This window comes from Lepidothrix coronata, unplaced genomic scaffold (genome assembly GCF_001604755.1).
Source record: "Lepidothrix coronata isolate B3197 unplaced genomic scaffold, Lepidothrix_coronata-1.0 Scaffold39, whole genome shotgun sequence".
NCBI lineage: Eukaryota > Metazoa > Chordata > Aves > Passeriformes > Pipridae > Lepidothrix > Lepidothrix coronata.
Window position 1 is genome coordinate 3530521 of NW_016690219.1, and position 72089 is coordinate 3602609.

The window sequence follows — 72089 nt, forward strand, 5'->3', positions numbered from 1 at the left end:
AGTTCATGATGAAGTAAGACAGGAACGACCACCGAAGTTCTCCCCAAATTAAAAACCACACCTCTAACTCCGCCTCAACTCCGCCTGTTATAAATATTAAAAGTAGATGTTGCAATATGATGAATATTCATAATATGTGATGTAATTGCTTGGCAAAAAGTGTATAAAAAGCTCAATTGTAAGTTTCTCGACTGGAGCAGTTTGTCCAGGGCGACCTGGCTGCTCCCCGGTCGTAAAAATAAATACCTCCTGCTTATAGACTGAAAATTCTGTCTCTGAGCAGTTTCTCTGCACCTTCTTTGGGGCACAAATGGGCATCACAGTCCCCAGAAAACAAATTAGAACACTTTTTCAATTATACACGTATCATGTAGAATTCACAGAACCACAAAATGGGGTTGGAAGACACCTCTGGAGAATATCTGATCCAGCTCCTGCTTGGAGCATGGTCAGCTTGAAACATTGCTTAGGGCTGTGTTCAGTGAGGTTTTGGGTGTCTCCAAGGATGGAAACTCCACAGGCTCTCTGGGTAACCTGTCCCAATGTTTTATCACACTCACAATAAAAGTTTTTTCCTTATATTTCAGTGAAAAATGGGGGACTGGTCTAACATTTATATATAAGAGAAGAGGTTCTAAACACAGCTCCCATGCTGGTGTGTTCCTGTACAGATGCTGCTTTCAAGCCTGAATATTTTCTTACATAATTATTGAGTGACAGAGACACAATAAGAAATGGTCAATGAATTAATAGCTCATGAGCCACTGCCATTAAATAAGGAGGCAAATATTCCCTTTATGACCGGTGTATTCAGTTAAAAAGAGCTTAATTCTGCTCTGGCAATAATGTGCTCTGGAATAAAGGTGGTGTAAATGACAAATCAACATAGCATGGTGGATTCTCTGCTAAAAATAATCACCCACATCCCACATGGCATCTTGCACTCATCCAGTTTTGGCTACAAGTGAAGAAGTCTGGAGACAAACAAATATTGGATGACTACTTGCAATATTTGTTGAGTCTTAGGGAAGCTGCAATGTGTCCATGATGAAACTGGAAATGCAGGCGAAGGTAAATACTTGTAATCCTGCTGGTGTGGGCTCAAAAAAGGAACTGTTTCCTAAAGAAGGATGAAAGTCCTAGGAAAAAGAACTCTATTGGTCTTAGCATAGAGAAGGGGATTGCATAGAAGCAACCAATGGACCAGGCTCAATTTTAATTTTTTACTTTACCAAAAATGAAGTCATTTTTGTTAAAGAAATTATAAATTTATGTTACAAGGTTGAGTGAAAAATAGGGCTGTAATAAAGTTGGAAAGTCTGGGGTCCCCAGCTGTAGCTAAACACACTGGGGTGAGTTGCCTGCATGATGTGGTGCAATTGCTTAAGGCCTTGCTACGTGAAAGTTTTAGGTAAAATACAATAAAATTATCTGAGAATTTTCTTCTGGGTAAAGCCCAGTTGCACTTGAATGTGGTGTGGTGTCTTGTAGAATAGAAGCTATCAGGGAAAAATGGAAAAAAAGATGAGTTAGAAAAAGTAACAGGTGAAGGAAGGAGGCAGGTGAGGAAGGAACGAAGAGCTGCAGCATCATGCAATACAGTCAGGTGCAGCCTCAAGGATGGTGTGAAACCCAGACTGGGGCCCTGAGAGCATCTGGGTGTCAGCAGGGCCTGGGGGTATCTGGGGTGGGAGACCTCCAGGTGCCTTCACAGCTTCTCCATCAAGAAAGAAGATAAGAGAAATGTGATATGGTGTTCTTGTATGGAAAGGAAAGGGGAGCTGGTTAGTTTGTAATTTTTATTTCTTTGTCTTCATTTTCTCTCTTCCCTCAGGATGATGCTGTTCTTTTAAGTAATTTGAGAGTCTGAAGGAAGGGAATGTCACTTACTGTCTGTGCAGGGACTTGAGTTTCTTCACATTTCTCAGTGAAGGCTCAGGCTAGTGTTTATTATCCTTCCTTAGAAACTGAACCCAGCTGTGGCTGATGCCCTCGGTGCCTGACAGAGTGGCTACATTCCACCAAACATATTATTCCTCATGAACCAGTCTTCTAAATTTACATGTCAGTTAGGGATAGAGTTGAAAGACACAATTTATGTCTAAAAACTACTTTTTTTTTATTACCAAAACATATGAAGTGAGACTGACCAACACAGCTCACGAAATCATACGTAATCCAAAATAAATTTTTCTAAACGGAAGATTTTAACAAAAATCACAATTCTAATTTCAACATTTTCAGAAGTCCTTACAAAACACCATAAAGCTGCTACTTATGCTACTCTAAACAAGCGTCAAAAAGCAAAAGTTTTTGCTTTGCACAGCTTGATGCCAAGTCACTCCTTCGGCAAGTGAGGCAGGATAAGATCAATTGTTTCCATTTTACTGCACTCAGCTGACATCACTGGGTGTGCCATGCCAAACAATCCCCAGCTACATTTTCATCAGCAATTCACTATGATTCATTGGTCACTGCCTTTTTGTTCCTCAGATTTATTTTAGAAAAGTGATATCCATTTTAGAAAAGATGATGTTAATTTTTCCTGGATAAGGACTCATCAAATAAAGCCAGGGTTTGCCATAACCTGTAGCCATTATTCTGGTTGTGCTTTCAAGACGTCAAACTAACTCATGGTGAGCATTCAGGAAAGTGTTTCTGAGTTCTGTCTGCAATCAGGATGGAAATAGACTGAAGAAACTGGTACCATCCTGATCTTTTGCAGCCTCATCTGTCAAGGCTTGAATTTGTAAAAGCTAAAATCAGTTGAAAATTCACTTGATTTTTGTGACTTCTGTAATTTCTGTCCAAAGTCTTCAGCCTCAATGTCCAATATGCTGCAGCCCTGTCACTGTAAGCAGCCAATTTCTCTAAGCTCTGCTTATCCCATGTCAACCTTTCCTCTCCTCCCACAGCTCCCAGACTCCTTCTAGTATCTAACATGGCTACAGCTCTAGATGCAGTGTTGGCTTGCTCAGATACTTCTTGCAGCCTTTTCCTATTATTCTTCCTTGTTACTCTCCCTTGCAGACACATAACCATGTCATCCTGCTGATGAAATCTCCCTACCCCCTCTGGTGTTACCTGAGACCCCACACCTCCACTTGCCCTCACACATGATTGAGTTATTCCTACATTAACAGGCAATGGAGCCTGGCAGAAGCAGATTTATAGGATGACACAGTTGGGGCTGAGGATGCAACAACATCCACATTTACATTTCGGAGGGTTTGGGTTTTGGTCCAGCCTAGTCCATGGGACTGGACATGGTTGGAGTACATTAGCAGTATCTTGGAATTGCATTTTCTTGTCTGGTTTCAGGCAGAAAATGTCCCATTTGGGTAATCTCATTCCCCTTTGCAGTGCAGGATAACCAAGATGCTGGGGTGAATCCCTCCCCAGAAGCCTTCCCAACACTCATTCCCGAGAGAGGAGTCAAGACTGAAACAAAGCCATGTTCCTCTATGCAAACACTGCAGTATTTGGGCTGTTTTGTAACTAGAGGGTAGCAAAATTTAACAGTTTATTCCTCAGTAAAGAGAGATTTATGTGTGCTGTACAGAAGCTGTACTTGCTATTGAAAGCCCTGTAGTTTTCATAAGGCTCTCATTCTCATTAAGTTAGGAGCTGCAGCTTATTGCAAAAGGCTCTTGATGCAAACACTCCAGACAGGGCTGTCCCCAGATCAAACAATATTTGTCATGAGGACAGTTGTGCAAAGAATCACAGGGAGGAAAAAAAATACCTCAAAAGGTAGATTAGAAGGTCACCTTTCAAGGGCAAATAATTAGACAGAATTGTGCAGTTTGGTTTTATGTAAGAATCATTCTCTACTCTCTGTTCTTATTACAAACCAGAGCTCTGGGGGGGAAAGGGAATTTATTAAGCAGCTTGTGCTGTTCCTGCCACAGGAAGGAAAGTTTGTCATAGCTAAGCATATACTGTTCCTTCCACATTTTCAGATCATATGCAAATTTTACTGAGGAATATGGTCCTGTGCTGAGTGAGAAATAGATACCTCTAGTTGTGTTGCAAACTGATGAGATAATATTTTTTTTCTGACTTGAGATGCTATATTAGGAGGAAGAGGCACACCTCAGGCAGAGAGGCAGAGCAATGTATTTCATCAATAAGTCAATGGAACACAAGTAAGTGTGACAGTGTCTGTGAAGCTCAACTTGCTTGGCTGTGCTTCTCATTCTTGCAATGGCCCTGTGAACTGGAGGCCTTCTCACAACCCATGAGCAGAAGACAAGAACAGTACAAACCATTTGAACAGGTCATTATCATCAGTGATGGAGTCACTTTAAGATGTGATTTACTTTATCCAGAGTCAAGGGGCTCATTGCCAGACTCAGCAGTTTTGCACTGATAGCCTCAGAAGAAGGGTGAATGTCCCATTCAAAACAGCTGCCCCACATTCAGAGGGGTGATGTTAGGACAGATCCCCCACCTCCAGAGGCAGTGGGGGGTGTATGCACTGCACAGAACCACAAGAATCATCCGACACTTGTCTTTGGTGCTAATTTGCAAAGGCCCTTTGTTTGTTTGTTTGATGAGGCTCATTAGGGCTGGTTGAAGGCTGCCAGCTCCTTCCGCTCAGACTGCTGAGCAGGCTCTCAGCTGCTCTGGAGAGGCTCCATTCCAGCCAGCACCACACACACACACACCGAGGCTGGCTGTTTGCTTCCTTTCATGATGGTTTTCTTTGTCTTGTTGATTGTGGACTTGATTTTTACAAGTGCTATAAAAAACCCAACATTCTTAATCTCAGCTGGATTCTTGCAGCTGTGGGGAGAGGAGGAGGCAGGGAAGGAAAGGCTCCCTGTTTTCAAGAGCCAAAAGCTCCTACTCCATAATTTGTGCTGATTGCTGTCTGATACTTAAAGAAGGAGTTAATTAAGGTTCAAACTCTGTTCTCTTCCTTCCATGGTACAGCACAGCTATTTTTATTTGTGGTCTACCTGATAAGGGTCCTGCTTGTGCTTGCAATAAAAACACACCTTGTTGCCTTTCCCAGTAGGAAGCCAAGGACTCTCTCTTTTGATACTCAAAAAAATAGAGAGGTTAAACTTTAAAGTTATAATTTCAAGTGCTTAAAGGGTAAGGGACATGTGGATCACAGTTATCCAGTCTCCTTTAGAGGCAATAGGTACATCAACATATACACAGCATTCCACTGCAAAGGGAAAATTTACAAGGATGTGAATATAGAGGTGCCTTCACCGAACTTCTCACAGCAGTTTCCTGGGAAGAAAAAGGATGCCAAAACTTGGTACCAGTTTTGAATTACGGAGGACAGGGTGTTCCACTGGTGGGAAACCCTTTCTCTTCAGCCTCCTCCTACCTCTCCTTTCTTTCCTGCACCCTCTGCTACCTTTTGCACCGGTTTCTAACTTCTGGCTTATTATCCAGCCCTTATTCTGTTTCTGTCCATCATTCCTTCACCTCCCCTTCTGTCCCACCCCTTGCTTTGCTGTTACTCACTACCAGTTGCCATTCCCCCCATTCTCTGCTGGATCTAGGCTGCCTTCTCCACTTTCCCTCTCTGTCAGGCTGCCAGCTGCAGGAAGCACTGAAAGCACAGGAAAGGCAGCTTCATCTTCTCAATCCTGGAGCTTGTCATGTGAAAAGCCCCTGAAGGAGCAACAACCACAGGTAAAAGTCATGATTTGCTGTAAGATGCTCTGTACAGAGTAGGTTCAACCAGCAGAGGGACGACCCTCACAGTGGGTTCAAACATCTTTTGCCACAAAGTCAGCATCAAATCAACCCTAATAAAGATAATCCTAATAAGAATTCTGGAAGTATAAATCATGACTAGTTTTGCTTGGCAAAATTAGGGATAAAAATTATGTTCACAGTATTAGATGGGATCTTCCCCAAAAACCACACACCCCCCAAATCTTGAAGCCTGCAAGAATTCCCAGTGCAACTGTTGTCACATTTGGTTTGGTTTCACTTTTTTTGGTAGACAAAATCCTGTGTTAGTCTCTCTTTTCTTTAGAAACACTTGAATTATTTTTACTGAATCTTCTGTAAAAAAATCAGCCTGAGGGTTAGACTTGTGCAGGCATGGGGAAATATCAGCAGAAACCGGCAATTCTGGCAATCATTGTAAACACAGGAAAAACAAGTCCTTTTTTTATCAGGTGGTGGCTGTGACTCCCTGAATGCCTTGCTACAAGGCACAATGAAATCCTGATTTCCATGAAAGCATCTGACTCCTCACATATAAATAGCTTTTCTAAAAATTAAATTGGTATTTGTCTCTAGCTCAAAGAAGATGGGCCCAAACCTTCTGAACCCCTTTGGAGTAGACAGGTACAATAACTGGTCCCTCCTGACTTGCAGAAGCAAAGAAATTGTGGCTTCCCTGATATTTGGATTTCACTGTATGGCAGCTGGTAGAGTCCTCTGAAATGAGTTTTTCCGAGAAATATAATAAAGTAAAACTGGAACATAAATAGAAACCATGAAAAATATAAATCTGGAGGCAATGAAAATGCCAATATATTAAATTTTCAATTTAATCAAAGTCATGGACCATTTAATGCAATATGAAGAAAAAATATTGAGAAATGAAATCATGGCAGTTTCTTCTGCTGCAGTTTATCTAAAAAGCTCAGATTATATTGACTGTCTGTAGATCTCAACTTGTTTTAAACAAGCTGACCCAGCCAATCTAAGGCATGAGGGATTGTTTGGTCTCTGTGAAAAAAAAAAAAAATCAACAGTTAATAGAGATGCATGCATGTGCTTCCAGCAGTGTGTGGAGTCCAGAGAAGTGTATGGGTCTCAGAAATACACTTCCTTTGGCATGACTTGCATCTAAACCACATTAAACTCAATATATTTCTGCTGATTTTGGTATCTGTAGTATTGGCTATGAATCAATAAGCTCCAAGCATTATAACAGCAAATGTTATAAATAAAACCCAAGATTAAGGTATGGGATTCTTGTGTGCAGTCATAAAATGCTTGAGATCAGAAATGTGTTCCACTGTTCTGATTCCACCCTCTTTCCATTTTGTTGCCAGGTCTTCTGTGCAAAACTATTCAGAAATTTGAAATTATATTTTGATGCTGTGATAGGAAATAGGGAAAAATAAAAACTTTACACATTGCCTAGCTACAAGTCATGAAAAAAAAAAAAACAAACAACAAAATAAAGTTGGTGTTTCATATGAGTTCAGACTCAGTTAAACTGGAACACAAACACACCTGGATTTTAAATGGGAAGGGCATATGAAAGACGACTCCTGCCCCATGTGAAATTCTTATACTTTTAGTTAGAAAATGTAATAAATTGTCGTAGAATTACAGGATGGCTTGGGTTGGAAGGGACCTTAAAGTTCATCTAGTTCCAAATCCTCTGCTCTGGACAGGGACACATTCCCTTAGACCAGGTTCCTCCAAGCCTTATCCAACCTGACCTTAAACATCTCAGGGATGGGGAATTCACAGCTTATGCTTTTTGTTTGTTTGTTTCCCCCAAAAACAGCGTTAAAACAACTTCCCTATGGGATTTGTTTCATGTCTGCCTGGGGCAAACCACACTTGCACACTGCACAGAAGTTCTATACAGAGCTAACTTCCTCCAGAAGCCTTTACTGCAGCAAAGAAAACTTACTGTGAGCTTTGTTTTCCACTTAAATGGAAAAGTGTTATATCTGCTTACTTAATCTAAAGCCAAACTTAAAATGCATTTGATTTTGCCTGCTATCAGGGTAAATACTATGGCTCTGAGACTGTCACATCAGAAATCACCCATCCACACTGCTGATCCTCTACACTGATGAAGAGTAATACATACTTCTTTCCCACATGTTCAACTTAACCATAGGCTTGCTATTTCTGAGCAATCAATGAAACACAGATGATAGATAACTCTTTTCTATTTCATTATTTTCCAGGTTTATCTCTCCAAGCCTGGCTGCACACCGTAAATGGCAAACACAGCTATAGTACTAGTCAGTGGTGGAATTTGATGGTTCTGTCCTCCACCATATAATTTAAAACCTGCTCTCACCCTTGGCAAATCTCTCAATTAAAATCCCAATCACAATTTTTCTTGGGTCTCTGGATATCATTCACTAGATAGACCCAAGGGGAGAAACTGCTTTCTACTAAAAAGCAGGTGATGGTTTATCTCTGCCCAATATATTAGTGACACAACAAAAAATGTATTAAAAGAAACTGGTGCTCCTTAGAGAGAGGAAATTCAGAGCTTGCAAAGAAACTATGTCCATACTTCAAGTTTAACAGGATGAAGTAACTGGGCATGTAATAATATTTTTCTTGCAAATTGTACCAAGATCACTTTAAACAGCTAACTAATTACAATTGCAGTGTCTATATTTTCAGGCCTTTAAACAAAAAATGAGCTTATACAAGAATGAAAAGCAACAGAAATACTCATTCTTTAATATTTTTGAACATTTGGATGTGATTTGTCACTGTGTTTACATTTAAATGCTATATGCATCAAGGCACACCAGAGGAATTAGGTTTCACTCATATGAAAATTCATACAGGATATTAATGTTGTTCTGTAGCCTCTTTTAAGCTGGGATTTTAACATTCTACATTGTCTGACATACACAGAGACAGAGGTTATGGTCAGCATCTGCCAGTACCACCATAAGCAATATTGGTGATTCTGAGTTGTGACTGGAATTGGAAGATTTGCTGAAAATTATGAGGTTAAATAACAACAACAAAACAGAACATAACAAAACAAAGCAAAGAAAAAAAAAAGGGGACTTGTTTTCATCTGTCCTATTTTCTCAGGCATTCACATTTGCAAACTTTTCTAAGCATCAGTAAGAGCTAGAAACAAACTTTCTCATGCATTAAAAGAGAGAAGCTGAGTTTTCCATGTTCCGTGAGCCTGGACTGTAGAAAGGACAACAGAATAAAATCTGGGAATTGGCAATGCTCCGTAACAGAAATAGTTGGTGACAGTTGAAATAGCATCACGTTCCTTTGACTGTGTAACTTTGATATTGAAATTATCTTGCTGCATTCCCTTCCTCTGCAAACTGAACCTTATGTAATCGGAAAACAATAATCTAATATCATAATAGAGTTTTGTCATGGCCATTAGCCGGCATCTCCAGTGGAGATAAATACGTATTATTAGTCCAATCTTCATGAGATCTTGCAGCATTTAGGACACCCCCTTGGGTCATCATTGCATACACCTCCTATAGTAAATATTAAATTGTGACAAATAATGTCTTTGTCCTGTGGATGTCCAGTGTCTTCTACATCTGTTTTTCTTCCAGAACATAACAAGTTTTTTCATGCAGCAAGGAAAATGGTAGTTAATGAATGATAGAAAAATATCATTTATCCTATTAAAGGCAAGTCTTTGTTTCCTGTTTCAGTGTGGTTTAGACCTCGTTGATGCAGAAACAGCATGATAAATATTTTATGAACAGGATCCAGCAAACACACAGTGGTAGGATGCTGCAGTGATTAAAGGAAGTGTTTAAACTTAGAGATAGATCTTGAGTCCAGCTGCCACAGTGCAATGCTTACTCATGCTGGAACAGGATGTCCAGAAGCCCTGGACAGCCCTGGCATGTGCATCCTTCTCCTTTTCTCCACCTTGCCCCCTCAAATGCCCTTCTGTTTCTCCTAACCTTCTGGTTAGGGGGAGTCACAGCACTGGGAGCAGCAGAAGCCCCCCAACAAACCCTCTCTGCCTCAACTGCAACTCCCAATCTGCAACCCACCAGCAACAGGAGTAGATGTGCCAAAGAGCTCTGTGCAAATTACTCCTACCAGGAAAATCCCCTACAATTCTGGCTTCTTTCAATTCCTCCCAGTTAGAGCAGAAATTTAACATCCTTCCCACCCTGCTTCTTTCAAGATCTTCCCACCAGGTCCAGGAAAGACATTATGACACCTGGCACAGGGAAAGGCTGGCTGCCTCCTGCCTGCCCAGCAGGACCCTCCTGCCAACCACCCTTCAGAGAGTTACTGCTAATTGCAGCAAAGAGCTTCCAGCTCAGAGTCCTGCCACTAAGTGGACCTCCCTGAGCACTACAAGGCTGTCACCTGGCAGCAAACCACCTCTCCCTCCTGGCACCACCAGCTGACAAAATGGAATAAGGACACATAAGCCAAGCTGTAAGTTTAAAGCAGTTTTTGCAAAAGCAAACCTCTTCCCCAAGAAAAAGGTTATGGGAAGAGAATTGTGGTATGGTGAGTAGGAGGATATTTACTTTGGAAAACATAGTGGCCACTCCAATATCAGGATATTAGGAAGAAATTCTTCACTGTGAGGGTGGTAAGACACTGGAACAGGTTGTCCAGAGAAGTTGTGGATGCCCAATCCCTGGAATTGTTCAAAGCCAGATTGGAGCAGCCTAGTCTAGTGGAAGGTGTCCCTGCCCATGGCAGAGGGGTTGGAAATAAATGAGCTTTAAGATCCCTTCCAACACAAAACTATTTTATGATTCTTTGATTACATAAGCTTAAATTTCTCCAGGCCAAGCAAAACCAGCTCCATGCCAAGTCAAACGACAGGATAACTCTCAGTTGCTGAGAAATGTGGCGTGAGAAACACTGGAGCAGTGGACGAAGACAGCTTATTCCCTTACCCTCAGTGTATTACTGAGTACCTGCTCTGTGGGTTGAGGTTGGTGGGTTAAAAAGAAACTCACGTGATCCCTCGCATGGTGAGAAGTAATTCCTAATGCACTTGCACGTTATGCAAGAGTGAAGGCAAGTGGCAAACTAGCAGAAGCAAAATCCATTTTGTTATGACTCAGTCAGTGGGAGAAGGCTGGGAGTCAGCCAGAGGTTAGAGATGGATTTGCCTCTTTAAGCTGCTCACCCACAGTGGCAGGGCTGGAGCAGGAGCAGTTCACTTCATGCTCTGCAGCGCCTGCCCTGCTGCAGGCTCTTTCCTCCTTCTCCTCCTCCTCCTCCTCCTCTTGCTCTTCCTCCTTATGCTCTCCCGACCTGCCCAGCACCATCCCCTGAGCACATTCAGCGGCTCCTAAAGAAAAGCTCAATCTCATTTTCCTTTTCCCATTGGTTTTGCAATTTATTCAGTGTTCAGCAGTGAGGAAAAGGCCAAGCAGCAAACTCCTTCCTTGCTGCTAGCTCACAACCCTTTAGAGGAGCCCAGTGAAGTAACACAGATCAAATCCCACTGGCACAACAGCCAGGCCTGGAAACACGGCTTGGGCATGGCTTTTTCACTCCTCTATGAGCCTGTGTGTTCCTGCAGAGTACACAAACATTCCCAGAGAAATCTCAGTCACTGTAACTGAATATAACATGGAACTGCTAATAAAGCAGCTTCTGCTGAACAATCTTCCTGCCCCTCCCCTTCCCACACTGGCTCCGAAGCCCTGACTGCAGAGGCACTGACTGATGGATGAATACAGAAAAAATTTAAACAATTCTGTGAGCAATTCTGATATTGCTGCAAGTGCTGAAAGTGTCATCGACCAATCTGATGCTCTTGGATAGTAATTTTTGTCTCACAGAAAAACCTTTCTTACACTTTCTTTTTCCACATCATTTATATGACTCAATTTTCTGCAACAGCACCTTAATTTGGTCAATTTAAACATTAACTTCTAGACAGGGTTGAATTATTTGCAGATGAATTAACACATAAATTACATTTTAGAATGCGGGGTGGATCCCAAATTATGCTTTTGTTCTAACAGGAAGGTCAATGCTCACTAAAAAGGTGAGTATCCAGGAATAAAACTTAGCAAAATCTCAGGAAAACACTGCTACTGGTTTCTTAATTGTTTTCCCTAGTAAATAAAGTGCATGGCCAGCATGATGTGTGACCCCTGATATGGGCCAGCCTTAGGAAAGAGCCTCGGTGGACACAAAAACAATTAGTGGTGCACTCTGTGTTTTGTTATCACGTGCCAAGCCAGAAAGTATAGTTTAAAGTGATTCTTTAATGGAATATCAGACATCCAGATACCCTCAGAGCAGAAAAGGCAGAAAAAGTAGAAATAGAGACAAACTGGAAAAAGAGTTGGAAAGGGATATTTATATATTTGGAGGGAGGGAAAAAAGGCCTGGAAAATGCAAAATAAACTGAGGATTTTGTGTCAGGACTACATGCCTTATATTTGGTAACTGAGAGCTTATTCTCCTATATCACTCTGAAGTCCTGGGAAAGTATAGATTCTCGTTTCAAGCAATTAAATTAATCCTTTTTTTTTTGTGCTTGTTCTTTGTTTCTTTAACTGCACAATGCCATGAATTGGTATCAACTCAAACTGCTTGTATCAGCTCATTTATCTGCAAAGGCCACCAGCTTTCAATCCAATTCCTCTTCATTCATTGTCCTAGTGCAGTTATCTTTCAAGAATGCACAATAATTTGTGCTCAGCCGATGTTTGGTTTTTGAAATATATTTGGATATGTGTGTAGTGTCAATGTTTGATTAATTTAATCAAGAAATGCGAAGGTGGATTTATTTCCTGAATCATTAGGGTTATTTTTTTTAATCATTAGGTGTTTCTACCCACAATACCTTTTAAAATATACGTTGTCACCCAGCAGGGGTGATCTAACGTGGCTGGAAGGACCATGGGGAGCCAGGCAGATCTATCTGTGGGCCTCAATTCAACATCTGTGTGAGGTGAAATGGGCCAGCATCTCCTTTCTCCCCATGTGCTTGTGCCCTGCTGCATCTGAACAGAGATTTGGTATATATGACTTGATTCTACATAAATTATAAATAAAATATTTAAAAAAGCAAATGCCCATCCACCCACACGGGTTAAGGGCCAGTGAAATGTATGGCGTGCCTTAGGATGTGTCTCTCAGAAGGGGCTGGACCTTATGGTTTCTTTATGATCTTCTCCAGACCTTTTGCCTTACACAGAGGTAAGAAAATCCACAGAGGCGGGATGAAAAGAAAATACCTGGGAGCTGCTGACATAAAAAGCAACATGGGCAACAGACTTTGTAACTCCCAAGTTGGAGCAGAATTTGGTTCCTGAATTTCCAAATTTTATTTACTTCAATGCTATAGTTAACTTTGATGGTTCAACATCAGCTAAAATCCTTGATCCAAAGCCATCAGGCCTGTGATATTTATAATCAGGTATTCCTACCACATCTAACCTCCTCCTCTCCCAAATACACTGTTCTCAGTTAAGTCTTCATTCTTTAAAAAAAGATCCTCTTAATAAGGACCCTTTTTTTTCTTTTTAAATTTAGTTTCCATTAGAGTAAAGCTCAGCCAGGCAAAGATAATGCTCAAACTACTTAAAATCCTCTAAGTGGTTTTGTTTAAATTCTCAGAGTCTGTAGTGTAGCTCAGCCTGCTTTAAATGTCTAGAGTAATTTAAACCTCCTATAGACTCATGAGTGCCACATGACTGAAATGGACACACGTGCTACTCATGGCATCAGTTCAAGGTCATTGGAAAAATTCACTTATTCTTTGTTTCCACATCTTTTGTCTCAAGTCCCTTGTCAAACACTCACCCAGAGTAAAGTGATTACAAGAACATGAGTAGAAACATGGTTCATACTGCTTAAAATTCTTGAATCCCCTAGTGTGTAACTTTAAAGAGATGTCTTGGAGGTACTATAAAAAAAAATCTAAGATCAGTAAAAGAACTGTGTCACATAAGTCTCTGCATCTAGTGGAAGGTGTCCCTGCCCACTGCAGGAGGGTTGGAACTAGTTGATCTTTACAGTCCCTTCCAACACAAACATTCTGTGATTCTGTGATTGTATGATCTGATAATCCTTTATGTGCACCAAAAAAAAGAAAAAGAAGCATAGGAAGATCATAACTTTCAATGACTGGACAGTATTATTCACTATGTTGCTGAGTAAGATCTATAAAACAAGTCAAGTTTGGAACTTCTCTTTTCAAAAAACATAGGTTAGGACTCAAAATTTCTTTTCAGAACTTGTAGGGAAGTTTTAGTCGGAATATTAATTCTCAGGATTTCTTTCAAACTCTTTTGCTCCTTTAAGAAAGCCACGGCCTCTCAGTTAAAGATCCAATACAGGGAATTTGAATCTGAAAGAAATTTGTTGAAAGATGACAGAAAATAACAGGAATTCCTGAACAGAATTCTTAAACAAGAGGGTTTGCTACAAGACTCCAAATCCTGTAGATGAGTGGTGTGTAATGGAGAACCTGTTCAGAAAATATGCTTTCTCTTTCATGTAACTTTATTATCTAACCTACTAATCTACAAAATGTAGCTAATATTAGCAGCTATAATAAGCTCTATTAATTTATATCTTTCACCTTCAAAATAACAAAAAGCCATCAGCTGTGAAGCCAAAGATCAAATGTAAATATTTTAGCCCATAACAATTTCAGAGCATACCATGCCATGGGCTAAGAGCATTTATGAGTGGAGGTCAAATCCAGTGGCAGCCGCACTTCTCCTTGCAGGATCTCTCTCTGCTTGCAGCTTTCAGTTTGGGATGGGACTGACCTTGTTTCTCCTTTAAAGAACACATATTCCTGCTGATTGCTGCTATGCAGATGATGGCTGAAGGAAGGAGGAGGAACAATTAGGGAAAAGAACAGAGGACAGAAAAGTAGAAATGTGCAGTTATTCTGCTCCTCGCTTTCCTCCTACATACAAAGAGCAGCAGGAGAGCAGTAACAAAACATCTTTGTCTTCTGGAAGAAATAACACCAAAGCCTGTGCAGCTGTTCCTTAGCCAAGGAGTGGTCTAGTCTCTGAACAAATCTTAACAAATCAAGTAATTCTTTCTTCCAAGATACATGCACAATCCTTTTTTATTACAGTTCGAATTTCTTCTCTGAAGCCCTGGGATTCTGACTTCTGTTGGGGGTGTTTTTCTTGGGAATCCCTGTTATTCTTCCTGCCTACAGCTTGTTTACTGCCACAGGGAATCTGTGTGTGTCGCTCCAGCTAAGCAGAAAGCACCTAAAAGCCCCCTTGACATTGGTGGGCCCTGGAGTGTGACAGCATTGATGACTGAGGTGGTGTTTGGGCCTCACCACTATTTAATTTATTAATGCAGATATAGCTATAGAGTCCAACTTTGACAGTTGCAGGCACCAGCTCACTGTGACTGAAGATACCCATGACCTGTGTGCAAAGCGTGATGCTGCCACACTCCCTGATCCTGCTACCAGTGATCCCCAATGGCCCTTTGTGTACTCAGCCATTAAAATGTACCTGCCTGCAGTGAGAGCCCTCCTGGACTCCTGTGAGTTTGCCAACTACTACCAGCAGAGAGCTGTTTTATAGACTGCAAATTGGCTGTTGATGTTACTGTCACGTTTTATCTGAGCTGCCCCAAACGTATCACTTGCAGGGCTTAGCAAGTAAGCATCTCATGTGGCTTAGTGAAAGTCAGCCAAACTTTCCCTGGAAGTGCTCAAGACCAGGCTGGATCAGGCTTTGAGCAACCTGGTCTAGTGGAAGGTGTCCCTGTCCATGGCAGGGAAGTTGGAACTGGATGGTCTTTGAGGTCCCTTCCAACCCAAACCTTTCTATGATTCTAGGAAACCTGCCTGCTTCAGTGTGGACAAGGTCTTCTTTTTATCTGTCTTTCCCTCTCCTGAGAATTATTGAAGAATACTTTAAACATCACTTAAACATAAAATAACTCAAGTCCCTCAGAGCAGCAATTCCTTGCCTCTTGTGATATCTCAGAGCCAAACTGAGGCATCTTTTTCCCAGGTGGTGCTTCCACCTCAGGTAGATGGTAGAAAAGTCTCCCCATGTGATGGGACATGTCTTCATGGCAACAGGCCATGGCTCTGGTCTCCCCCTCAAGAGCCCTCACACAGAAACTCAAACAAGCCAGAGACCCAGCTAGGCTTTGGCAAGTTTGCTTTTCATTTTTCTTCTGTTAGGGTGACAGGAGCAAATGAACAATTACAGCATTTTTAGTCCAGCTGACAAATTACATGTTAGTTCAATTTAGCCTAAGCACAATTTCCTAATCAAAGTCAAACCAAAGCAACCAAACAGGGTTATGTCTTCCAAAATTCATTAATCCAATTTTTTCACCTCTCCAGATCATTATTATTATTCCATGTTCTCAACCAAAGAAGAAAGCAGGAGAGCTTTGTGTTTGTTTTCTGGTTGTTGTGGTTTGTTTTTTTTCCTTCTTTAAAGGAGTCTACACTAAAATGGTTACAAATACTTAATTAGAGAATGGAAATTCCATGGACTGACCAAATGCAATTAAGCTATGCAGCTCATTTCAAAGCAGGATGTGAATTTAAATAAGGCTCAGCTTTGTGGAAGCTGCCTCCCTCTGATGGACGTTTCTGTTTTGGATTTTTAAAAAAGAGCCTAATTTCTTACTACTCACTCAGCTCTGCTATTAATAGAGATATCCAATCAGAGTCATTGCCAAACTGCGGGGAAGTTTTTTATTTTTCTAAAGTGAAAGAATGCCAAAAATGTCAGAGAATGAAGGAAGAAGAGAGGTAGGAGCTTAGAGGTGTTTTGCTCAAAATCTGATATTGATTCCCCAGGGAGCAGGATCCAGAATAACCATCTGTGTGAGTGGGGAGATGCCTCGAGCTAATCATTACATGATACCAAGCAGAGAAGTGTGTTTCAAGTTCCAGATTGTTCAAGTTTTTAGAAGCTTGAGGCAGGAAAACAGGTCCATGGGATGCCACCTGGAGCTGTCTGCTGGAGGTGAAAATTGTATACATAATTTAAAAGAATGAATCTTAACTTAAAGAAAACCAAGTTTTCTATACAAAGAAATATGTGCCAAAGCCTGGTTAATTCTAACAATCATATACATGTGAATCATATATTCTGGTCATACAGATAGAATGAAAAACTGCCCTAGATTTAGGTGCCCCGAATTATTTCTGATTTTTATTTCATTAGTTTATTATTTTTATCGTTTTTTAACAGAATTACTTTTTTTTGTTTGTTTCCTGTGAAACACTTCAGGGATTTATGACTCTCCTTTTCCCATCTGGTAGGAAATGCTATCTCATAGATTTTGAGTTCTTCTACCCTGTTTTCTGATGTCATGGGCCTTCTGCAGCATGGTTGATGGTAGAAATTGAGAAAGGGCTAGCTTGAACCTGAGTTTTCTGCTTCTGAAGGAAAGTAGTTTTTTAATTTTCATGTACAAGATAGAGGGTGTGGAATTAAAACAATATATAAAGAATCACCACTTGAGTTTTGTAAACAGCTTAACCATAGAGCTGTTAATACACTTGCTCATTTTAATGTTTTGTTGACCAGCAGATAGTGCCAAATTCTTGATCATCACTGACCTTAACTAAACCAGATATCTAAGGGCAGAAACTGGATCTGATTGGCTCTTAGAAGCATAATTGTGTTTACCTAAAGATTCTGTGGGGCAAATGGGGTCATTTATTCTAAATTTAAGTGTCTCCTTTGGTGAAAGAAGGTTTTTTGGATGTAAATTTTCATAGAATCATAGAATGACTTGGGTTGGAAGGGACCTTAAAGATCATCCAGTCCAACCCCTCTGCCGTGGAAGGGACATCTTCTACCAGACCAGGTTGTTCAAAGAAAGCCCCATCCAGCCTGGCCTTGAACACTTCCAGGGATAGGGATGGGATTTTGGACTTAAGGACCTGCCTCCATCTAGATACTATTAAATTATATCTGCATCTCCCTAAAGTCCTTGCTTGAGTCTAAATTTTATTTTTTAAAAAAAGCTAAGATACTGGAGAGCACCTGGACATCTGTCAGTGCCTCACCCCTTCCCTCCTGTCAGCCCAATTCCTCACAGATAACACTTGAAGATAGTGAAAGTTTTAACTAAATCACTGGGATTACCATTGTTTTCCTAGACTCAGAAATTCAAAGAAGATAAATGATACTGGGTGGCTTTTGTGGCACATAATGCTTTTTATCCACAAAGCATGCAGCTAATATTCATTCAAAACCAAAGGGATTTATGCAATAAAATTCTGCTTATAGGCACTTTCCAAATCACCATAGAAAAGGCTGTTAGCCAAAACCCAGTGAGGCATTGACTCAACCATTAAACACCCTGTAGATGTTTCTCAAATACATAACAGCTGGATTTTTGAGGAAATTAGAGTTCCAAAGTCAAGAGTTCATAAATTTCAGGGCATAGTTAATTTTGTCTTTACCCTTGAAGGTATTCACTTTAGACATGCAGTACCCTTTGAGTGTCTATGCATCTACATTTAAAACCAGACACTTTCAATGTCTCTGCAATACCTCTGACATCCTTTAGAAATCCATTTTAGGATGAAATGATCCCATCCAAAAAGCCACACTTTACTAGGAGATAGTGGTGGTCTAATGAAAGGTAGGTGTTGGAGACAACCAGTTTCAGTCAGATGAATGCTCCTCAAAGTGAGTACAACTGCTAAGGCCTAGTGCCTGTGCTGTAAGTAATCATGCACATTTTGTCCACAATAAATACATATTTTTTCTTTTTTTTTTATTTTTTAATTTTTTTAAATTTTTTAGGCTATTTTTTCACTTTTTAAAATATTTTGTTAGGTTTTGTTATGCTATAAGAAAGAGACCTAGAGGATTTTTCCTATATTGGTAAATTAATTGGGAATGTGACATGGGATCAAGTACTGCCTATGAGTACAGTCCATGCTGCTAGTGCAATCCTCAGGACAAGACTGGTCCATGCCGATTGTAAGGGCTGGAGCAGGAAATAGCATCAGCCAGGGACTGTTCCCACTAAGCAATTTGAACTGGGGAAGGTGGTTAGGCATGTACAGAAACAGATGTAAGATAGGAGATGGTTCACTCTGTTTGACCTCAGTGCTAGAAAAAGATCCTTGACTAATTTTATTGGATAGTATAAACATGGGTATTTAATCTCAAAATGCTGGAAGGCACTGCTGAATACTTCAAATGGCTATGACACAACATGGAAACTTGGCATTTGCTTGAAATAAGGTATGGGAGTAGTGATACATGATTATGATGCCTTACAAGGCCATAGTCTTTTTTCTCACTCGCATAAAGATCCTTCTTTTCCATCTTCTTGCATAGTGCAGTGAAAGACATGGAACAGGCTTGTGTTCTCCAAGGCAGAATCATCTGTCAAGTATTACTGAGGTGGAGATATTGATTTCACTTTTGAGGTATGATGAAATGAGAATGTTGGAGGTGGGCTGAACGGTTCGATGCAATGTCAGACATATTCCTTCACTTGACATCCAGTGTCAGAGAAAACAAAAAAATGCATGTTCACCTTTATTAGTAAATACAGATTGAAAAATCTGATAATATGAATTCCTATGGCCAATGGCGCTTCACTTATTTGGTGCCTTCTATGTTTTTGGGCTCATTACTGCACAAATTTATGGAAAATGAGGAAGCTGTAAGATTTAGATTTTAAACTTTCTCTTCACGCATCATTTTTGACAGCTCTGATAACCTGATTTCCTGCCACCTCCCTGTGATTTCGATTCAAACCTGACTGAGCACTCAGAAAAAAAATTTTATTTGGATGAGTCTGCAAATAACTTTGTGTACTTCTCTATCTTTTTCTGTATTTGCGTGATTCCACTCATTTCAGTGAGTGCTTACACAGCTTTGAAAACTTAGGCACAAATTAATTAAACCAGAGCTTAGCCCATGAAGTGCTCCAAATCACTCATGAAAGTCAATGTGTCTGTGATGCAGTTTCACAGAGGAAGATGGAAAACTCAAGAGACCTGATGGATACCTAGACCAGTACAACACACTGTAGCTGGATTTAATACTGCACCCAAACTGAGATAGCTCAGTTAAAAACAGCAGGGACTGTACTTGCTTTGTGTTGGTGGTGAAAGAACAGCAGTATCCTGTGGCATCAGCAAGATTCAAAAAGCATGAGAAACAAGCAAAGGGACTTCTCTTGAATTGTTAATGAATTATGGAAATTATGATGTTACAGAAGGAACAAAGATAAAACGGTTCATTCTCGCAACCAAAGAAAAGAGAGAAAACTGAAGACTGTGCATTTATCAGAAGCGTCGATTCTGCTGCTGAGAACATTTTGGCAATGACAAAATTAAATACTACGAATTATGGAGATTATTTAATGTGTGTAACTGCTTTGAATAGAAGAAGGTACAAAGGCATGTCAAAAGATTGCAAAAATTAGCAGCTGAATTTGGCAGCCGGCGAGGAAAGAAGGCCATGTGCAAGTCATCATGGCATCATAAACCAGTAAACAATTGGAGAGGGCTGAGATGTGGAGGGTGGGTGAGGAGCTGAGCGTTGGATTGATGCAGTAAGAGAAGACTGCACGTGTATGTGGTGAAAAAACCTCTCAGAAAAATGGACAGAGAAATCACAGCAATCATGCTCTGCAGAGGCTGGGAGGTGTGGGAGCAATCTAACAGAAGGTTGCAACAGTCTACAAAAAGTGGGTGCTAGAAGAGAGCTTGTGTCTGAAATTGAAATATCAGAAAGATTAGGGGTTATGTTCTTACAATGGTTTTGATGCAGGAACACTACCCTGCTGTATGTTTTCCGTAAAAAAATAAGTTTTAGCACAAATTCTGATACTAGCATGTGTTTAACTAGCAAGTTAAATCTTCTGTTTTATAAATGATGTTATGCTTCCTCACAGGAGTAATAGTTTGAATGATTTAAATCCTTCTTTCCTTTGTAGGCAGAGCTCTTAGTTAGAATTCATCCCCATGAGGTACCATGATGTTCCCACTTGCAGGGGCTATACCTCAAAGGAATGTCAGCAGTGTAGCAGAGCCCTTGAAACAGGAACATGAGGTTACTGACCCATTATTCCCATGGGACACCCATAAGAGTAAAATCACTGAGTTTCGGGGCATTCGGTTTTTTAACTCTGGATATTTATCTTTAAAAGAAACCTTTTATGGGAAAAAATAGCTTTAATCAGCAATCCAGTCTTGTGTTGGTGAAAAAAAGTGCAGCGTAAATTCCTCAGATACTTCCGGAAAAGAGATCTGGTAGGGTAAGAAATGTCAAAACACAGGTGGTATGAAACAGAAGGACAGTGGAGTCACTACTAGTGGCCAAGTTGTATCGACGGATGAGATGGAAGACGATGGAATCAGTGGCAGTGGGTAAATTGGAGGGGGAGGAGGAAGGGGAAGAGGAGGAGAAGGGAAAAAGCACAGCATGACAGCATTTTATATGGTGGAGCTGGGTTCAGAAGAGAGCATATGGGGTGAAGAGCTTTGAGCACACCATTGTAATGAACACAGTGCAAAGTGCAAAAGCTTTTTATTTCCTTCTTTTCACTTTCAGAAGCCAGATGATCCCATGCCTCCAAGACACCTAATCAGAGTTAAAAGAAAAACAACGAAAAAAATGAACAAAAAGGAAAAAAACCAATAAATTCCATTCATGGATAAACACAACTGTAACTATCCTTCTGTATCCCCAGATCTATTAGTGTATGTATTTTAATTCAATTTATTGTTTTGGTCATAATTTCTCAGTGTGGCATGAAAGTAATTAAAATAAAGAGGTCTGCAGAGGCATCTAATTCCCTCTTCCCAGCTGTCTTCTGAAGCTTAAGGCTGGTTACAGCCACAAACCAAGCAAAGAAGTTTGCTAAACATTTATTTCTTATCTATATTGAAAAAGTGCCCTTTTTTTCCCCTTACAGAAAAGGGTGGTTGTGTCTTAGTTTGTCAGTAGAATTCCTTTCGACCTAAACCCTTGTTTTATACAACCATTTTTATCCATAATTGTAGCTATGGGGCCTGATCCTATTTTCACACTAGAAAAGGCAGTCGATTTCAATCCAGCCAGTCGTGGTCAGACTTCTGTAAATGAGATTAGAATTGAGCCTATGTCAAACAGAGTAGAGCCAGAAAAAGATTTATTTCTATCATTGAACTCTTCGGGTGAGGATTTGTCCAATTAAAATGTATTATCTATTATACTTTGGACAGCATGACCAAACCAAACTAACACTCAAAATTGGATGTTTGGAAGGAAAAGATTTCTGTTTTTCACCTTCAGCGTAGGATCATCTGAGAGCTTTTGTTGATCTGAGAACTTTTATACAATTCTGCAAAGATCATGAAGACCTGCACCAACACCTTTGGCAAAAGGCCTGGGCTGTGTTCCGAAGAAAAGAGAGGATGTTGTTCTTCAGGGTGTTCTGAGTTTGAAGCTTCACACCCTTTTACAGCCACTGATGCATTGGCTAGAAAATTTATTGCATGTCCATGCCTTCAGGAAATTTGTGTTTCTGGGGTGAGCAGCGGCTGGTGTTCACTTCAGGCTTGTGCAAGTGATCTGCCAAATCTTGGATTTCTCCTGACCCCCATTCAACAGTAAGTAAAATAATCCCCTTTCTTTAGCACTAACGAGCAAACAGACGCAGTCAAAACAACCAGCCTCACCCACAGCAGTGCATATCCCCATTTCACCAAAAGCCCCAAACTTACCAGAATTACTCTTGCAAACCTCCAGTGCCACACCTAGAGTGTTCTTAGGTGAAACAACTTGAGACATGGTTTTCCATAACTGCCGCTGTGTCTGCCAGCTATTTCTACAGAGCACTCCCAGGAGCAGTGTAGCCAGGCCTGTTTATGAATTTTCTTGCTTGACCTTGAAGGTTTCCCCTATGTCTCTAATGGAGGTGACTATTGTGTATCCCACCATTTCCCTGGATAGTCCTGCCTGGACATCCACAGTAAGTGTCTAAAGTATTTAGCATCAGTAGCTACCTAAATGCCCAGTGAAATACCAGGAGTTTTAAGGGATTCTAGGCATCCACAAATCTTTGAGAGTCTGAGAGTAAGCTTTTTTCGTTCTTCTTTCATTCTTCTTCAGTATGTTGACTTTTATTGCTTTCCCTTGGCTTTCCCTCTGTTCCTTCAATTTTTTGAGGTCTCTCCAATGGTCTGAGTATTTGATCCTGTCTCTTGAAAGACACAGAAATCCTGATCCTCTGGTGCTCTCGGGGACTTTTGCAGGTCCCTTTTGCTTCCACTGAAGTCTTAAAATAAAACTCCTTTTCATTACACTCTGGCATTCATTTTTGGATATGACACTAGGATAGTGTTTACCAAAACTATAAAAAGAACATGAAAAGCTGATGTGATGAAGGAGGAAAGTAAATAGTAACACAATACTCCTTAAACTAAAACCTTTTAAACTTAGATATTGCATTCTAAAAATGCCAACAGTGCAGATAAAAAGGAATCACATCAAGAAATGTGAACCACATTTCTGTTCGAAGGACTGCTCTGTAATTAGGTTTTCTTCCTCCTGGCAGACTCACTGAATAACTGTTGAAAGAGACACTGATGGCATTGGAACCAAGGGTGCAGTGCACATGCCGCCACAGCCCCATAGCCATCCCCACTCTGAAAGGCAGATTTCAGTGTGAAATCAGTCGTTCTTGATTCTTTTGTGAATCCAGGCATGGTTACAGAGGTCACTGACCCTCAAGCTCTCCACTACCCATTCTAGCTGACAAATGAAAAATGATCTTTAGAGCAGTCCTAAATCCATGCCAGTGCAAAGTGAAACAGGTTTTATAAAGAAAACCTCTCCGTCTTTTCAGTCCACATCTCACTCAAGTCAATTAAGAGCCATTTTTCAGCACAGGGTAGGAAACAGCTCTTGAGGAGGAAGGAGTGAGTGGTGCCAGTCATCTCATTTACTGTTCATACCCACCCATCTGAGAGATGTACCTCAGGAACTGACAATTGCTGGTGTCAGCTACCCCTTGCAGGGCAGTTCCATGACAGTCAGCTTTTGCATAAGCAAATACTAATTATTTGTATCTACTGCAGCTTCAAGAAGATTAGTGCAGCTTTTTAGGCTGTGCATAATGACTTCCAGACATGAGCTAGAAATAAAGGAAGTCAAGAAATGTTGTTCATTGGAAACATAAATGGGCATTACCTGTGTTTAAATAGGATATATTGCAGTATTAGTAGGCATTAATTATTAGTCATATGGCATTTATAAAATTAGTATTTAGACGGATAATTAGTTGGTAGTTTACATTCAAAATTTCATGTTTACCCAATCAGGTGGTCAAGGTAGTGGGAAAAAATATTAACTAGTTTATCTGTGTTCAGAGACTGTTTTGTGAAGCTTTCAGGATATCTGGAAGTAGGAGACTCAGTCTAATCACAAGTTCAGTGCCAGGGAATGGCAACTCAGCACAAAAAAATTCTCTTGTTAATGTATCACCTAGAATACAATCATCTGACTCTCTGTACAATTATCAGGTGAGTTTTGCATTAAATTATTTTAATCTGTATAAAGTAAGTAACTGCAGACAGTGGTATTCTAAAAGTAGTAAGCAAGTGTATCTTGTACAAGCTGGCTTTCTTATCAGTGTGGGAAAAGCCCCAACTCATTACTTATTTTCTGACCTTCTTGCTTCCCACATATTCTCATCCTCTTTATTTCCTAATAAGTAGCAACTTTTCACTGACATTTTATCAAGCGGTTTTCATATTTTTCTTTTATATTATGCAGCTTGAATATTGAAGTATACAAAATGTTAATGTTTAAATGATAGGCTTGATACATTGAAGATGCATCGGAAAATCGACATGTAAGATGCAGTTCAGACCACTTAAAAACCAGAGATCTAAAGCACAAAACTAGTCAGCTCATCCCTGTCAGTGAGAAACAGGGTTTCAAAAATACATTACGCAGAAGCCTTCATCGAGGCTGCTGATGTGAAAGTGAGACCACGTGCTCCTCCCTGGGCTGAATAGGCATCCTGCTTTCATTGCCCAGGAGATGAACAATGTAGAGCTCTATTAATCACAATAAGGATTGCAATAAATCATAACAAGGGTTCTGTCCCAACCGAGGAATGAAGCAAAATCTGAATCTGGGGCTGAATGAATGCAGAGAGAAGTTAATTCATCAGGAAATTGTCAGCAAAGAATGTGCCTTAATCTCAATTACTGGTAGACCACCAAGGTAGAGCCCTGAAACATGTCTAGGTGTTAATACAAAAAGCAAACAAGGTGTCAGCATGGAATGACATGCTAATCTCACTTTCTGAGGTGCTGCTGGATACAAACAGCAATGCTGCTTAAATTCATAGGCACCTCAAAGCAATAAAGCATCCTCTTCTTTATGTGCTGTGCTGCCCCACGTGTAACATATGAGTCGACAGAAAAGCACTTCTCTGACTTCCATACTGGAAGCTTAGGAATCTCAGGATGCTAAGGAAAGGGTATTTTTTAGTTTGCCTTTCAGCATGATGGGGGAGAACATGAGGTTCCTTGCACTCAGACAAAGTAATCTCTGCAATCTTATGGTCAGTCCTCTTGTGAGATATTAAGGCAAATACAATTGACAGTCGATGATTTTTATATGTAACAGAGCTGTCCAGATTTCCTTTATAATAACGGAGAAAGGATTAGATACTTGTAGGCTGAAATGCCTTTTGTCCTAAGAGACATTAGATGTTTAATTCTTTTAAAGTCCAGATGAGGACACAAAGTTGATGAGGGGGCTGGACCATCTCTTGTACAAAGACAGGCTGAGAGAATTGGGGTTATTCAACCTGGAGAAGAGAAAACTCAGAGAGAGCTCATTGCAGCCTTCAAATTCTTAAAGGGAGCTTGTAAAAAAAGAGAGAGGGCAACTTTTTACATATGTAGCTAGTGATAGGACAAGGGGGAATGACATTAAACTGAAAGTGGACAGATTTAGGTTACATATTAGAAAGAAATTATTTATTTGTAGTGTGGTGAGACATTAACGCAGGTTGCCCGGAGAATATGTGGCTACCCAATCCTTGGAAGTGTTCAAGAGCAGATTGGATGGGGCCCTGAGCAACCTGGTCTAATGGAAGGTGTCCTCTCGAGGAACACCAGATGAGCTTTAAGGTCTCTTTGAACACAAACCATTCTATGATTCTATTAGAGTTTTTCTTCAAGCAAGAGAGTCTTCTTGATCTGTGATGCTGAATAAAGTTTTTCAACTTATATTTTTATCCCAAGGTGAAAAATCCATGAATTTGAGCATGTTAAGTACCTGAACTGTCACAGACACTAGCTAGTACTAGTTTCTGACCAAATTTAAGCATGTTTATTTAAGAAAAAGAAAGAAGTAATCAGTCAAAACAGTTTGTGCTTTCTTGCCAAGCTCCTTGCCTCTAAGTGCCATCTTCAGCAGTGTATTGTCAATGTCATTTATTTCTTTGTCTAAATGCTATGCCAGAAAGTCTTCTATCACTTCAGATTTTCATCTTCAAACATACTCAAGTGATCTGTCTTCTCTTACCAATTTCTGCCATCATTACTCCCCTCTTTTGGATATTAAAGTGTTGGAGCTCATGCAAAGCAATTATTGCTCTTTTTCTAACTTGGCAGCTTTTATTTGTAGTTCATACTGTTTTCCTTTCAAACTTTTTTCCTCCCAAACTTTTTTTCTCCTTACTGCATTTTTTATTTTACTGGCGACTGTGAGCTCTTCCTTCCTGAGGTGACCTATAAAGGATTTTTTTCTTTAATTGGACTTATGCTTTGTCTCTTTCTGGAACACAAAGATATTCTTTCTTTTTGTTTGTTTATTCACAGCAATTATTTTTTCTTGACTATTTCAGAAATGTCAGTGCTGGCTTTTTCTGATTTTTCTGAATGTTACTTTGAATCTTCCCAAGGACAGTTATTATTAGCTCTTACATTGCAGCTGACTGGATATGGGTGTTGAAAGTTTAATCTGTTATCTCCATAAAATATAATTACTTGTACCCACCAACCTTGAAACGAGCCCATATTTATATTAAAAAACCTAACTATTTCTCAGTGAAAGCAAAATTTACTAGCTATCCTGTCTCCTCCAGAAATGTTCTCCAAAAAGTGCTTGCTTCATTAGATATATATTATCTTGCCTAAATCTCACTTAGGCTTTCATATCTATGTACATGTGCCTAATATTAATAAAGTAAAATCTTACAACCTCCCACTCCCTCTCCCATAAACAAACATGTTGTACCTAACTTCCGTCAAAACTTCCCAAGGAATATTTCACTGACACTGTGCAGTTGTCTAGTTTGCAGTTTCTTATCCCAGTATTAGTGCTTGAAACTAGTCAGGTGAATCAAACCTTAAATGCCTATTTTTCTTCTCTGTGTATGAAGACAACAAGTAAATCTTACAGCAATGCGCTTTGTCAGGTGAGAAGAGTTCCATGTCATGTCTTCACCCCCTATTTTCCCTTCCCCAGTACATTCCTCTTGTCCTTCCTAAGCAAGGCTAGATGGTTTGCACCAGAACGTGCAAACGTGTGTGTGGAATGCACCCGTGCCACCACAACAAAGCATCGCCTAAAAAGAAAAGCTCCTTGTGTCTCTGTTGCTTACATTTTCCGCAGCTTATTTTGAACCTGTCTTTGGTGACTGTCAGGACCTTTATATTAGGTATTTCTTCTCACTCCCCAGATTTATTTTTTTGCCCAAATGGATTCTCATCTGTCTCTTTTCCCAGTTTGTTTTATTACACTGAGTAGACCAAGATCCTCTAGTCCTCTCTTAACAGAGAGATCTTTTTCCTCTGATCTTTTTTGTAGACCTTAGTAATTCCTCTTCCTTGGTGATGCATAGCCAGGAGACTATTTGATCTAAGTCCTTTAAAGGGGCTTTCTGCAGGGCATTAATTATCCCTCTCAATGTATGTTAATACTTTACAGTTAAGTAGGAAAGTTCACATCACTGAGAAAGAAATTCATAGGACTGCTCTACTCCATTAAATGTCTCTCCTCAAATTTTGATACTATGGCTTTCATCATAGAATCATTTGGGTTGGAAAATACCTATAAGGTCATTGAGTCCAACCACTGAGTCTAACTTTGTTGCCATTTGCTGGAATAAACAGCATCCTGTGTTAAAATAAAGGGATCTGTGGTTTGAACACCAGTGAAGAGAAGTAGCTGTTGAATTGTGTCCTCGCCTGCTGTGGCCAACAAGCTCAATGACAGAGATAAATGGAAGTTGGCAGCATTACTGGATCCATATTTTAAGCAAAAATTGAAACCTCACTTCTGCAAAGTGCTGACATGGCTGTGTAGAAAGATGAACCATTAAGTGCAGAATCCGTCCTCCCTCCTTTACCTGCTGTGCTGAGTGCTCTGCAAGTTGATGTTTCACATACCAGCGGAAGGAGCCATGTGATGAAGCTGAGAGTCTTCTGAGTGGAAAAAAAATACCCTAAAGTGAGCCTAGGGCAAAGGTGTTTGGGGCTGTAATCTGACATGAGACATGGACTGGGTCATGCAAACCATCAGTCAAACACAAATCTAATTCAGTTGTCTAAAAATGTGTTCAGTGCTATTTGGGATGCCCTAAAATAATGTGTCTGGACTGCAGCTGCAGCTGCAGCTGTGTCCAAAATGGGCACAGGTTTCCTGTACATGGCAACGTGATATGTCTTAGCTCTATGTTAATGTCTTAGGTGTTCTATTGCATCTCATATGCCACCGAGCAATTACGTACTCAGAAATGAGCTGATCCCCTAGTGCACCAAACTCCTAAATGTAACCTGTTAGATGTATCTGTCTTCAGCTCAAATTGAATCCTACCTTTGTACTGGTCAGCTGAATCCCACCTTGTGTTTGTGTCTTGCTGTGCGTACTTGCAAAGAGAGACTGTGGGCTGACCTGAAGGTGTGGAAACAGAACAGGAGATGAAGACTTCTGTGCTGGTCTGTTGGAGGACATAGACACACTCCTTGAGATCAAAACATTGTCATTCTTGATTTCTTGGTTACTTGGTCCTAACTGGAAGGACATTTGTTTCTATATAGTGCAGCAAATGATATCTGTGAACAAGACTCTGGTTACTTTAATCATCTCTATTCCAGGAATAGGTTCATCAAAATATAATTTTGTATAATAATTCGTTTCTGTTTTGTCTTAGAAAGAGATTTATTCATCCGTCAGGAGCAATTTCCAGATTTGTCCTACATTTCCAGATAATCCTTTCTGATTTCAAGTAAGTGGTTGACTGCTAAGTGACAACCATTTGCAGATGTCAGTGCCTTCGGTTAGGTTTCTGAATGATTGGCTATTCCGAAAATTAGGCACATATTATCTAATGGAGATATTCCTACTTCCTGTACATGAAATGAAGTATCAGGATAGTCCATGTAGGCCATGTTTCCTACGTTTTTATCCCTACACCCATTATTTTCATGGAGAAGTTGGCCATACTTCATATATGCAAGCTGTTCAATTGCTTACACAAACAGTAATGGTGATATCAAGTTATTTGGAAATGCCAAACACGTTTCAATGTTTAATATCACATTTAGGAAAGCCCAGAAGAAAAGGTCTAGAGATTAATCTCAAGAAGTATATTGATTAAAACTTTATGTCTAATTAGAGGGGGTTGGAGCTATAAAGCTAATACAGCCATGATTTTTCAATATTTCCCAAAGCCAATGTCCCTTTGTGCTGCCTGCTGGGTGATTCTTCAGAATTATGTTTTACCTTCAGCTCCATTCAATTTGCTACCATACGACCAGTGTCTGACAACAACAAAAATGTGTGCTCTTAAAAGCATAGCCATTATCGTATCTTCTTTTATTGTCTGGTAGTTACAGTATGTTCTATTACATTACATGAAAAATAGAGTCTGTCTCCTCTCTGATTAGATATAGAGGAAAGATGGGCACTGTATTTTGTCAGAATTTACAGGAGGTGATACGGGTAAACGAATAAAATATTCTAAGTTAGTCTTTACCTTGTTTCTTCCTTTGCTGACTATAGAGATCTCTTCATATTCTTTCCTTTTATATAACAGTCTTAGCCAGAAGCACATTTTTCTTTTTCTCTGATCTTCATCATTTTTAGTGGATACTGGAACTTATGACAGTGGTTCCAGGTCTTACAGCAGATGGCAGCTTTCTGAGCAGGCTAGGAGGAGGATTTTTTGTTGCAATCCCTGAAAGAGGGCATTTAAATAAAAGGGTTACAACTGATGGCTAGTCTTGACCCCTAAAATCCTATAAAATCATCACTGACTGAGAACTGTCTTCTCTTTTGCTCTGTTCATGTGTATGGAAGTGAAGAAGTTTGGTGATGGACAAATCTAAACCCAAAAACCAGAAGTGCAGATTTTTCTCCCCACTTTAGCCTTTAGTGCATACGTTGGTCTCCTATTTCCCATAAGGGTTTGGGGTTCTTTCGTATGAAAGCTGCCATAGGAGAACCAACACAGGAAAAATGTGTGAGTGAAAAATTCCAACCTATTATCTATTACTAGCTCTACAAAAAGAGTAGCCCAACGGAAGAACATCATAGTCTACATTTCTAAAGGAGGCTGGTAGTTTTGAGTAACCTAATTTTCAAAGTAACTAAGTATCCAAAAATGCAAGTAAATCCCCTAGAACCATTCTTGATATTTCACAGTCAAGTCATGTATCTTCCTTTGGTCATGATAATTTTTTTGTTTGCAAGCCTGAAAAGAGAGAAAACGTTGGAATTGTAGGAAGTTTGTGACGTCTAGGCGGGGGAGAGATTCCATTCATGCAAAGCAAAGAAAAATGAAACACTCTTCTATAAATGAGCCATGATCCATTTCCCATGCCCAATTAAGATGTCAATATATCTTTAGCCTGACTTATGTCTCAGTTTAAACTTGGTATTGCTAAAACAACATTCCTAATCTCCACCCCTTTCCTCAACTTGCATTCTTGTCTTCTTTTCAGCCATTCTAAAAAATAACAGCATCATACTCATCAATTAAGCTTATCATTTGGACATGATATTCACCCAGATGGATTTTATTCTATCATATCAAGCTATTTCTAAGTCTCATAGATACTTCCTGAAAAAAGCTGTAAATATTCTAATCTATCTATTGAGTTAAATTGTATCCAGGTTCTGAGCACCTGATGTCTGAAGCCTCAACAAACATAATTCTGTCCTGTCTTCTTTCTTCTTCGTATTTTCTCGACTTTCATCTCTTTTGCAATGTCTATAAAAACTCGATAACATTCAAATTAGATGGGTGCTGCAAACTACTGCCTATACCATCATTAGCTCTTTTTCAATTGCCTTTTTACTTATCTATTGAAAATTACCTGCTTAAAGGAGTCACTTTTTCTTTTATATCTGTACAGTAGCTCTAGCGACTACACTAAGATTAAAAAAAAAGATAGCTACTATATTTAAATCCAATTACTCAAACCATTTCTAGAAGTGAACAGCTTTTTAAAAATACTTTGAAAGAGCTAGCTCAGTTCTAGCCAAATATCGGAGTATTCTTGTGAAAGCCATCCCCATCTTTATTGAAGATAATGACCTGAAATAAAGGTACATTTGAAAACATTTGGAGCCATCCTTCTTTATAATACTCCAAGGTATAGATTTTAAATGGGACCACTGTTTACCTCTCATCTTTACCGAATTGATAATTTACTTTATTCTAGCTTGGTTACCTTACAAAACGAAAATAATGCCTTCTAATAATGGTTGGCACAGAATATTGTGCTACTTGGACATGTTTACATGAATTTTACATAAATGAATAAGTAAAGTAATGGTGCCTGTCAGTGCATTATTTATCATTACTTACTGAATTGTAAGTGCATGGCCAGAGCTTGCTAGCAGTGAGAATCTGCACAGGTTGCTCTAGCAAATGGATTTTTTTCTGTGATTTATCTTCAGCTGCAACCTAGTGGCCGGCTGTGATTCAGCTCTCAGTAAAATAGAGCTGTGATGGTACAAAATGCCTGCAGACTCACTGCTCTTCAGAGTTGTGTTATTGTGATCCTGTGCCAGACTCACTGAGGCAGGTACAACTGAGTGGGGACCTTTGGAGGCCTCCCAGAGGGAGATGCAGAAAGGCACGGGTGTCCCATTAGATCCCTGTCACATCTGCCAGAGCCACGTGGATGTTTCAGATGTTCTAGTGCATCGCTAAAGGTATTGAAGTCTGTGAGCAGTTGTGTTGAGTCCCTGGGTCATATGTTAACCTTCCTGTAGACACCTATAATGGGTGTGAATTGAGACAGAAATACTACTCAAGGTGTCTAGACTGTGTTAGCGCACACTGACTGACAGACACTGGAGAGAGGGATATTCCCTGAAAGTTGATTAGTTGATCTTAAAACACAGCAAATTAAATGATCCCTGGATATGCCTTGAAGATGATTTAATAGAGTAAACCAGGCTAAAGTAATGCTATAATAGTTATGTAAAGTTTGTGTAAATAATTCCTGTCCCAAAACAAAAAAGAAGGAAATAACAAGGAAATGGAGCTCATTATTTTTACTTGATAAAGTCTGTCTGCTGACACAAGAAAATGGATTGAACGAAGTGGTTCATCAGCACTGAAAGCACATGAGCCTGTCAGATGAGGTGCAGAAATAACTCCTAAGTTTTGCTACAGATCAATTCAAATAGTCTGGAGTCCATGTTTTAGAAACGTGCCTGCATGTGCCAAAACCCAACATAATATGCCTGAACTCCCTTCTTATTGTTAAATTTCCCATGTACTTGCAGATGGCCATGAACTGGGATTGAGCTTGAAAAGAAATCGGAATCACTTCCCAACTCACTCTGACAAACTGAAAGGGTGAAGAATCAACGTTAAGAAGCTTCTTTCTGAATCTACATGTGCAGAATTTGAGAATGAGCAAGATACCAGGATGAACCCAGCAATAAGTGACAGGAATTGGTGGCTGAACCAAACCCAATCTCCAGGAAGACAGTAAAATTAACTCCAGAGGAAAAGATTCTTACTAAGTATAGCCAACTAGTTTTTGGTTTATTTTTCAGTTTCCCTGTTTGCTGCTTTGTAACTAGAATAAGAGAGGTAGCACATCACCCAGATCCCAGAGTACAAGCTTTCAGGACGCAGTTCATTTCACTAAACTGCTGTCCAATAGTCAGCCTGACAGTCTAAGGTGGTTGTCTCAATTTCCACCGCATTAATTACATCCAGGGATAGTTTTATCAACTTGTTTTGGGGTACATATTTGGACGGTATGAACCCATTTGGGGAGGTGCCCATTTCTCCTTGCTAACCATGAATGTTTCAGACAAGATGTCGTGGGTTGAAGCGACTGGGTTTTTGGTAGCGGGGGAGGTACATAGGGTGGCTTCGGTTAGAAGCTGCTAGAAGTTTCCCCCCCAGTGAAGCCAATGACAGCTGGCTACAGTAGGGACGTCCTGCTGCTGGCCAAGGGAGAGCCAATAATTATGCCTCTGTGATAACATATTTAAGAACAAGTTTGTTGCGCAGAAGAATTTTCGAGCCAGGGGAGAGCTGGCCGAAGCTCCCGGGCGGCCCTGCCACCTCCCCCTGCCACGGGGAAGGCCTAGGGGTGGTGGCAGCAGCCAGGCCCAGGCCTATCGGCACCTATCCCGGAGCAGGCAGCAGCGCCCCAGCCAAGCCACCCATGCTCCTCTTGGCAGTGCTGGCTGAGCCAAGCAGTGGCCCCTGTGAAGGGGTGGCCGGGGCCGCGGCCAGGGCCGGGGCATGTGGCCCTGCAGAGAGCGGCCCTGCAGCCCCCTGGGCTCACCCTGCAAGCAGCCCGTGCTGGAGTCTGTCCTGCCCGAGGAGCTGAACAGCACCAACAGTGCCAAAGCCCCCAAAGCGAACTGTGAGGGGTGGGGGGGGTGCCCCGTGGGCTAGGCCAGGGCAGCAGAGTGGCCCCTGCCAGTGAGCACTGCCCTCCCTTCGCCTCTGGCCGAGTCGAGCCGGGCCGGGCTGGGGTGGCCCACCACGGTGCAGCCGAGCCAATGCTGGAGCAGATGGATTCATGGAAGAAGGACGTTACCCCTGTGGAAGGCCCAGGAGAGCAGAGTCCTTCAAGAGACTTGTGGCCTGTGGAGAGGAAAATCCACGCCGGAGTGGTTTATTCCTGGGTAGGACTCATGGCCCTGTGGGAGATCCACATCGGTACTGCTCACCCTATGAAGGACTGCATCCCAGGAAGGACCATCAGGGTGCAGAGACCCCCCCTGCACCCCATCGGGAAGTGACCCTTGGGACAGTAGATATGGAAGAACTACTGCTTGAGGGGTGGACCCACATTGGAGAGGTCTGTCAAGGACTGTTACCCATGGGAGGGACCCCACGGAGCAGGGGAAGGACTCAGAGCTGTGCCCCCCACCCTATAACGCATGGAGAAGGCCACGGTGAAGCAGGCTGTCCCCCTGCAGCCCATGGAAGAGTAACGGCAGATTTAGAAGACCTGTTGCTCCATGGGTGGACTTGTCTCCCTGCACTGCTGCAGGGGGAAGAGGGAGAACATGGAAGGAAGGAGGGGTGGGTGGAAAGTGTGTTTAAGACTGTTTTATTTCTCACTCTTTAGATCTTATCCTGTTAGTAATAAATTTTAGTATTAACCCCATGTTGAGTCCGTTTTGCCTGTGTGACCTCTCCCAGCTCAGAGTGACTTAGTGAATGCCTAGAATCCGGCCAAGGTTAACCCGTGACACCAGACCACCACTGTGTGATTGCAAAGGAAGGATGGATGAACTGTTCCCTCCACATAAAAAAACTTTAGCAGCTAAACAACAGCCTGCAGCTTGACATTAAAGTACACAGCTTGAGTTAGGAAGTTATAGATAAGGATAGATTAATAGGAATAAGATTTCCTTTGTCACATTCCTGAACTGCACAAATTGGTGTGGTGTAGGATCCCAGCCTTATGTTAGGAAGAAGCTCCTTTTTTGAGTTACTTTTCATATTCCCAACATCCTGTGCAACATCACTACATCTGCATTCAACCTTATTGCTCAGGTTTTAATTGGCTTAATTAGTAGCATTGATTGAAGTGAGAATCATGGCGGTGGGGGACTTACATAATAAACTTTCAATACTTTTTGCTAATTTAATTCTGAGTTGCCAAACACTGGAATGATAGTTGTGGATTCTCAAGCAAAATGGAGCAGCTATTGTATTGCACCTTGGCCCAAGTTCTATCCTACCCCAAGCTAATTCTAACATTAGGTCAGATAGTCAGTTAAACAGAAGCAGTGTTTTAAAACAGTCTTATCTGAGCAGCTTGTTGTGATTCATGAGAGCAATTTCTTACACCTGCTTAGACCGGAGCCACCCTGAATGTAAGTCAGTGACACATCAGATCATGGGCTATTCTCAGCTGACCTCTGGGGAAATGTTTGTATCCACTCTGAACTTCTTCCATTGAACACAACCACAGTCTCTTGTTCTCTAGAAGAACTGTTATGCCTTGGGCTTGGTAAAGTTTTAGCAGATGATTCCCTCATATCAATAGATTTCACGGTGTCACTTCATATCTACGAACAAAATTGTCATGACTGTAAGTTTTTTGAGCTTTAGGTTTCAAACTTCTGTTCACACAATTGTGCCTTGGGCAGGATCTAAGTTTGTCACAATTCTCAGAGGGGAGAGGAGATGCTAAAAAGGACTGACCCATCAACAGGCTTTCTGTAATTTCCCTTGCATGCAAAGCGATCTGTTCCAAGTTATTTTTGCTGAGAGTTCACATTCAACACGCAGAACTGAGATTTGATTACACAGTTTATCACACCCCTGAGTTTAAATCAGGAGTAACACTCCCCGGTGCTTATCAGGGCCACTGTGCTGCATACAAAAACTACCAAGGCTCCTCCTCCGTCAAGTGAAGGGAATCCACATAAACATCAACAATCAAGGTGGCAGGTCCTGCTGTGTCTCAGCACCCAGCTTATGCATATAATTATGACTGTAATGCAGCTATAATTATATAGATTTTATTATATATAAATTAAGTGCATTACAATATAATATACAATATATAATATATAATTATATCTATAATATAGCTGTATAATATATATGATCTTATCTATGCAAGAAAGAGTATAAGCTATAAGCATATATATAAAAATCATATCTTATACTCTTTCACGCATAGATAACTACTAAATCAGGCCTTGCTATGTTTCTAGTTAAATGCAAATAATGTCTTCACCAGCTTTTCTATCAACTTACTTACATCTTTCCCATGTGCTCTGTTCCTGGAGGGGCAGACGTTTGTGTTGATGTGTAAACTTCACAGGGTATATGGCATGCACTGCTGTGTGGAGCAGGTCTCTTCCACAGAGATTGCATTTTGGTTATGATTTTCCCTCCACATAACAGAGAAAATAACCTGTTTGAGATTCTCTGACTACTGTTTCTGCATGGAGCAGGATTGCAATGTCTATATTTTTCCCAGTGATCCCTCAGGCAGCTGCATTCCCTTAAACACCTGAATGTTCCACATTATGCAGAGTGTTCTCTGTAAAGGACTGAGATAAATGATGAGATTCAACTGCTGGAGGAGTAACCTAATCAACATACAAGGTCACATTCAAAAGCTTGAATGTTACTTCTCAATTAGAGCTATGTATGTGTCAGATGGAAAGCAAGGGATTAAATATTGACAATTTTCTGCACTGGGCTAGTGATCATTTTCAGGGAGAAAGTTATAGTTTCTCAGCCTGTGTCCATGTACCAGATGCATACTTCCAATAGGTATTTTTTTCTCTTCCCTTAAGGTAGTAAAATAAATCTCAAATAAAATTTGAAACGCTACCCTACAGTGAAGACAAACTCAGTGGTTTTTTTCCATTATTCTATCACACTGTGGATATCACAAAGGTAATTGGCCACATTCCATTTCCAATTGCTCCAATTTCCAATTGCAATTTCTACTATACTGATATCATTAGGGATTGCATAGATACCGCAGAACAGAATTAAGTTCATATGTCTTCAAAGCAGCAGGCACTTCCATGTGATGAGTGTGTTATTTGACAGGAGAGGTTTCTGGATGAGATCTAGAGACAATGTTGGTGCACTGAAACAGCTGAGTCTGAGCACCGTGAGAAGCGTTCAGGGCAAGGGTGTTGGATCTCACTAACAGTGAACAGTGTGGCTTCTTCCCTCTACTGCTTATAAAGAGTGACATGGCAAAATATTTCAGAGACCAGAAGAGATTTTCAGGCTCTGTCTTTCACAGCACCTGTTTTTGGGCTGTAGCTATCACCAATACTATGCAGCCATAGGCTTTCTGTGTATCCTTTTCCTATTCATAGAATCATACAATGATTTGGGTTGAAAGGGACCTTTAAAGGTCATCTAGTCCAACTCCCCTGCAGTGAGTAGGCACATCTTCAGCTAGATCAGGTTGCTCAGAGCCCCATCCAACCTGACCTTAATTGTTTCTTGTCCCTTTTACCAATGATTCATTGACCTCTCACAGCATTCGTGCTGTAGAAGAACCGGGTGTTATTTTTCATTGATTTGTAAACTCTTTGAACAAAGGCTCCAGAGCAGTTTGAAAGTTTGCATAGTATTTGGAGAACAGTTTTTGACTGCAAATATAGGCATTTATTTGAAACTAAGTGTTTATTTTCAAACTGAAATATTCACACATCCCTAAAATTCACACCCCCTGCCACATCACTTTATCTTATTGTAGAATCATAGTATAGTTTGGGTTGGAAGGGACCCTTAAAGGTCATCTAGTCCAACCCCCCTGCAATGAGCAGGGTCATCACCATTTTGGGCGGGGCTCAGAGCCCTGTCCAAAATAGCCTTGAATGTTTCCAGGGGTGGGACATCCACCACTTCTCTGGGCACCTGTTCTAATGTTTTACCACCTTCACAGTATAAAAATTCTTCTTTATGTCTAATCTAAATCAAATATCTTTAATTTAAAACAATTACCCCTTATCCTACTGCAACAGGCCCTGCCAAAATGTCTGTCCCCATCTTTTCTGTACGTTCCCCGTAAGTCAAAAAGACCACGGAAAGGTATCCCTGGAGCCTTCTCCTCTCTGGGCTTCACAACCCCTTATGAAATGACCTAAAGGAAAAGAAAGGGAAAAAAACCCCCAAACTAAAAGTTTCATGTCCAGTCCATCAAGTCCGGAAAATACTTTTTTTGGAATCTCCCATTCTTTGCTTAGAGTCTTCACATTTCTTGATCACTGGATTTTCTTGCTGTAATAACTGCCTCATTGTGTAATTAATTTTACTGGAGAATTCATTCGTGCACTTATTGCTTTGCATTTTTCAATAATTAATTCCCTGTAAGTAGGTTCATGTTTTTTGCATATTCCCCATATTTTTCCTAATTCGTCTTCAATTTGTTAAGGTTAGCGCAACAATCCTCTTCCCAGATCCCCTCTCTGTCCTTCTCTTGCCTCTCATACTCTGTCCCTCAGTCTTCAGCTCTGCAGCACCCGCCAGTCCTCACTCTCGACACAGCAAAGACAATCTTCATTCCTTGTCTTGCCAAATTAAGCCAGTTTCAGGATACAAAAAAACCTGTGGCTAGATGAGGCAGTTACAAGGCCTTTTGGAGAACTAATTCAAGCTAATACCTGGCTAACTCTGATCTTCTTGGAAGTGGTAGGGTGGTCCCAGGGACAGCAGGGTGGGATAGAAGTGGCCAGCAAGGGTTTGTGAGGTCTGAGGTTAAGGACTCGAAGGACTTTAGGGGACTTTATGAAGTTGCACAGACCTGGAGAGAGTGAAGGGACCTGGGTGGAGATTGCAAGGGGCCTAGTGGGGCGAAACATTGGATGAGACCATTTAATGGTATTTCAGACACCTTTTGGTAAAAGGAGGTCGTTTTTGTCTTCCCACCATGAATAATAAATAGAGCAGGTTTGGCAACCTCACATGTCCTTGATGTTTCGGGAAATATTATGTGTTTTTCTGGAGAACAGTACTTGTCTTACTCCTCATTATGGCTTTGCTTCAAATGTTGACATTGACAAAGTTCATGCTTTCTTCCCAAGATGGTTGTTTCTCAAACAATCTTGATCTCAATACCTGTTTCTTAATTTCAAGAAAGCAAGTAAGTGCGCTGTTACATTGTTTGTTAGTTTATTCCCCCCTCTCCCCCATTTACAATGCTTGTCAGACAAATCAATGTTAGGGCAACAGTGCTTCGGGGTTTTTTTATCTGTATGACACATGGTGCTGATCAGTGTCAATAAGTAAATGGCTTTTTGGTGCAATTTTGGCTTTGAAAAATTGAACCTGACCCTAGATTTTTTGTCTTAGACAGGAGTTATGCCACTTTTACACAGAATGGACTTGTTATACTCCTTAAGTGGATAAAGTAAGGCGAGATGGATCCTCCACACACTCTCTTAGAAGAATTTCTTAAGTGAATTTGCATGTTCACAAGTTTGTAACTTTGCTGTTGGAACTATTTTTTATTTATTTCAGGTTTTTTTCAAAGTAAAATTTCTGCTGCAAAGCTTGAATACTCCAACATTTTTCTAAAGGGAGATCAAAAAAAGAAAACTCAAAAAAAATGAAAGCAACCTTATTAGGTGGCTCCTCTGTCCAGTCCAAAGGGCACAATCCAAATTTTCCTGGTGACTTTGTTTGCCTTTGGATTAAGTTCTGACTGCAAAGTCTGGTTTTCAAGCACATTTCTGAAGCACAAGTCACTGCTCAAATCACCAGCCCCAAAGAGATCTGTGCTTCAGGGGAAAGCAGTCAGAGGACAATTAAAAGATGATGTCTGGACTTGTCAGGCGTATGGAGACTTTTTACGTTATCAGAACAGAACTCACATCTTAATATGTCAGGGCTCATCTACTTTAAATAGTCCATGATATTCCAAATATTAGGTTCTAAGTTGCTCATCTGAAATATTCTCAGTAACCATCATATTAAAAGTGATACACTTGAATATTTAGGGATTAATCCAAATATCATTGCAGTTGTTGGGAGCTTTACTTTAAATATATATTGGACTGGAGATACAGTCGATTAATCAGCTTTTAATCTGCTGATTTCATGGCCTTTTGCAGGCTGGCGTGAGTTCATTCAATCTACAATCTGCAATGGCTAGAAGCTATTAATAATGGCAGCACGACACTGACTTTGAATTATCCTTTTTCCCTGTGAGCACCAGAACTGTTTTCTCACTGATCGTGATTCTGCAACTTCTTGTCACTGGAGGAGCCCAGGTCTGCACAGAGAAGGTGCTGCAGCACATTGTCCTCCATCGACACCCCAGGAAGAGATGGAGAGCAAGTATTTCAAACTCAGTCATTCAAGTCTCATCCATAGAAAGGCTCTGGAGGGATAATGGTTTAAACTGAAAGAGACAAGGTTTAGGTTAGATATCAGGAAGAAGTTCTTCAGTGTGAGGGTGGTGAGGCACTGGAACAACATGTCTAGGGAAGTTATGGGTGCCCCATCCCTGGAAGTGTTCAAGACCAGCTTGGATGGGGCTTGGAGCAACCTCGTCTAGTGGAAGGTGTCCCTGTCCATGGCAGAGGGGGTTGGAACTAGATGGTCTTTAAGATCCCTTCCAACTCAAACTGTTCTATGATTCTATGACAACCTCATGCCGTTTGCAGAGTGCAACAACAGACTGGATACTTGGACCTACAGGAAACACAAAACCTTTGCTTTTGGAGCTCTTTATGCAGGCATAGCACACCAGCATTAGGACATTAGATGGACTCAAGATGTTTGGAAAGTCTGCCCTTGCTTATCCCTCATTAAAACAAGATTTAATATGAACTTTATTTGAATGCATTAGCATACATATATTACCATTATTCCTTAATATTTCATTGTGGCAACACAGTAAGATGGCTATATATGGGCACTGAGTCTCTGTTGGAGGAAATTTGCCTGTATAATAAACTCACACAGGATTCAAGCTTTCTCTCATGCCTACCAGCATAAGATATTGTCAATAATGTTAAAATAAAATTTTAATAAACTAAGTGGAGACAGAGGTGTAGTGATACATAGTTCTTGCTATGGAAAAAGAGGTGAAATTTACAGTTCAAGAAAGCTGAATTTAAGACCAAAAAAATGAGAAGGTAATTTAGGTTTAATATTTCACAATGAAGTGACAATTTCAAATTGAAAAATTTGTGAGTTACGTGATAAATTGTTTAAAATTTTCATCCTGGTTTAGGATGTAAACATTTTGTAAAATGTTTCTAGTGTGTAAATCTCAGTGTTTCCCTCTGAATGGAGCCTTGTGTTTGCTATTGGGTTGCAGACTCCATAAATACTACGTACAAATTGTGGCAAAGTCTGTGTTCTCCATCAGAGAAATGAGAAAATGTTCTCACTTGGCTAAAGGTCTTGCTCCAGGCTAAATGAATGCCTGGAACAGATCTCCACTTTCCCAGCACTTCTTGCTTCTTGTTCCTGCAACAACCTGTGACCATGATCTATGGACTCAGCCTATATCCCTGATGAAGGTATCTCCCATGAGCCCAGTTTGTGAACCAGTAATGGTAGCAACTCTGATCATTAAAATCAAACCTTGGGATGCAGTTTTCTGGTAGAATCCTAATCATGAAGATTAAATATGTGTAATTGTGCTTTCCTTGTTGTTTCAGAGAGGCTTTTCAATGAAATTGAAACTATAAACTAAAGCACTTGAGAAACTCATATCAGCTTTAATCTGAGAGGTGTGCAGAGGTTTTATCCTCAGCCATCTCTGTCATCAGCTATTAATCTCTGCAGTTACTGCTGTAGAGTTTATAGGCTCTATAGGTTCCTTCCTTCCTATATAAAGGTGACTACAGGCTCTATAGAGAAGACGATCTTTGGATAAAGTTTCTTCCTGTAGAGGAAACTCATACTTTCCTCAGCAATTTTGAAACTATGCAAATTTCAGGAAAGAATTAGTTTCTTCACAGAAATAGATTCCTAGGACAGTCTGCACTAAGAATAATTCCATTTGTTTATGTGTTATTTTTAACAAAGCCACATATTCCAAAGTAAATCTGTCTTTCTTTTCATTTCTGGATGGCTTTCAGACTAAATTATTCATTCTTCCTACAGCTCAAACACACTGAATCTCGGAAGGGTTGCTGTGGCCTCCAAAAATATCAAGAATATCAAAATGTGTAGCTGCTTTGTTATTAAAACAAACAAACAAACAACCCCCCCAACAAATCATAACTATTTACCTCTTGCTTTAATTCCCTTCCATTTTAATGGCAGCTTATTAAGCTAATTTTTTAGAAGATATAAACAAAAAATACATTTCACATTCCATGAGCCTTTCACCAGCATTTATTTCAAGCAGTGATATTCTCTTTCCTCAGTTTTCTATCTTACATCTTTCTGCTTTTCACTTGCCATCACAAGAGAAACTCATGTGATTTGTTACTGTTATGCTTAACTCCAAGTTATGAAAACATACTATATTTGTGTTTTTGGCTAAAATATCCACATAATTTTACATCTGAAGTTTTTGACATATATTGATCTGTGAAACTTGGTGTTAATGTGACCATCGTGCCAAAAAATTTAAAAGAAAGCAGAGATCGGTGACCTAAAGCTAAATTGTTCTCTTCCACACCCTCCTCCACCAGATGTGTTTTGCATAATGTATTAGGCTTTTTTTTTAAAAAAAAAAATGCACATAATCTTTAATGTGATGACTTTGGATTTTTAGCTTTTTGTGGATTTTGGTGTGGCTGGAGCTTTCCTTCACTTTAGACCGTTACTTTCTCACAATTTGTGTGTCACATTCCTGAAGCTTCAGTTTAACCATCTTTTAACTGTCTTTTCAAGGCAATAGACTTTTAGCAAGAACATTCCTTTGGGAATGGACCGCAATAACAAGCGATATGGTAGATCAAACAAGATAAAAGGCTCAAGGTCCTTAGAGGGGCTCCAGTGGGGCAGTTCTGAGGGTGGTACCAGGGCAAAAGGGGTCTTAGGATTGGATGTCCCCATTAGATACGACAATTAGTAAAGATATAAAAGTGTAAGGATTCTGTACGTGGGCCAGAAGGCCTTCATTAAAAGAGATGTTCTCTATCTTATCTCTACTAATGGCCTGGTGAGTTTTTCTCCCACATCTTTAGGCCACAAATTTCACTGGAAAATTAAGGAGGAAGAAAAGGATATGTGTTTCAGTGTTGGATTCCAGCCAAGCCTTCTTTGGCAGGTCTGAGTGAAGAAAGAAACAGTAAAGTTTTCAGAAATGACTTTTGAAAAGAGCTCTTTACCAAGAAAAAAAAAATTGGATTGCCTCAGCATATTAAAAAGAACTATTAAGATTTTAAAAGTGAGATCCTGACTTCATTGAAATCCCTGGCAAAACTCTGACCTGCTTCAATGAGACAAAGGGTTGTTGTAAACTCTCTGATCTTGGAAGCTTTTGGCTGACAGAAGTAATTTCAGATGATCTGTTAATTTGGACAAAGAACAATCAATTAAATGATGAGGGATTTCTCAATGTTCAGGAGCCCACTGAAGGAAAAAAGTCTTAGCCTGAAAGATACCAAATATCAAGTCAGGCAGGGTTTACTGTAAAAAAACCAGAATTAGCCTCACCCAACCTCTGCTCTTCAACAATGAGGTCTCTTCTCTGAGCTTGTTGAGGCTGAGATTCAGCTCCAGCTTCAGACATCCCTGTGTTGGCACCCACATCTAAGCGGATTCCTGTAAGTGTTTAAATTGCCATTAGGATCAGAGGAAACCTGGTCAATACTGTCAAAAAATCTGCAAAGTGATTTGACTCATGCTACACTCAATGTCATGGTGCTGTTCCCAGTCACACAGGGAGGAAAACTGTGCCTCAGGAGGGAAATTTATGCCACTGATTTTAAGACAAGATGGACCATGGTCCCCCATGGGTCATTTGCCTCTCCATTGACCACAGAGAGAGGCCAGAAAAATAAAAAATGAGCTTAGACCTCTGAATTGTCTTTCAAATAAAAGAATCTTGTAACAGGAGGGCTTTTGCAAATGTTTTTGGCAGGTTGATGTGTCAATCAAATTGATTCCTAATCATTGCAGACATCTACTTGACTCCAGTATCTTCTTGGCAGACAGAGGATGGTGATGGGACAATTGCCTGGGGGAAAGTTTCTGGCTGGAAAAAAAAGGTCAGAAAACCACTGGCAATGAAACTTTGAGATCAATAAGATGTTTGAGATTTCTGTGGAGAAAATCCACGTGAATGTGTGTAGAGCTTTGAGCACCATCATCATGTAGTGTTATACCCTCTGCATAAAAAATAAATTTTGGAGTGTTTTCCTCTCTTGGCATGAGACTTTTTTTTTTTTTTTGACATCTGACTCCTACCTAGGAATGAGTCTTTGGTATGGTTCAGAAGGAAAGATGGCTGAAAACAGAGTTAATGTTGTTTTAAAAATAGGAAAGCTGTTAAAAATAGGACACTACATCTTGAAAAATAAATGTTTTTATAAGTGATGGCTATTGTGAAAGAGGCAATTCCATGAGTCTAACATTCATAAACTTAGAATATGACAGGGATGCAGTGTAGAAAGGTTATGCATTTAGAATTGGAGACAAGGAAAAATGTAAACTAGATTATGCTTCCCTTGCCATTGAAAAACAGGACAGATTTTTAGGTCTCTTATGGTGGCTTTAAGTAGGTGTCATCTAATATCCATCGAGAACTGTGCATACTTGTCAGAGTCAGGCAGGACAACAAAGCCCTTAGTGCCAAACTTTCCCCTTCAGGACCTACAGATAAGCAATTTGGAAGTTGGAACATGAGGTACTGAAAACCAGAAATTATGGAGGTAGCATGAAAGATCACCATCTTTGCAAGTAAGAAACAGCATGAAACTCTAAAGAGAAGAGACTGTAAAGCTGTCAAATTAATATTCATAGCCTTCTTACCATGGCTGCACATCTGAAACTAGAAATTCAGTCCCTCAGTGGGAAGTGAAAACCTCTTGTTGAAACTAAAAATATTGCCTCTGCGTCTAATGAAGACCAAAATCCCACAGGCAGATGTTATGTTCTCTGGGTGAAGGCTCATAGAAAGACTCTATGTTTGCACTATGAAGGGTAACAAAGTTAGGAAAATTAGGCTGAAGGCAAAACATCTATAAAAGTGGTCAAACTGGAGAGGGAACAGCCTTGCAAAGGTAGATGTCGGATGATGAAGGAGGTAGGACTTTCTGTATAGGCTCTATGGTGCAGTTTATAAATGAAATAGAACTAGGTGGTCGAAATGCTGTTACAAGCTCAGCACTGGAAAACTTTTATCAGCTCTCTATCCTGAGAACTGAGTCTGTGAATTTTATTAATTGGCTACAAAAGGCTATGTTCTCTATTTTTCTTGGATTCCTTTTTATTACCATATGAGGAATCATTAGTTAGGCTGGTAAGAGAAATGGTCCTCATGAGTCTCTGGATAAAGTCATTATAAATTCTTGTAGAACAATGCATCTTTGAGATAGTGTCTCTGTAGTTTCTTCCAACAAGTTCATATTTCTTGAGGTGTTAGCAGACTACATGGAGTGGCTTTTCACTAGATCCACGATTTAATAAATGTATGCTAAAGATTTTTCTTTTTTTTTTTCTGGCATTGGAAACACTACAAAACTTTATGGCAGAATGAGCATCATTTTCGTATTGCAGTGAGTCGATTTTGTCACTAACCATATCTGGCCAGTCTTAGAATCTTTTATCTTCATGTAGAAGTAAATTGATGCAAATTAACACTGGGTTTTGTTTACATTTGATTTTAAAATTTCATTACTGGGCACATGCATAAGGTGATAATTACACATTAGATGCATGGTATTACCAGGTTATTCTCTTACTTTGTTCCCAGGCACAGTAAATGAATTATTAGCATCCATGGAGAGGCTGTGATTCTGCAGTGACACCTTGCCCCATGCACTTCATGCATGTAACAAGCCCTGCTCCAGTCCAGTGAAGGAAATAGGTCCCCTGTCTATCCACCCTCCAGGACTTTTTCCCATGACTTTCCCAGTGCTCGTTCTTCCTTACCAAGTAGCTGAGCTGATCCATGCCATGAACCTTGATGCAGTCCCACCACCTGTGTGTTCAAACACCTGCCCTACCTTGCTTTGAGCCTTCAGTGATGTAAAGCTGGGAATACCCACAGAACTGTAAATTCAGTACCAAAATTTGCTTAAGGGATAATGTCAGTGCAATACAGTGCTGTGACAGGATAATGGTCTCCTGACACAATAAAACTGCCAAAAAGAAGCCAAGCAGTTTATAGATAATAAATGTCAAACAGAGGTGGATGTTTATTTTCAGAACATCACAAGCCTATTATCCTGTCAGACCCTCCTGTTTCGATTTCTTTATTTCCATTACAGTAAATGAATAAAGAACACTAAAGAATAAGATGTCCCACAGGCCAATCACAAACTCATTCAGCCTGAAGGCTCCAGCAAGACAGTGGTTTATGTCAATGTTTACGTCTTTATTGAGCAGCTGCTTTGCTCTGGATCATGGACACATTGGCTTCACTCAGACAGAAACCCCTCCACCTCTTCCAGGTTTGAAGCTTACAGGCAAACCATGAAGTTCTTGTTGCTGTTAAACCATCTTCACTTCAGTGAAGAGGGGCATATGTGGAGGAAACAAGGAGAAAACGTCTCCCTGTATCACACTGCTGGCATCAGCTTGGCAGAGATGAGCACTAAATGGTCTCTCTAGAGTGGGCAGATGAGGGTTGTGGACAGAGTAAAACAGGTACATGTTTGTGAGAGTGCAATCACCACGAGTTTCTGGAAGGGGATATTGGGTATCTTCATTTATGTCCACGTTACTAATAGTTGTGAATTGAGTAAATCCAGTGACATCTTTTATCTTGACATATGTCTTCCTCTGATGAGCATTTTACATCATTTATTCATCTTATGTTGTTGTTGTTATTGGTGGTATTTATTATTTTTAATTATGTATATATTAATATTTTATGCTTATATTTATTACATAATTGTTACATGAATATTGACTATTATTATTAAACCATAAGTATGGTACTGATAAAAAAAATTATGCCCCAAAAGATGGCACAGTCTGTTGCTGAACAAAAGAGGGAAGTAGGAAAGGAGCTGGTTGTGCTTTTATTTTCTGCTGCTTGTAACAAAATTCAGAGCTGCTGTAGTGGATAAAATGTCATGAATAGGCCATGCTGGAGAACAGGTTTAAAGGCAAGCAAGCAGTAATATCTGAAATGGGGTGAAAAGGGGTGTTTCCAAAGGAAAATACATTGAGAAGTAAAGACTATCATGCGAGAAGAATGTTGTGGTGACATAACATTATTTATTTTGTGTACAGCTTTCCATTCACCATCTAAGTGAAGTCAAAAGGCCTCCAGAAAAAGCAGCATGACAAAGAAAACTCTTGGCAGCTTTCCTGCACAGAGAATGCCAAGGGCATAGTATTAACCTTCAGACTTCCCTCTGGCCCCTTTCTCCTCCTTCACTGGTTTTCCTGAGGTTACTCTACCTTCCCTTGGGGGGATGGCATTGCATTAACATTTTTCACTCTCCTTCTTTCCTTATTACTGAAAAAACCCCATCCAAGACAAAAATACTCCACAGAGGACTGGTCATCTGGAGATGAGCCCTAATATTCCATGGACAGCAGCCTGGACACATGTACTGCCTGGAATGCTTGAACATCCAATGGTCGGTACTTGAAAAAAGCACTTCCAGGGGCAAAATGGATTTGGACACCAAGGAAAAGGCTAGTCTGTCATGATGAGGCTGTTTCAGGATTATCTCATGTTAGATAGATGTAGTTCTTTGTGTTGGCTGTAATCTGTAATTGCATCTGTCCACAGAACAATGTTAATTAATATTGATACAGAAAGGAGACAGACTTACTGAAACATTCCACAATTTCTGCCCATAGGGATCCTTCCATGCCCTTCCTGACCAGGTTTTGCATCCCCACTGTAAGGACTGACATCTTTGGGAGGTCATCTGGGTGAATGATGGCATCTGACAACAAGGGTGTCGGGTGGGTGTCATAGTGTCTGAGTATGGTCATCTTATCTGACTTCAACCATCTTTACACGACCATGTAGCGACAGGACAAGGAGGGAATGGTTTTAAACTAAAGCAGGGTAGATTTAGATTACATGTTAGAAAGGACTTATAACTATGGAGGATGGTGAGATGTTGGCATAAGTTGCCCAGAGAAGCTGTGGCTGCCCCATCCCTGGAAGTGTTCAAAGCCAGGTTGGACGGGGCTTTGAGCAAGCTGGTTCGGTGGAAGGTGTCCTTGCCTGTGGCAGGGGGGTGGAATGAGATGATTTTAAGGTCCTTTCCAACCCAAACCATTCTATGATTCTATGATTCTGTCATCTGAAGGTTATGGATCTGGTCTGAGCTAACCATCAAGGAGCCATCAATACTCCCTGGAGACAGTCATGTCCAAAGGCTGTTTCATCCCCATCTAAGAAAAAGCTGTAAGATAAGTCTAAGATGAGTCTCCTGGTGAAATGTCTTTTTGATGACTGCTAAGGAACCTACCTAACTTGATGAGACTAGGCACATAATGTTAAACATCTAATTTTAGGTGAGTTGTAGCCCGTCCCATATACGAATTTCATGACTTCTTATTGAATATTATTTCAATATTGCAATAGAAAATACACTATGTGAACTGAAATCACAGGAAAAAATGGATAGATGATAAAATTCTAAAAGTTAGTTATATCAGATGAGATGATGGTATTTTCAACTAGGTTTTTATTTCAATATTAACTGTCTTAAATATTTAATTTTAAATTCTGACACCTCGGTTAATCTACTTAGAATTAGCTGGAACTAGAGATATATAGTTACTCCCATTCATATAAATAATTTAAACTAAAATAATTTCAAGCAGTTCAGGGTTCTTACCAAAGTTATAAAATGTGAAATCATTTAACCTGTGAAAAGCACTGAGCAAAGAGCAGGAAGTTGGAATTTGGGAATCAAAAAAAGTAGGAAAATTCTTTATTTCTGTCTGGAAGGATGAGATTTGCTATGGTAAAATTCTGTAGAGTTCTGAAACAAACTGTTCAATTTATTTGAACATATTATGTTTATATGAACATATTATAGTTTGACTTTATCCTGGATGCAAATCATGTTTTTAAAAGCTCTCTAACCCTGTTTATACATCTAGGACATTTAAGATAATTTTATTTAACTAATAAAAATGATTTTTAAAACCCTTGGTTTCTGCACTTTAATTAGATTCCTGGATCCATGTGAAAGTTATTTGGCACCTACTATGCAGGGGGAGGGGAAGTTAATTACATCTTTAGAAAATAAGAAATTTGTCATTCACACGTTTTCAGCAAAACAGACATGAAAAAAACAGAGAACCCAAATAAGGTTATTCTAGGTTGTTCTTTATATTTTCTTAAGTAAATGCATACAGATAGAGAATATCTAATATTTGCAAAAGTGTGTCCCAGATTCCACCAAACACTGAAGGTGAATGTAAGAACATGCATACATATATATATATACACAAATACATATATATATACATATTTTCATGTGTATATATATACACATAAATGTATATATATATATGTATAAAATATTTTTTCCTTCTCTTCATGTTTTAGGAAAAAAGCACCATTTATGTTTTTATTGAAGAAATACGATCTGCTCCATGGGTGGTGAGTTTTGCATCCATACTTCAGCACAGGGACTACTGGGAAAGTCATAGCAGACTCATAAAACCTTCTGGAGTCAGAGGTTGGGCCTTTTCTCTAGGCAATCAGTGCCAGCACTAGCCTGTTCTCTGCATTAGAAGGTTTTGGTGCAATATTCAACAACCTGCTTGCTGAAGTTTATTCCATGTTATTCTAGTCACCAATGTCATGCAAAACACACTAATTCTTCCTTCTTTTATATCTGCTTTCCGTATATTTGAAAAAGACCATCGCGTCCCTTTGGTTTTTGCCTTTGCATACACATTCTGCAAGGAATATTTTTCTTAGAGGGACCAGTACTGTCTCAGGAGAAAAGAAAAGAAGTAAAGCATGAAGAAGGTTTGGGATTAGGGACAAATCTCATAAATATTTGGGAATGGGAAGGAGTGTGATATTGGTAGTGAGGCACTGAAAGAGTTTGCCCAGAGAAGCTGTGGCTGCCCCATCTCTGGAAATCTTCAAGGCCACATTGGATGGGGCTTGGAGCAACCTTGTCTGGTGGAAGGTGTCCCTGCCCATGGCAGAGGGTTGGAATGAGATGAGCTTTAAGGTACCTTCCAACCCAAACCATTCATGATTATGTGATGATTCTATGATTCTCAGAGTATCACACCATATTCAATATTTTGGCCCTAATATGCAAAGTACTTCATCATCTTGGCATGACATTCCTAAAGACAAAGGAATTCTCTCCTATGGGCAAGATGGAGCCATTCACTGCAAAGAGAGGGCAATCAGGTCAATTATAGCAGAGCCCTGTGCAACTAGTTTACTGAAATTCTTCTTCATAGTCCCTCCCCATGGGAGAAGATGTCACTGGAATCAGCTCAGCAAAGATGAAAGAGTCAGTTCACGGATTTCATAGCCATTTCAGCAGGACAACCTGACTTCATGAGAGATAGACACAGAAATATTTAAACAGGGATACATTTGTTTTTGAAAAGTTTTATCGTTAGTTACAATTTAATTAAAATCCATTGATAGTAAATGATGAGGTTTCTGCTGCAGTAAGTTTCTCAAGCAATCATTATCATGCTGATGACAACAGAATCTCGAAGTCAAAAGCTCAGTTTAAATAATTAAACTGAGCAAAGAATATCAGAGGAAAAATATTGACTAAGGCATCAATTCATGTCTTGTTGAGGTGTGATATCTCATGCTTTGCAGTGGAACCTGCTTGTAGTGAAGTCCGTCTGGTGCATTTTGAGGCTGTTTCTCAGGTAAATGCCATGACAGGAGTGGACACTGACCCCTGAAACTTACTGTCACACAGGTATGAATTTGAAAGGAAGAACGGAAGAGGACACTGCTACAATGGTAGAACTCTCTATAACTTGAGCAAAGTATGGAGGCAGTGATGATTCATGTCCCTTTGCAATGGGAGTAGCAGATGACAGTCACTTTACATGAACACCCATTTTACCATGTCTCCTTATGGGTTCTCATCTATAAGCAACGGAAATGGTCCTTCAACAAATGAGGCACAGATGACCTTTTTTGGCCGAGAGGTAGAAATTAAAGCTCAGAGTGCACTGGCTATCATGACACAGCACTGAGACACAATGTTTCAAACAGCACCTGGTTCTTGAGCTGTCTCCTTTGAGTCTGGACCACATTTTACACTGCCTAAGTCAAACCTGTTTCCCATTCATCTCTCTATAACTTGCAGCAATACTGAGAATAAACCATATCAGACCTTAAAGTGTAAACAGAGGATTAAGTGACATGTCTTAGAGACACATCCTATATGATGTTTGACTATTTTGGAAACTTCCTTATTTTGTTGGAACATGTTCAGATTGTGATGCAGTGAAAACTTATGCTTCCTGTTTGATAATCAGCATAATTCAAATTATTTGGTAACACCTGACCAAAGAAAGAATCTGCTATAGTACCTCATTTGGAAAATGAACCCATGATAATTATTAATTACTTTCATGTAGTCATTTTATAATCAGTTTTTGACCCATCTCAACTTAGATTTATCAGGATCATCTTTCTTTAATCTGCTATTTACGATAAAATAATATGAAACAGTATCAACAGACATTCTAAAGTCAGGTATTTAACTACTGGTTTTACCTACCCTGAAGCCTTCTGTAGAAGGAACTGACAGAGTTTCTTTCTTAGCAAAACCACATTCCTGCTCATTTCCCTCTGTGAGCTTTCAGATAGTTATTGTTTCATTATCTCTGGTTGACTGCTCAGTAGCCTTTGGCTTTCTATTCTTCCTCTTTTTTTTAAGAACATCCACTTTATTTGCTTTTTCCTATCTTATGGGACCTTATCTGACTTCTAGGAGTTCACAGGCATCTGACAACAATTCCAAGATATTGTCCATATATTATTTTAGAATCCAATTTATATTTATCTAAGTGTTCTCACAACATCTATTTTTGTTCTAATTTGATTTGTATAACTTTGTTTCTGGCATTCATTTTTTTAGCCATCTGATTTGATTACATCTCACCCTCTTGTTGAAAATGGAAGCAAAAATATAATCAAATATTTAAACCTTCTTAAGGTTTCTAACGAGTAAGAGAGAAAAGCAGTTTATTAAACTATGTTATTAAACTGTCTTACTGAAGGATCAAGGGGATCAATCTAAGAAAATGGCAATTAGTGTGACATACGATAGTGTCCATTCCCTCATGGAATGACCTCAACCATCAGAGATTTCCCTTTTCCTGGCCAGGAATGGTACAAGATCCTTGCAAGAGCAGATGTGGGCTGAGAGAAAGGACTCTGCCCTCATATGAAACAGCTCTTAAAAACCTGAGGTCTTTGGCAAACACTAGGATCCATCAAAGGCAGAAAAAGCTGTCTTTGACAGTTTTAGAGAACTATTGAATGCATATGGAGAAGGACAGGAAAAAGAAGAGCAGGGGTGAATTTATGGAGCAGGGTGGTCTGGGACTAAAGTGGTAGTGTCAAACTTTCAAAGAAAAGGTGAGCTTCGTGACAGGTCAGAAATGCCTGTCAAGCCTCTCCCTACTCTGTACTACTTCTCACATTTCAAAATTAGCAGGATCACTTGAGAGTGGGGCATTTTTTCCTGCCGTTGCTACCTCTCTCCTTTCCTCTGTATTCCTTTCATTGAAGTTGTCTGAAATGACACCCCTGGTTTTGACAGTCACTTAACACAATGACAAAAAACACAGGAAAACGTGCAGGCTGGGGCACCTTGTATGCCCATGAGTTTCTAGAAAAGTGCTTTCCAAAACCCCAGAATCCAGGGGATGTTCCAAAGGGTGGGAAGCCTGCTGATATGCAAAAATAATAAATGAAGAACGAGATCTCCTGGGAAAGCCATTGTAACATCAATAACAGAACTGACGCAGGGAGGGGAAAAAGGTAAAATTAATAAAGAATAAATAAGTAATAGGGAATGTAATTAATTAATGCTAGTCACCAAAATTTTGCAGAAAACATGTCTCATAAAACAAATGCAATTTAAATATTTGATGATTTTCCAAGGCTGGCTAATTAAGATAATAAAAAAAGATATAATCTGTTTAGACTTCAGCGTAGTGTTTGACTTTTTGCTACATAACATTTTGATTAAAAAATTGGCTCCATATCATATCAATAAGTCACATGATAAGAAGATAGAGAAGAGGGTAATTCACAAACCTGCAAGAGGGTTTGTCAAAGTGGGAAACCATGATGGAGAGAGGATGCTCTTAGTAGGGTTCTGCACTGACTGTTGCTAGGTCTGTTGCTATTCCATACTTCTGGAAGGCAGTTTGCAGTCGTTGTTGGTGATATTTGCAGATAACACAAAGGCTGTCAGCATGCTAAATAATGCAGAGAATGAAGCCACAGCACACAGCCATACCCGTCACTCAGTGAGTTGATCCCAGACAAGGATCAACAGCCAAAGACAGGCAGGAGGGGGGGGAGGATTCTCAGGGCTCAGCATGTGAATCACTCAGCATGAGCAGTGGTGTCTGAGGAACAGGACTGCAATCTCTGCAGAGGCCCACGGGGGCAGGGAGGTGAATCTTTTCCTTCCACTACCACCCTAATGCTTGCATGTGATGGTGAGGGGCCTGGAGCACAAGTGTGATGAGGAGCTGCTGAGGCAACTGGAGATATCCAGTCTGGAGAAAAGGAGGCTCAGGGGGAATGTTATCCCTCTCTACAAGTACCTGAAAGGAAGTTCTAGATAGGTAACAAGTGACAGGACAAGAGGAAAACACTTCATGTTTCACCAGGGGAGGTTTAGTTTGGATACGAGGAGAAATTTCTTCACGGAAAGAGTGACAAAGCACTGGAACAGGTTGCCACGTGGAAGTGGTGGAATCACCATCCCTAGAGGTGTAGCTGTGGTGCTTCAGGCCATGATGTAGTGATGCACCTGGCAGTGCTGGGTTAATGGTTGGACCCGACAAACTTAGAGATCTTTTCCAATCTTAATGATTCTATAATTGTCCTTATATATTTTTTCCTTAGGAGAGATCCAGTTTGCCTGGGTTGACTCTCTAACCAACAGCCGTATTTCTGGCTCCTATCCTACTGTAGTCCTACAGTAACTACCTAAGTTCCCAGGCAAGTAGTGATGACAGATTCCTTGAAGCCCTTGTAAAGAAGGTCCACTTTATCTGATTTAGGTGGTTGAATTTAGGTGAGCAAGATATCTCCTTAGAGGCCTCCAGAGCACACTGCCTATCTCTACTGACCATGCTGGGTATTTCAGCTGTTCTTTCAGGAGGAACTTGACACCGAGTCAGATAAACTGCATCATATCCACTGTGAAGCCACGTGGCCTCTGTAAATCTACAGTCTCTACTGATAGGGGGATCTATATCATTCACTCACAGGTATTGGCTAAGAAGAATTTCTTGCTATTAAGTTCATTAAATTAGTCCAGTGCAACAAAAACCTGATACCATACACGAGAATCACCTTTGCTTTCTGTAGTTCATATACTCTGTCAAAAGTTAAGGGCATCCAGAGTTTTCATTAAGACCAAGATATGTCCTGAATTAAATTCTTCCTTTGGAAGGAATTTAGTGCATGAAGACTGAATTTCCATCTGGTGTGAATTGGGACAAAATCACTGAGTTCCTGGTTTTATGAAGAAATAATCGTCCTTCCTTTTTCTAACAGTCTGTTTTTCTTTTCTCTTTGCCTGTATCTCAGTTTCAGTCATTCATAATCCACTCTTCTATTTTTCTATTTTATAGCCATCCCACAGGAGTAATGTGAAATGTAACCAATCAGTATTTGTAAAGCACTCTGAGGGTATCAGGTGGAAGGGAGTGTATAAATGCAAACTGTTACTATTGCTCTTACATTGCTGCCAAGGGACCTGCAAACAGGATCAGGTCCCTGTATATTCAGTTAGTCACACCCTGTGAAAGAAGCCAGAAGATAAAACCTGTGGAAGCGTGGGAAGATAGAAGTTTAATAAAATATAGGAAAAGGTCGTTCAGGGATTGTTTATGAGTTCAAGACTGAATCGTTGCTCTGCCACAGATTTTTGCTTGGTTTTGCTTCTAGCACTGTGTTCAATACCTGCTTTAGGAGTATAATTGCACTGTGTTGTCTGTATTGGTCTGTGTGGCTCATAATGTAGAGACCTAGTCTTGCTGGGCTCATCTTACAGTCAGTGTTATCTAATACAGATTTTATGGTGCAGTCCCTGTGACTGTTATTAGACAACCACTTAATGATAAGTAGATTTCATATGATGAGACAAATTATGACCAAGTGTTTCTCTTCATCGACCATACATTGTCTGGGGAAGACACAGACAACTGCCCCAGATGTTGGCATCTACATTTCATTAGGCAAATCCCATCCTATAATTACCTCTGTCAGCAGATTGAATGGTGCCAGGGAACATTCCCAAGCACTGGAATGCAATCATCTCTATTCTTCAATTTTTAGAATGGTGCCTGGAATTATTTTGGCCCCAAACAAGCAGCACTTTCCCAATGCATTCCTGAGTGTAGCTCAGGTTCCAGCACCAGCTAGGGACTGTTCTGAGTGGCTGGTTTGGATGCAGCTACCCTATTTTAGAGACAGGGATACTTTATTGCTATAGACATAGACAGGCTGTGCCAGCTGGACCCAGAGCTGTAAACTGGACTCTGGAACTGCTTGGTTTACCAGGAGAGTCATACCTGCAGCTCAGCACCCATCACACTGTAACTGGGAATATTCAGTGGGTCACAAAAATGAACCCCGGTATCCCAGGTTGAGAGAACACTTATAGCCCCAATGGATCTGAGCCATTTGAGTAACATCCCATGAGAACAATGCAGGAGAGGCAGGAAGTGAACCATGTTCCCTGCAGGCAGCATTTAGCGTTTCACACTCCTGCAGCCACAATCACGCTGGGTCGGGTTTGATTTTTTTGTTGTTTTTTTCCTGTTTTGTTTTATTGCTGATTTGTTTTGTTGTTGTTGCTTTGGTTTTGTTTGGTTGCTTTTTTTTCTTTTGTTTTGATTTTCTATATTTTGTTTTTGTATGAAGGTTTTTGTTTTTTTTTCAAATATTGCATTATTCTGTAAAAGACAGAAAGAGAGAAGCTGTGCTGATACATTTTGAAAGGACTCATGATCATGTAGGTTTGCTCTTCATGAAACAAGTTCTCTGGTTTGCTGTTATAAATATCTTAAGGCAATGCAGCTTTTAGGAATAATAAAGTACTTTATACTGAGGCACTTTTCCTAGGTAATAAATTAATTAGATTTTATGTTCCTTTTTACCTCTTGTTTAAACCACCATGCCCTCGTGACATTAAACAGCCAACGACACCACTAGGAGAGATTGATTGCATACCTCTTGATTTCATATAAGTCCAAAGGAATAACGTCCTGAATCTTTACTTCTCCTCAGTTTCTGCAACAGCTTCTCTTACTACATTCATTCCTGCCCTCACAGGACTCACAGCAAGGGCCATTTCAGGCCATCTCCAAAAAAGCAGACTAAGGGGGACAAAATTAGCAGAGGCAACTGCAATGAAGGAGAAGCAGGAAGCCTCTTGGGAGGATCTTTTATGAAGGTGGTCTCTTCTACAAGACCTACAGTATTGCCTTTTAATTCTGATCTCACCCTTGTAAACAGAAAATGACAGTGCTGTATGGCATCACCCTCTGGTCTGGTCTAAACAACAACACTGCCCTCCATTCTCCATAAGGAGGAGAAATAACACAAGACAAGTATACGGGATGTTGTCAGACCAAGAATTAATACCATCTATTTTCTTACTGGGATTCCTGTGCTTAGGAGAGGCTTTTCCGCCTTCCTTTGGAACTGTAACATTAAAAATACATTGCAGCAGCTTCCCCAGTCAGTTTGAAAACTCACAGCATACATTTGGTGCCTGTGTAAAGCCCTTAAGGAGGATGTGGGTAGCAGGTATAATTGACAGTTCCACAGATCTCCATCTAGGGATGGATTGCAGCAGACACCTTTGTTTTCAAAGTACTTTTCCAAATACGCAGGGACATGAAAATCAAGTCATATAGTGACAGAAGAAATGAATATTCATTGTTTGTCTTTCATGACAGCAGGAAGCACAGAAGCAAGAGCTGAAAAGATGGGGTTTAATTTTTCCAGAAGTGATAAGGAACACATGTGGGAGCACATTTGTTTGATTTTTTCACTCATCTGAGGTAGCTTCCTCAGTCATTTCCATTTTCTCCGGATGAATCAATATTTTCTCTCTCACAAAAGAAAACAAAACCACAAGTTAACCTCCCCACCCACACAGAACATATTACTTAACTGCCTGCTGCTCCCAGCTATCTTCGCAAGCTGTCTTCTTACAGCATTTTAATTTTTCAGTCCTCTCAAGAAATATAATAACATTACCATTATGCATTTTATGATGCTCTTACTTGTTACAGATCTGCAGCTCCTTGCTAATACTGGATGCTTTTATCAGGTAACAATGTGAATTAGCTGTAAATGCTTAGAAATTGTGAGGATATTTTTGAAACCAAAAGAAAACCTAAACAGGGGGAAAACCTGTTTATTTCTTTTTAATAAATTTCCAAGAAACTTTCTAATTTTTGGTTGAAAACCTGAAATTTAATAAGATTTGCAGCATTAAACAGAGGGGGGGGGAAAGTATTTTAAATATGTTCCCAAAAGCTTCATTTTTGAATTGACAAGTTTTACTTTTCAAAGCTAAAATAACTTGTGTGTTGTAGGAGAGACAAAACAATCTGCCAGTCTGCTAAACGTAGAATAAAGCACTGGGTTTATGCCTAATATTTTTCAAAACCTCTTTTTCATATTTGAAAGAATTGACCAAGTTTTTCCAACAAATATTAACCTCTTGTAAACCCTGGCTTGGCAATCTTTACTCGTGTGAGCATATTTTAGCAACTTCACCAACTGCTCTGCATCTACTTAAGGAAATAGAACCCAACTGGGGAACTGAAACTTTTGCAATAAAGCTGACCATTTGAAAATATATCAGTACATAACACTGTACTTGTTTCCTCCCATACCAGAGTTTCAAAGGCTCTTTAGCATCTATTCCTTTTGCTATTACCACTACAACCTTCTGCAGCTTTACTGACAGGATGACTGTCCATGTTTTTCATCAGTCTCAGGTGTTTCTGTATTAAATCTCCAATGTCAACAGGTGCAGGTTTCTGGTCCTACAGGGCCTGACATCGTCCCCAAAAGGCACAAAGTACCTCAGTGTTTCTTACCCTCCACTTCTGCAGCTGGCAGGGTTTTCTCAGTCATTTTCATTCACATAACACAAAACCAAACCTGCCAATTCAACCACAGTAACCACAGTTTTTGCTTTTTTTCCCTGAAGGGTCACACTGGCTTTTACATCCTTTCTCCAGCGCTCTCATTTCCCAGTAGGATACACAGACACTCTCTGTCTCTCTGTTCCCACCCATGCCCACCCTGTGCAGAGCTGGCCCCGCAGTTTGAGGAAGCTCAGAACTGAACGGAGAATTCCTAAGAGATTTTTCATTAAAATCCACATTTCTAAAACTAAACTTTATATCACATTAGAGTTTTTCCTTCCCAGTTCAAGCTAGAAAATCATGTAAGTGTATGAACATGAACTGCTAGTCAGTCTGAAGTCTGTTTTACACAGCCTCTGTGGCTATTATGAATCATCCCTCTGCTTTTATTTCACTATTTAATGTCTTTTTATACCATAAATTTTTACTATATCCACCCAGCTATTAAACCATAACAACCTAAATTCGCTATGTCAATAGGACCATTTGTGCCTCTACTTGCTAGTGAATCAACATATGGCGATCTGGCTCCTTGACACCCAATCTACCTTTCTCAATACCTAATCAGTGCACCTACATCAACCCCTCAAGCCTATTAATAATTCTTATTTAAACTACTGGCAAGTTTACTGTTTCAGTAACCCTCTGAGCTGAACACTAGTAGAGCCACATCAGAGTATTAGAGGGACTGTTCCTTTCCTCCTTTCTTTAGGATACTCTGCAAGTAAATTTGATTTGCTTTGACTTTCTGCTCTGTAATGCCTTTTCCAAAACCATGTCTACCTTGCCCTGTGCTGTAATCCCATTATTTTCTTTGTGCCAAGTCATTTGTTTCCAAAATGGTCTCTTTTCTGGGAATAAGCAACTCCATTTATTTTCCTCAGATACAGCCGCATTTTTTTCTAAGCTGAATCTTGTTTCAAATATTTCTGAGTGTTTTGAATCTCTCTTTGTGGTTCACTATTTCTCTGGGCTCCAGACTCTGTGAAACAGAGCTCAGTTCCCCATCTAACAACCCTGACATGGCTGTTATTCCCCTTTAAAGAGGATTCATTGGATGACACCAGGGAGGATATAAATATCAGCACATCCCAGCACTGTTCTCAGAAAAGGTGCTGATGCCCTGCTTGTTTCTGAGACGTACTTCAAGCTGACTTTTTAGATCCTCCGTGGATTTTGCCATTTGGGATGACCAATGTAATGCAGTGCTCGCTTTATCATCCGTGTTTCCTGCAGGGTAAAACTTTCAGGCACCTTCAGATCAGCAGTATCTAGGCCACTACATAAAAACAGCCTGAATTTGAAAGGCATGATGTGCTTGCAGCACCCATTCAAATATCTAAAAATTAAGCCAGTTTTACCGTCACTAATGCCGGATTATACATTACCATGTAGTCTCAGGGACAGGCAAGACAAACTGGCAGTGCCCTTTGGCACTGTTCTCTATTCTTCTGCTCAGGAAGGAAACAGCATGTACTCACTCACACCTTTCATTGCATCTCTTTCTTTGCCCTCTCTTTGCATGGTCTGTGCCTCAGCAATGGCGTTGGAGTGTTCCACTGCAACATCCTGATGCACAGGAGTTGTCCAAGACCTGTAGAAACTGCAGAAAAAACATCCTTTGCCGTATCTTATTTAGACACTAGAGGGACTTGCTCCTCCCAGGGGGTCCAGCCTACTTGTACTGTGTTCCTGAACTCTTCCTGTGGTCACTTGCTGAAGTGAATCGTCTCAATTGCTTCCTGTGACCTAAGAGGTCAATGGGGAAAGGTTTTAAGCAGAAAAAGGGTAAATTTAGATTATATATTAGGAAGAAATTCTTTACTGTGAGGGTGGTGAGGCACTGGAAGTGTTCAAGGCCAGATGGCATGGTGCTTTGAGCAACCTGGTCTAGCGGAAGGGGTCCTTGCCCATGGTCTTTCAGGTCCTTTACAACCCCAACCGTTCTGTCATTCTTAATCTGGCCAAGCTCCTGAGCCACAATCAGCTCTGTGGATGACTCATTGGGTAAGGCTATACAACCAAGGGAGTTGACTGCAGGTTTCTCCCTGCCAAACCAGATCCCAACACCATATAAGCCACAGAAGCAATAAGAGTCAAGGACCCAAAGGTTCCAGGCAGATTTTCTGCAGTCTCTGCTGAAGTCCACAGTGCTCAGGTATCTCTGCCACCAGCACTCATAGCTTAGACATGGTGATATACTCTGTCAAAAGCTGTTACAAGCCTCCACGTGTAGAAATTAAGAATCAGGCTCTGACTTCCCACCCAAGGTCTCACTTATGTAAGTACAAAGGCTCAATAAAGCCTTTGCATTTAGACTTTATTCACTGGAAGCACTCAACCATTGGCATAAGTGCATCATAAAATAGACAAAGAGCTATAATTTGTACCAATGGAGCTTAGCATTTCCTGGAGTTGTTGAGGCAGACTTCCATCATAGGCAATATCTTAAGATGTGCAAATAGGTGGCTGATAGGGTTTTTCTGCAGAATTTCCCACCTTAGACCTCTCCTTTGTGCTGCCTGTAAGAACTCCAGCCCACATTTGCAGATCAGCAGTATCTAGGCTACTAAATAAGAAAAAAGCCTGAATTTGAAAGGCATGATGTGCTTGCAGCACTCATTCAAATGCCTAAAAATTAAGCCAGTTTTACCAAGGCAGTTTTGAATTTTAGCCACTGATTTCAGTCATGTAGGTTTCCAATCCAGTGCTCCCAGCCTCTCCGTTCCTTGGAGGAATTTCATGTTTCCACACTTCTGAAGGACTTCAGGCCCCTAATCTGAATAACTGTCTCTGCAACCTAACCCACACCCTTCAAAGCCCTCAAAGACGAGCTCCTTCTTTGCAAGTCCTGTCCATCAACACAGAATCATAGGATGATTAAAGTTGTAAAAGACCTCTAAGATCAAGTCCAACCATTAGTAGCAGTAAAAACCTGTGTGTAGGGGTGTCAGCATGAAAGGCATTGTTGAATACGCCGGTTTTCTTCAAAACACTGATAAATACCTCAAGTTGAGCACAGCCTGCTGTTTGTCTAGTCCTGAATTGGACAGAGGCTGCTAACTGACATTATCAAACCTCCCAGTTTCCACTCACCCTTCTGTTTCTGTGGGGCTTTACAAGGGAAAAACCTTGTTCTCTCAGACTTTGCACAATGTCCTTGGTCTCATCCCAAAATAAATAATTTCTGCTTGACAAAACTAGCTGAAATATAGCAGAAACTTGGTGAAGGGAGAGACGCCAAGCAGAGATCTGCATTATTTTGGGGGTTGTTTTTTAATTGCACTTAGAATTACAAATATGAAGCTCATGCAAAGCTAGCCTGCCTTTCCTCCTTCCTTTCCTGCAAGGGGCTGTCAGGTCTGCTGGGCTGGATCTGCTGTCCTGAGCAGTCCTGGCTGAGGCTCCCGGAGGAGCAGAGCTTGCTGCCTGGAGAGTTGGTGGGCAGCTCGCCTGCTGCAAACGCATTTCTCTGCTGCTCGCCTTTGGTCCGGAGAGCTGCAGAATTTTTCTCCTCTTATGTAATGGTCTGCTGGTATCTTTGCTCGGAAAACCTCTTTTTCAGCTGGAGGGTGTCAGGAGCCGTGTCCTACCTCTCCTGGGTCACTGCTGAGAGAGCAGCTGGCCGGGGGAGATGTGCCAGGGCGTGGGGCAGCAGAAGGGAGTAGCTCCCCTCCCCTTCCTCCTCTTGTCCCCAGCCTTTCCCTGGGTCACCCTCCTCCTCGTAGGAGCACGGGGCAGCTCCGCCTGGGCGACCACGGGCAGCAAATGGGGGAAAAGGGGAGAGGGGAAATCTGTTCTGGAGTGGTGTGTGTCGAGTGTCCCCCCGCCCCGAGAGCCACAGCGCGACTGGGGCAGAGCCGAGCGCGACGGGGGGATGCGGTGGGACATGGGGAGGAGAGCGGAGCGCGGCGAGGGGATGCAGCAGCCGCGGGACCGGGGGATGAAGAGGGGAGTGCAGCGAGGGGACGCAGCAGCCGCGGGACCGGGGAACGAGAGAGGAGCGCGGCGGCAGCTGCTGCTTCTGCTGCTGCGGGAAAGCGGTTCGCCAAGTCTCCGAGCCGGAGCTCTCCCTTCTCCGGCAGCCGGCGGGGATGGGGAGGAGGGGGCGAGGGAGGGGCGCGGTGGGGTCGGGGGACGTCAAAATGCAGCATCATCCTCCTGCCCCGGCAAATTCCGTACGTGTATGTGTGTGTGCGTGGAGGGGAGAAAGCGAGCAGTGAGGGGGCACTGCCCGCACCGCCCCGGAGCAGCTGGGCCGGGCGCAGGGCTGCGCGGGGCGCGGAGCGGAGCGGGCACTGCGGAGCTCCCGGTGCAACGCCCGAGCCTCGCCGGAGAAAGGGGGGCACCGGGAGGGAGGGGAGGGAGGGGAAGGGGGGCGGCGATGATAGCTGGCTCGGGGGGAGGGAGCAGAGAGAGCGGGGGGGGGGGGAAGAGAAAGAGGGAAAAAAAGCAAGGACCCCCCCGTCCTCCTCCCTCCCCTGCTCGATCCCTTCCACCCCCGGCACACACACACACACCCGCACGCACACACACACCCCATTGATCAATATTTGGCTGTCTTGCTGCAACTTGCTGCAGTCTTTTAAAGGAGTAGTAGAGAGAGAGGGAGAGAGAAAGGGAAACTGGCAGGAAGGGGTAAGGAGCTACACATGTCACATGTGCTTTCTAAGACGGCCAGGAGCATCTGCAGGCTGGATCTGGTGGAGGATGCTGCGGCAGGTGATACACAGAGGGCTCCAGTCGTTTTTCTACAAGCTGGGCTTATTCGTGAGCAGGCATCCGGTGTTTTTCCTCACTGTGCCCGCAGTCCTGACCATCATCTTCGGCTTCAGCCTGCTCAACCGCTTCCAGCCTGACACTGACCTGGAGAGCCTGGTAGCCCCCAGCCACAGCCTGGCCAAGATCGAGAGGAGCTTAGCCAGCAGCCTTTTCTCCCTCGATCAATCCAAAAGCCAACTGTATTCGGACTTGCACACCCCGGGGAGGTATGGCAGGGTGATTCTCCTCTCCAAACCCGGAGGCAATATTTTGCATCAGGCTGATGTGATCCTGCAGATCCACCGAGCCGTGCTGGAAATGAAGGTGAACTACAAAGGCTATAATTATACTTTTTCCCATCTGTGTGTGTTGAGAAATCAGGATAAGAAATGCGTGCTGGATGATATTATTTCAGTGCTAGAGGATCTGAGGCAGGCTGCCCTCTCCAATAAGACAACAGCCAGGGTGCAAGTGAGCTATCCCAACACTAAATTGAAGGTATGCTCTTACTGCATGCTTTTGCCAATTAAAGAGGCAGCACTTCATTTCTTGTCCTAAACAGCAAAGAGGAATATAATCATATCTATCTCTCTCTATGGAAATGTGTGTGATCTGGGCTATCCTTGGGAAGCAGCTGAATCCGGTGCCTTGCTATTGTTCTGGGAGAGGAGGGAGGGTGGGGGACTGGATGCTACTGAAGCAGGAGAAGCAGGGAGCGCGGAGAGCCTGAGCACCGGGAGACCTTGCAGTGCCCTGAAGGTTCAATATACAGAGGAAAAGGGAGAGGAGGTCGGTGGGTGGTTCAGAGCTCGGTTGCACTATCACCTTTTCCAGCCTCACTGTTGTGGTGGGATAATTTATCTTTAGTGTGCCCAGAAAAAGCTTTCCTCAAAGACATAGTGAGCTCCTGTATCTGCCTGCTCCTTCCAGTGCTGTAGGAGCAGCAGGAGGTTTGGGCCAGAAGCGAATTCAGGTGTCCTGCCTTCTTTACCTGCATGCAAAGGAGGGGAGGTGGGATTTTTTTTTTCCTCTTGGTGTGAAAATTATTAACTCCGTCACTGAAGGATGGGCTGGAGTTTTGGGATGGATACCAACAGCTGGAGGCTTCCAGCAAAGTTGAAACAAGGTAAAAGGTGAAAGTAGTTTCAGTTGTTCCAATTAAAAGAATAAACAATGTGGCACAAATTATGTCAGGACTATTTCCCTGGCATAAAAGCTCCCATCTGCTTTGCCTCCCATCTGGAGCAACCCTGCTCACCAGGACTAACCTGCTGTGAGTAAATAAGGTACAAAGTTTGCAGGTGGCTCAGGGAAGAACTTTCTGTGGATTACAGTGTATCTGCATGCTCCCTTGGGCATTGCACCAGAGGCAGGATTTATTTACCAGAGTGTAACAAACTCCCTAGCACGCTATTTAGTCATGGCTCAGGTCATAGGGAGGAGGATACGGTCCTCCTTGTACACCAGAGATCTTTGGGGTTACCTGTCCCTCTTTTTTCAAAGAGTTCCTCAAGAATGAGGGAGGTAGTGCTCTTGCAAGTACCAGCACCAAGATCCTGAAGTCATAATTTGTTTCTTCCTGTTCATTTACAAGAAAAAAAAAAAAAAAAAAAAAAAAAAGTCAGTTTCTGTCCCAAAATCTGAAACAGAGACATACATTGTTTTTACTGGTCTCCTTGCTTCAGTAAAAGGGCCGGGTGGGACAGCTGGGATTTGGTCCTGTGGCTGTAGATGTTACAGTAATTGCTTTGTGCAGAGTTGTGGCTGTTTGAGCTGAGTGTGTGGAAATGAAAAGGTGTCCTTGCTGCTGCTGGAAAGTACTGAGTGCAAGGAGTACTCAGAAAAACAAATTATTCTGGATTAAATATCCCTGAACAAATTTTATCTTCTAGTTGGCTGCAAAGACAATCCCACTATTGCAGAATTAAAGTGCTTCTATTCCATTTTGTTTGTCTTTAAAGTTAAGATTAAGGTAGTTCAGTGGAGAACATTGATAATCTAGACTAACATAATTGTAATGCACTTTTGTACAGAAATTGTCATCCCACTCTCTCAATCCAGATTAATTTTTTTCTGTAGAGAAACACTAACTGAGCTTGGCAAAACTAGGATGGGGTCACCTGCAATGTGTTTTTTTACTAGAATAGTGCCTACAGCTCCTCCTTTTTTAAAGATAAAGGCAAAGGACAAGATATGTGATCTAGATTAGTGACCTATTGGAATAAAAGTGCTTGGTAGATAATTCACACAGAGAGAAAGGTTTTCCCAAAGCATAGATGTCTGACTCTAAGCACTGCAAAATACCAGCCCAGCACCTTCAAACCCCCAAGTAGTTGTTGTATATCATCATCTGGATGAAGGAATAAATGCTCTTATTAAGTATCTCAGTTTAAAGTTGGACAGAACAGGCAGCTTTCTACCCACTTTCCAGTGAAAGAACATAAAGCCACCAAAATCTGTGACTGCGTTTCAGAGAAAAGTCAGCAATTACAACCCATTTCTGTGGAAAAGGAGAGTTCCTGCTTTTACTGAGAAAAAGAAATACACTTTGCCACAATTTTTTGTCTTCAGGTACGGTAAGAACTTTTTTGTGGAACTGTGGTCAGTCCTGAACTTGCGCTGGTCTTCAGCGATGGTGTGTCCACAGAGACTCACCTCCTCTGGTCTCTTTTGCTCCAGCTGCTTGGAATAAATTACTATTTTGTATAGATTAATTCTCTAGGTCATCCCCGTCATCTCTGTTGTCCCATCTATCAAGGGTTAGGAAGGTGTGTGCTCTCCTTCAAGCCATGAACAAAGTCTTGGGTTAACTGAGGCTCACGGGCTATTTACCGACCTCCCTCTCTTTGCACCTCTGAGCAAAAGCTGTGGAAATCCAGGCCTGTGTTGCTTGTTCTGAGGTGTCCAGTTGTGCTTAACCAGAAATATCTCAGATGCTGCACCCACTAGGGTAGATCAGTTTCTGGGTGTTCAGCGGGGGGAAACAACCCCTGTGGCTGTATCTGTGAGAGTTTTTATTTCTTCACTCTTGAGTTGTGACATGAAGGAGCAGTTGTGGCTAAACCTCATGGGACTGCAAATGAGAGGGCCAAATCTGCCTGCTCTTATTCAGTGTGGACCAGAGCTCATCACATTCACCAGTCCATGCCCTTGGGATTCTTCTCAGCTAAACTTTTCTGCATCACTAAGACCCACCAGACCTTCTAGGTTGCCTCATTTTCCCAAAGGTCACGTTGGTTGATTAATACTGGTAGATTTTGCTGTCCTTTTCTTTTAATAATGGCCTCAGACTGAACAAAATTCTTCTAAGAACAATATGGGGATTTACAAAGCATGAAGGTGCCCCAGATGTGTTTAGTCTGCAGCTGACATGAGTCAAGTGTCAAACTGTACTGGTTTGAGAACCACAGTGACAATGTTGAGCTGCACCAACCTCACTCCTGCTCCATGTGGGAGCTGTTAAAACACTTTGTGGTTTTTCATTTCCCCCAAGCCTTGTGAGCAGCTCTCACTTTGTCCTTCTTCCCATCTCCTGATGGAGGCCAAATTCATTCAGTTCTCTGAGGTGAGGCTGGTTGAAAGCTGACTGAGAGTGAGTTCTTGACAGATCTCCCATGGGAACTTTGTGGGAGCCGTCTGAGCAAGTTTAAGCAAACTGCTCTAGTTTTGAAACAGCTCTTATTGGATTGCAAAATCTGATGAAACTGCTCGACTTTTGCTGAGGAAATCTGTAAGTGGAGGGTGATGTTTGTTTAACCATTACTCGCTGTATGTTGAAAGAGGTTGTAGCCCTGAATACTTCTATCTTCACTGCCCTTCTGTGAGTCAGGAAGCCTTGGTCTTTCCACTTGCCGGAGAAGGAGCAGAGACAAGGCACTCACATTCAGAGCACAGACTGCAGCATGGTTTCCAACTCCTGAGATGGGTTTAAAATCCACTCTGGCAACACAGGGGTCATTGTAGACTAGCTTGGGTGAACTAGGCTACAGAAAAATGCCGGCTCCCATTGCTTCGGGGACAGTATCTAGCCTGTTCACGGTTATTGCTACGCTGCAGTCTGCAGCCCAGTCAGAGAGTGACTTACCCAAGGTCATGCAGATAGACCGTGGTGGAGCAGGAAAACAAAGCTGGATGTATGAAGTCTTGATGAAGACTTTTGAGATACGTCCTGGAGAAAGATTCCTCATGCTTTCCTCACTCCAGGACATAGAAATGGTGCTCCTGTGCTTGGGGTCTGGATTGTGCCCTAACTGCATAGATTGAGCAAATCTACACTGACCATCGGTCATCAAACTGTTAAATCTCAAGTTTTGTCAAAACCTGGCATTATTTTTGTCAGTTGAGACCTCCAGGAGAGTGCCTGGATGTGACTTGAGGGACAGCAAGGGAAAAGGTTCACTTCTAGCTGGTATATCTACTCTGTCCTCGGCATAACAGTGTGCAGTGTTCTTAGAAGTGGACACATTGTGCCCTTGGACCCAGTATGGGGGCCAAAGTGTGGTCTGAGACACAGTTTATTCATTGGTATAGACAGAATTATTGATTACATGGGGATTACTTCTTGTGTAGAGTCAAATATGAGGGAAGAGATTGTTTTTTGACCCTAATTTGTTAATAACCCCAGATAATTTGCTGTCCTATTCCGGAAAAATAAAAGAAAAAAAATTAAAAAATAATAAAAATTATTTCTGAACACAGTCCTTACCCAGAGGGGAAAAAAACACGAAAATATTTGTTCTGGTATTTCACCTTTACCATTTCTTTTCATGTTTATTTGCTAGTTTGTCTGAGAAAAGATAGTAACTGAGAACTTGCCTCTCTGAGATCAGAATGAATGATAACTGCTGGTTTAAAGGAATCTATTTCAACAGATTGGTTTCTGTAATACTGCCTTCAATTAATTAAGTATCAGTCATTTATGAACACTATGCTAAACAGCAGCCAATAAACCAGAGATCTCTGTTACCACATTTGTGATAAACACATCAGCTGGATATTGAATCTGTTCTTGCATAAGCAGAAAAGTTACTTGCATTCACTGAACATCTTGAAACCTCTAAGTGTAGATTTGGTCATGTAGATTCTTGTAGATTCTTAGTTTTTCTCACACTAACAGCTGTACTTTTAAACGAGTCTTGCTCCATTTGCATTCGTGGAGTCTTTCCCACTTCTCTAAGATTAATCCCTCCTTAGATGTCCCTGAGGCATGGGCCACCTCCACGAGACAGAGAGGATAGAAAACCAGAGCCCACCTACATCAGAATAGGCATCTGTGCACCAATAATGTCCACAAACTGATTATTCCTTCAGTAAAATCAGTTCAAATATAAGATTAACTCCAAGGAGCAGATGCTTCCTCGGAGACAATGTGGCTCTGTACTCATTTGTGATACCCCCCGCCCCAATCCAAACCTGTGGGTCAGAATCTTGTGAAGTGCTCCGTGGCTGGCAAAAGCTGCTAAGTCAAAGCAAAATAATAAAACACGCAGGGAGAAGATCAGAAGAGGAAGGCTGGAGGCTGCAGATAGTTTTCATCTCAGCCTCTCAGATCAAGACAGGATTGGGCAGGCTGAGCTCGGAGCAGCTGCTCAGTAGCATGAAAGCAAGCGGAAAATGTTTGAAGGCTGGCAGCATCTACTGTCTCACAGGTTGGGAAACTTACTTGGGAAAAAAAGACCCTTTTGTTCTTCCAACTCTGTTTCCATACTGGCTGGCAGGACTAGGAAGGGCTCCTCACCCTTCTCACCTGGATGGGCTGGTGGAGCCAGCAAAGACTGCAAGGAAAATATTCTCCATTGACCTTTTGGGTGACCTTGGTTATCTGCTTCACCACCCTCCCAGCTATTCCACTTTTTAGTTTTGTCAGCACTTGCTGGGGGATGTGGCCTTTTGTTCAGTGCCAGGCCTTGATATGAATAATAATAGAGAAGCAATTGGAAGGTTGTTTAGGTAGAGAGAACAGGAAGATGCAATCGAAAAGCCCTTCAGCTAGTAGCAATGGCTCATCCCCATGGATCTTAGATAGATGTCAACTGCTTGCCGAAGGAAGAAAGCCCAGTAGCACTTTTCCATCTTCCTACAACAGATAGTCCTCTGTGGACATAAACAAAATACTTATTTCCTTTATTAAATATTTGGTTAACACTTGGCAATGTTAACACTGACATAGTACCCTACGCCTTTACAAAATAACTTTGGAGCCCCTTACTGTACTGGCTGTGTGAGCTGTTGGAGGGCTCTGAAATTCTCTCTTTAGATTTACAATGAAAGTAAAGAACATGTGTCATATTCCCAGAGAAAGATGCTTTTGAGGAAAGGTTCGGAGAGGTTCGGAGAGGAGATCCTTAAACCAGCTTTAACTGGTCAAATACATGCTCTATGGTAGAAGTGGGAGGAACTTTGTAAAGACAAAATTAGATTAATAAATATGGTCAAAAAATTCTTAAATTATTTAACATCTTTTACGTGTATGTGTCTATGCATATTACATGCATACCTTTGTCAGTTGGTAAACAATGATGTAGGTAAGGCTGTGCTAGACATTTCGAAAACAGTAATCTAATAGCAAAACCTGTATTAAACCTCTTCAAACATTAAGGGATAAGAGTCCTCTTTGCACTCTGCATAGTGCTTATTACAGATGTCACAGTGAAAAAAACTGCTGACTGGTTTTCCAAGTGAATTGAGTTAGGAAAATCACGATCTCACATTTCTACTGAAAGCTTTTAATTTATGCAGGTCCCACATCCACTGCACCCTCCTAGTGCAAACAGTGAGACATGGCAGGGACTTGAGCTGTGAAACAGCTTTAAATGGATGAAGAAAAGTCTTCAGTGATGGAGGAAAGCAGGCACTGTGTGTGATGGAAAGGAGAGGGGAACGCAACAGGAGGCTAAAAGGGCAAACTATAAAGTCTTTTAAACCTCTCTTTCTCACTACGTTAGTCCTTTTCTCTGTTTTCCTACCTATCAAGCTGCAAGATGCTCATGTGGAGAATAGACAGTAAAGGAAGTTCTTGGAAGTGGGGCTGTGAGGCATCCTACAAAGGGAGAGAGCAGTGACAGAGCTCCTGAGCATTGCAGAGACGATCACATGCAGTGGCACGTCTCGTTGCCCTAGCCCTGGATTCACCACGTGGGAATTAGCCTCACTTTTACACTGGTCAGGCCATTTGGGAGCAGGAGCTTGGGTGGAGTGCTGAAGACCTTTGATGACACTAGCAAAGGTGACCTGATGGCAGCGGGAAGATTTCCAACTTTAAAGAATTACTGTAGAAGCAGCTCAAGGGCAAACTGGTAATAATTTCTTAGTGGGCAGCTCTGGTATTGAACAGAAATTTTGCTGAAGCTTTCTTTAATTCCTTACCACCACTCACACATTGGTGAGCAATTCCTGCACAATGCCAGCTCTGCACGCCCAACAGTGGCTCTGTGACACACCAGACAGTCTCACAGCTGTGAGTTGGCCAGATCAGCTTTTCTCGCTGGTTTTATATTTTGCCACCACATATGCCCTCCTTCATTCCACCCTTGCCAGCAAACTGGTACCACAGCCAGGGAGCTGCTGGGTGATCCTGGGTTGACAGACTGGCATGTCACTGCCTGGGTAATATTGCAGAAGGTTTTGGTCCGATAACAATCTATAACTAAGACGGAAAAGTTAGTTGGCAGCACAGGTATGTGATGCTTCCTGAATATGTATGACGGCAAATTCTTTGGTGTCTCACAGAATAATTCTATTTAGAAATACCGATTGCACAAGCCCTAAAGCTTAGTTGTCTGCTCTGAGGGCACCAGAAAAGAAAGGGCAGTTCTGCCTAGCTGCCCCACACCTTTGAATGCAACGTCAAGTCACAGAGACTCTCAGGGTAATGCAGCCCACCTACAAAGGACATGCAAGTGGGATTAAATAGGGGCTCCTAATATGGTCCAATCTACCATAATTATTTCTTTGTTCAGTTGGTAGGAGACCTGGGAGCTGCCATTGAAGACCTCCACAGGGACACCCAAACACCTGACTTGTATCCTCTCACAATATATAAGGAACATGAACACCACCCAAAGAACTGGTTCAGGGGGCACCTAAAATTTATGCCCAAGTTTGGTACTGAAACAAGACAGAAAAGTTGCCCTTGTGTAAGACAGGGTCTTGCTTTTATTACACCTTGTGTAATTGTTTCCACCAGCATTTCCCAAGTGTTGTCAGTCTGGTGGGGAGGTGTTAGTATTACCACATACATGGTGCATTTTTGCACATGTGTCAAACAGCTTCCTAAAGGGTGCTACGATTCAGCAGTGGCCATGGAGCATTTTGCTGCTTCTGTGCTAAATCTTGTATTGCCTGTGATAAATCATGTATTATCTGTGCGGTGGGTAGGGCTGGCCCATAAAATTTCAGATTAATCTTTTCCTATCAGAAGGTACAGTACTCTTGAAACCAAAAGCATCTGTGAAACACTGTCTGCCTTGCCCCGATTTCATTTTGGAGGATGACAAGAGAAGGGCAGTTTCCTTTAGTTTCATTTTGACAGGCCACCAACAAAATATTTCCTTTTTTTTTTCTCTTTTTCTCTCATATTATACTTTGGGTTAGAAAATGAAGGAGATAAAAAAACCAAAATCACTTTAAAAGGAAATGTTTTCCCATGTTCAAACTTTGGGGAAGGAAAATCACAGCCATAGGCTCTGTCTGGCAGGAACCCTGCATGGCTGAGGACACAGCCCAGACCCCCTGGACATGAATGTACCCCCAAGAGGATGCTCTGGCTCTTGTTAATGCTGGTTTTCACTGGAGAGCAAGACACTGCATTGATGGGCCAAGTGGTCCTGGCTTCCAGTTTTCCAAGCAGGTTTAGTTTGTAAAAAAATTTGCAGTTCATTGAGAAGATGTTGTTAGCAGTACTTCATTATGCAACTCCATCTCTTTGATGGGATTTGTGACTTAAATATAAATCACCTTTTTCCTAACCATTTTCCAGGATAGTTTCTTAGAGCTGACTTTGATTCATTAACCAAATACATTAACAAATTCAGTGCAGAGTAGATGAAACCTGGAAATATTCATGTGAATTTTTGTCCCTAAAATTTACACTTCAATTTGTTCATGTTCTTGACTCTTACCAAAGAAGGGAGGTTTTATTCACAGATAAGCACAAAACATCCCCCAAAAGAGATTTCAACACATAGACTTTTGCATTCAGATTAAAAATCCATTTCTCCTCAAGGGTGGCTGGA

General features: G+C 41.1%; 1 protein-coding gene and 1 long non-coding RNA gene across 9 annotated transcripts in view; one reads left to right on the plus strand and one right to left on the minus strand.

Moving 5' to 3' along the window:
• Positions 1-21213: 21213 nt before the first annotated feature.
• Positions 21214-33822, minus strand: LOC108496341. 6 transcript variants are annotated; one of them, XR_001874423.1, is made up of 5 exons: positions 33710-33822; positions 29665-29865; positions 28503-28580; positions 28036-28111; positions 21214-21260 (listed from the first exon to the last, which is right to left on the minus strand). It is a non-coding gene; the product is annotated as an uncharacterized LOC108496341 (long non-coding RNA). The 6 variants fall into 6 exon arrangements; XR_001874425.1 differs by lacking the exons at positions 21214-21260; positions 33710-33822 and adding exons at positions 30815-30900; positions 33452-33489 and having other exon boundaries at positions 25925-28111; XR_001874422.1 differs by lacking the exon at positions 21214-21260 and having other exon boundaries at positions 25925-28111.
• A 28769-nt stretch (positions 33823-62591) lies between these two features.
• PTCHD4 (patched domain containing 4) overlaps positions 62592-72089 on the plus strand; it is a 79783-nt gene continuing 70285 nt past the window's right edge. For 2 of the 3 annotated variants that reach the window (XM_017813001.1, XM_017813002.1), the window contains exon 1: positions 62592-63180. In XM_017813001.1, the coding sequence (XP_017668490.1) occupies positions 62755-63180 (426 nt within the window). In that variant the 5' untranslated portion in view covers positions 62592-62754. Of the gene's footprint in view, positions 63355-72089 lie in introns of all 3 variants that reach the window. The other variant, XM_017813000.1, reaches the window with a different exon arrangement.